At 49.3% G+C, this 71,644-nt stretch overlaps 3 protein-coding genes across 3 annotated transcripts in view; 1 reads left to right on the forward strand and 2 right to left on the reverse strand.

The window, feature by feature from the left end:
• Nucleotides 1-4,489, reverse strand: part of rtcb (RNA 2',3'-cyclic phosphate and 5'-OH ligase) — a 116,431-nt gene extending 111,942 nt beyond the window's left edge. The window contains exons 1-3 of the mRNA XM_033037457.1: nt 4,362-4,489; nt 3,404-3,482; nt 40-107 (exon numbers count right to left, since the gene is read on the reverse strand). Coding sequence (XP_032893348.1) covers nt 40-107; nt 3,404-3,482; nt 4,362-4,454 — 240 coding nt within the window. The 5' untranslated portion in view covers nt 4,455-4,489. The remainder of the gene's footprint in view (nt 1-39; nt 108-3,403; nt 3,483-4,361) is intronic.
• Nucleotides 4,490-5,304: 815 nt separating this feature from the next.
• Nucleotides 5,305-22,629, forward strand: fbxo7 (F-box protein 7). The gene is given in 10 exon segments (XM_033037459.1): nt 5,305-5,326; nt 7,859-8,008; nt 8,908-9,376; nt 12,784-12,925; nt 13,869-13,952; nt 16,389-16,484; nt 18,515-18,691; nt 20,286-20,317; nt 21,479-21,661; nt 21,663-22,629. Coding segments are annotated over 9 exon segments (1,503 nt in total). The 5' UTR covers nt 5,305-5,326; nt 7,859-7,886; the 3' UTR covers nt 21,861-22,629.
• A 7,925-nt stretch (nt 22,630-30,554) lies between these two features.
• On the reverse strand, nt 30,555-58,158 carry syn3 (synapsin III). The gene is made up of 10 exons (XM_033037460.1): nt 58,152-58,158; nt 48,313-48,322; nt 47,914-47,976; nt 45,577-45,719; nt 43,584-43,658; nt 41,171-41,273; nt 35,862-36,008; nt 34,391-34,478; nt 33,565-33,850; nt 30,555-31,469 (listed from the first exon to the last, which is right to left on the reverse strand). Exons 3-10 carry the CDS (start codon nt 47,941-47,943, stop codon nt 31,337-31,339), a joined length of 1,005 nt encoding a protein of 334 aa, XP_032893351.1. The 5' UTR covers nt 47,944-47,976; nt 48,313-48,322; nt 58,152-58,158; the 3' UTR covers nt 30,555-31,336.
• Nucleotides 58,159-71,644: the final 13,486 nt, after the last annotated feature.

A 71,644-nucleotide genomic window follows, 5' to 3' on the forward strand; every position in this document is an offset into this window, starting at 1 on the left:
TCTTCGCAGCAAATTGTAGTTAGTTGTTGACCGACTCACATGGACTATCCCCGGTAAGGCTGCCACGTTGCCAATCTGCTTCATAGCTGGCAGGAAGCCACCCACACCTAGAACAAGACAGAAGATTAAGCTTGTTAGATTTCCTACAGATGCAAGATGCAATCCAATGTACCAACAGAAGTAAAAACAGGACATGTAAACGACGCAAACCATCTAACTCCCGGCAACTCAGAATTTTACTAGTTCCATTGTAAAAGGACGAGGACCAGTTAAACGTTAATATGTTGAAAATCTACACCTGGAAGAGATGACTCCTCCTAGCAGGCAAAGCAGACCACGTCCAAAAGACGTGGTCTGCATTTATGGCACTATTACAAGCATAAGGTGCAATAGTAATTTAAAATATAAATGGTACCAGGATCTGGTAACGTGGGGTATAAAATAAAAAAAATTTAAAACACGGTTGGTATATCCTTTTTTGCGGAGTTTTGTGTTACAATAGAGCGATTGTTTTTCCTTTTTCTTTCTTTTCTTTCTAGGGTCTTATTTCCTTTCTTTAATTCCTTCTCTATCTTCTTCCCTAAGGGGCTTTCTTTTCCCGACACTTTCCTGCACCTTCACGATTCTTGCTCACTTTCCTTACTTCTTTTATTTCTACCTTTTTTAAAGCTCGAAAAACGAAATGGTACAACAAAATGTAATAAGATATATGTGATGTGTATTACTGTAATTTACTGTACTTCTAATAAAAATAATTTTTTTAAAAAAATGTTGAAAATCCAGCGGCGACCAGAAAGACATCTACGACTCTTTGGGCGACTGAGGAGACGACTCACGATCATACAGGCGACATCATGTCGCGGGGTGAAGCCTGTATGATCGTGAGTAGTCGCCCAAAGAGTCGTACCTTGTGCTGGTCGCCGCTGGATTTTCAACATAGAAACATAGAAATTAGGTGCAGGAGTAGGCCATTCGGCCCTTCGAACCTGCACCATCATTCAATATGATCATGGCTGATCATCCAACTCAGTATCCCGTACCTGCCTTCTCTCCATACCCTCTGATCCCCTTAGCCACAAGGGCCACATCTAACTCCCTCTTAAATATAGCCAATGAACTGGCCTCAACTACCCTCTGTGGCAGAGAGTTCCAGAGATTCACCACTCTCCGTGTGAAAAATGTTTTTCTCATCTCGGTTTTAAAGGATTTCCCCCTTATCCTTAAGCTGTGACCCCTTGTCCTGGACTTCCCCAACATCGGGAACAATCTTCCTGCATCTAGCTTGTCCAACCCCTTAAGAATTTTGTAAGTTTCTATAAGATCCCCTCTCAATCTCCTAAATTCTAGAGAGTATTACAATACAATTACAATTACAATTCAATTTATTGTCATTTGGACCCCTTGAGGTCCAAACGAAATGTCGTTTCTGCAGCCATACATTACAAACAAATAGACCCAAGACACAACATAATTTACATAAACATCCATCACATTGCTGTGATGGAAGGCCAAAAAAACTTATCTTATAAACCAAGTCTATCCAGTCTTTCTTCATAAGACAGTCCTGACATCCCAGGAATCAGTCTGGTGAACCTTCTCTGCACTCCCTCTATGGCAATAATGTTCTTCCTCAGATTTGGAGACCAAAACTGTACGCAATACTCCAGGTGTGGTCTCACCAAGACCCTGTACAACTGCAGTAGAACCTCCCTGCTCCTATACTCAAATCCTTTTGCTATGAAAGCTAACATACCATTCGCTTTCTTCACTGCCTGCTGCACCTGCATGCCTACTTTCAATGACTGGTGTACCATGACACCCAGGTCTCGCTGTATCTCCCCTTTTCCTAATCGGCCACCATTTAGATAAAAGTCTGCTTTCCTGTTTTTGCCACCAAAATGGATAACCTCACATTTATCCACATTATACTGCATCTGCCAAACATTTGCCCACTCACCCAGCCTATCCAAGTCACCTTGCAGTCTCCTAGCATCCTCCTCACAGCTATCACTGCCCCCCAGCTTAGTGTCATCCGCAAACTTGGAGATATTGCCTTCAATTCCCTCATCCAGATCATTAATATATATTGTAAATAGCTGGGGTCCCAGCACTGAGCCTTGCGGTACCCCACTAGTCACTGCCTGCCATTGTGAAAAGGACCCGTTTACTCCTACTCTTTGCTTCCTGTTTGCCAGCCAGTTCTCTATCCACATCAATACTGAACCCCCAATGCCGTGTGCTTTAAGTTTGTATACTAATCTCTTTTGTGGGACCTTGTCGAAAGCCTTCTGGAAGTCTAGATACACCACATCCACTGGTTCTCCCCTATCCACGCTACTAGTTACATCCTCGAAAAATTCTATAAGATTCGTCAGACATGATTTAACTTTCGTAAATCCATGCTGACTTTGTCCAATGATTTCACCACTTTCCAAATGTGCTGCTATCCGATCTTTAATAACTGACTCTAGCAGTTTCCCCACTACCGATGTTAGACTAACTGGTCTGTAATTCCCCGTTTTCTCTCTCCCTCCCTTCTTAAAAAGTGGGGTTACGTTTGCTACCCGCCAATCCTCAAGAGTTTTGAACATGTTGAAGATTTTCGGCGACTTGCAACGACCTATGATGGGTGCCGGCAGTCGCCGAAAAAGTCGCCTAAGTGGGACAGACCCATTATAGTGAGACTTGTTTAATCGCCTGTTGTAGGTAGCGTCTATCTCTGAACTGCATCGTGGGGCATGGATCATTGATGTCCTGTTGACCACGTGCTTGCAGCAGTCTGGTGGACTGATCCTCAAGCAGTATTTTCCACAGATGTTCAGAGGATGTGTAAAGGCTATGCTGCCACACCAAAGACATCGTATATGAAATCATGAGATGAATAGATTGGGTAGATGACCAGAGTCTCTTGCCCAGAGTAGGTGAATCGAGGATCAGAGGACATAGGTTCAAGATGAAGGGGAAAAGATTTAATAGGAATCTGAGGGGTAGTTTTTTCACACAAAGGGGGGTGGGTGTATGGAATGAGCTGCCAGATGAGCTAGTTGAGGCTGGGACTATCCCAACGTTTAAGAAACAGTTAAACAGGTACATGGATAGGACAAGTTTGGAGGGATATGGACCAAGCAGAGGCAGGTGGGACTAGTGTAGCTGGGACATTGTTGGCAAGTTGGACGTGTGGGCAAGTTGGGCCGAAGGGCCCGTTTCCACTATGTATCACTCTACCAGTGTCATATTTGTCGATAGGTGGCTCATAAGATACAAGACGTGTTTCAGTGTCCAAATCAGCACTAACGTGGAGTGCAACGTCTGATGGTGTCCACACGCTAGCACTGTTTGTGTGCTGCAGCCTCACTCCTCTACTCAAGCGCAACATCATCAGCTTCTTGCAACTTGTTCTTACCTCCCCCACGGCACGAGTTTCGAAGTTCATCAAACATCAAATTTTTCAAGGTCTCATTGACATAAAACACCCCTTCCACCTGCAACACAGCAAAAGCGTGTCAGTGTTTAAGAAATTAGGTTCAGTACAAACACCAGTCGGTTTCTGCCACAATCCGTGCTGTGGCCCAGGAGGGGGGGGGGGGGGGGGGGGGTAGACCCTGGGTAGGAGCGCGTGAGGATGTGGCACGCCTGCTTTTTGAGGAGGGGGGACCACTTTACCTTGGAAGGAGGAGCGTCAGAGCAAGGTGTAGTTAACGCCCTGGTTTGGCCGGGGGGGGGGGCGGAGATGGGGGTGGAAGATATGGGAGGGAGGCGGGGAGGAGATATGGGGGGGGGGGGGAAGGAGGAGATATGGGGGGGGGGAAGGAGGAGATATGAGGGGGGGGGAAGGAGGAGATATGGGGGGGGGAAGGAGGAGATATGGGAGGGAGGCGGGGAGGAGGAGATATGGGAGGGAGGCGGGGAGGAGGAGATATGGGAGGGAGGCGGGGTGGAGATATGGGGGGGGGAAGGAGGAGATATGGGGGGGGGAAGGAGGAGATATGGGGGGGGGAAGGAGGAGATATGGGGGGGGGGAAGGAGGAGATATGGGGGGGGGAAGGAGGAGATATGGGAGGGAGGCGGGGAGGAGGAGATATGGGAGGGAGGCGGGGAGGAGGAGATATGGGAGGGAGGCGGGGAGGAGATATGGGGGGGGGGGGAAGGAGGAGATATGGGAGGGAGGCGGGGAGGAGGAGATATGGGAGGGAGGCGGGGAGGAGATATGGGGGGAGGGCAACGAGGGCTGTGTGTTGGGGATCACTGAGGTCCAAGAGTGAGGAGAACGACAGGCCACAGCCCTCGTGTTAGGGTGTGGGAGAGGGGAAATCTCTTGCCCTGTTTTAGGATGGGGGTGGGGGGGGTGAGGGGAGGCGGACCTGCATGTTGGGCACGAAGCCATGCTTGATGCGCCAGCAGTTGGTGCTGATCTTGTCGATGAAGGCGAGCTCGTCGTTGTAGCTGCGGCTCATGGCGGCGGCCCAGCTCACTGCCCACTGCGCACGCGCGGCACCGCTACGGCTCCCCGCGCCGCCCAGAAAGCGTCGACCCGCGGCCGCGTTGCTGCTGCTCCACACACGCAGACACACACACACAAGGAAATAGGTAACGTTTCGGGCCGAAACGTTGCCTATTTCCTTCGCTCCATAGATGCTGCTGCACCCGCTGAGTTTCTCCAGCACTTTTGTCCACCTTTGATTTCAGTTTAATGGACATGTTGTGCCTTTATCAAAGATGGCGGCGTTCAGGTCGTCACAGCGACGCTCGGTGAGCATGCGCACTTGAGGGGGTGTTGCCTGGATGCAGACGGCGGTGGCGTTGTCGATGCCGGGCTGTCAGGCGCAGTCGCAGTCGATGCCGGGCTGACAGGACAGGGGGAGGGGCGGCGGCGCAGGCGCAGTCGATGCCGGGCTGACAGGACAGGGGGAGGGGCGGCGGCGCAGGCGCAGTCGATGCCAGGCTGACAGGACAGGGGGAGGGGCGGCGGCGCAGGCGCAGTCGATGCCGGGCTGACAGGACAGGGGGAGGGGCGGCGGCGCAGGCGCAGTCGATGCCGGGCTGACAGGACAGGGGGAGGGGCGGCGGCGCAGGCGCAGTCGATGCCGGCTGACAGGACAGGGGGAGGGGCGGCGGCGCAGGCGCAGGCGCAGTCCCGTCGAGGCGGACAGGTCAGGTCAGACCAGGCCGGGTAATAATGGGCGCGGTGACCGCGGGCCGGGGCTGCACAGGACGGGGCAGGACAGGACAGGACGGGACGGGGCAGGGCCGGGATCGGGGCTGAGGGGAGGGGAGAGGACACAGGAGAGGAGAGAGCACAGGGTCGGCCTGCTGTCTGTCTACACCGGTGAGTAGTGTGGTGCCGCTTGGGGGCGGAGAGGCCCAGGCCGAAGGGCCTGTGTCCGTGCTGTACTAGAGTCACACAGCGCGGAGACAGCACCTTCGGCCCAACCTGCCCGTGCTGTCCCGTCTACCGCGTGGAGATCGGCCCAACCTGCCCGTGCTAGTACATCTGCGGCGTGTAAACAGGCCCTTCGGCCCAACCTGCCCGTGCTAGCCCATCTGCGGCGTGGGAACGGGCCCTTCGGCCCAACCTGCCCGTGCTAGCCCATCTACGGCATGGAAACTGGACCTTCGGACCAACCTGCCCGTGTTGTCCCATCCACTGCGTGGAAACAGGCCCTTCAGCCCAACCTGCCTGTGCTGCCCCATCCACGGTGTAGAAACAGGCCCTTCGGCCCAACCTGCCCGTGCTGTTCCATCCACAGCGTTGAATCAGGCACTTCGGCCCAACCCTAGATGATCAGCCATGATCATATTGAATGGCGATGCTGGCACGAAGGGCTGAATGGGCTACTCCTGCACCTATTGTCTATGTTTCTAATTGTCATGCACGGGCTAGGGAACTAGGATTCTTACTTGCAGCCGCGTAACAGGCCTGTAAACACAATGCTCGTAGATAATATTTTAAAAGGAAAATAATCAATTAGTGTACGGGCAAATGAAAGGCCATTGGAGTTGGTGTTCGAAGTAACGGATGATTTATTAAAAGTCTGAAGAAGGGTTTCAGCCCGAAACGTTGCCTATTTCCTTCACTCCATAGATGCTGCTGCTGCACCCGCTGAGTTTCTCCAGCACTTTTGTCTACCTTCGGGTGATTTATTAAAATTGGTGCGCAGCAGGAGACTGATCTACCGAGTGCACGCCGGCGTTAATAAACCGTCCGTTACATCGAGCACCAACTCCGTGTGCCTTTCCATTTTGCTCCGACAATTAGCGATCATAATACCGATGCAAATAAAACCAAAAAGGTCCTTAGTGCAACGGCTGTGGGGGGTGTGATGGGTGAGTTGCTTTCTGTGTACACAATCAACTTCCAAAATGAAAGTGAAACCTGTGAATGTGATGCTTCTGCGACAGAACTCGAGGATGATCTGATGTGCTGCTGACAGCTGCTGGGTGATTTGTATATGCTGTTTGTGCGTGCACTTCGTCTTGTTAATAAATGTTGAGTGCAAAAAAAAAAGAAAGTGAAACCTCTCTGGAGGATTCCTGTAAGTCAGCGGTGGCTGCCACCCTGCTCTCCCTGACGTACCTTGTTCCGTTTAATTGAGTTTATTGTCACATGTACTGAGGTGCAGTGAAAAGCTTTATGTTGCGTGCTAACCAGTCAGCAGAAAGACAAACACGAGTACAATCGATCCATTTAGATGATACTTGGTGAGAGAATAACGTTTGGTGCAAGGTCCTTGTGGGGTGGGGGTTGACAGAAATTTAGGGATTTGGAGCGAGCAATATGGTTATTTTTATAATATAAATGCTGTTTTTAAATATTTAATATTTTGCCATTTTCTCTTAATATTTATCTTATTTTTAATTCTGGAATTCTTCCTTTTTCTCTGCCCACCCAATCTCTTCTCCATGTGACAACTAAATTTGACTTTGACTTTGATTATAGATGAGGCTCTCACTAGGGTCTCCTCAATATCCCGCAGCTCCGCTCTCACTCCCCCTCCCCCTTCCCCCTCTCGTAACAAGGACAGAGCCCCCTTGTCCTCACCTTCCACCCCATCAGCCGTTGTATACAACATATAATCCTCCAAATTGTCGCCACCTCCAAAGGGATCCCACTACTGGCCACATCTTCCCAAACCCCCTGGTCAACTCGTCCCTTCCCAGCCAAACCACCCCCTCCCCAGGCACTTTCCCCTACAACCAGCAACTGCAGGAGATGCAACACCTGTCCATTTACCTCCCCCCCCCTCGACCATCCAAGGACCCAAACAGTCTTTCAAGGTGAGGCAGAGGTTCACTTGCACCTCCTCCAACCTCCTCTACTGCATCCGCTGTTCCAGGTGTCAACTTCTCTACATCGGCGAGACCAAGCGCAGGCTCGGCGATCGCTTCGCTGAACACCTTCGCTCAGTCCGTCTTAACCAAGCTGAACTCCCGTTGGCCCAGCACTTCAACTCCCCCTCCCATTCCCAATTCCCAATCTGACCTTTTGTGCCCTGGGCCGCCTCCATTGTCAGAATGAGGCCCAGCATAAATTGGACGAACAGCACCTCATATTTCGCTGGTTAGTTTGCACCCCAACAGTATGAACATTGACTTAGTTAGAGAACTTCAGGTAGCCCTTGCTCTCTCTCTTCATTCCTCCCCCACCTCCCTTTCCAGTTCTCCCACTAGTCTCCGCCAACATTCTTTCTTTGTCCTATACCCCTCCCCTAACATTGGTCTGAAGAAGGGTCTCGACCTGAAACGTCACCAATTCTTCTCTCCGTGGATGCTGCCTCACCCGCTGAGGTTTAGTGTCTACCTTCGATTTTACCAGCATCTGCAGCTCCTTCTTAAACAAACTCTTCTCCTCCCACAGCAGTTGACATCTTCATGTTGAATCGGCTGCAATGAAGCTGCGCGTGCGTATCCAGAGACAGAGAGGCTGGGTGGAGCTGGAGGAGGACGAGCCCACTCTCGGGGACCTGCGCGTCAAGATCGCCAACTCCTTCCTGCCATCAATGGGCTACGAGTAAGTTAGACCAAGCGAGGACATGGCTTCCATTGTCAATGATTTTGGTTGCTAATACTACTTCTTTTTCTTGCTTATGGCGTGCACAGCCTGAAGCTGTAGGTCAACTTGTTCTATTTGATCTTGGTTGTGCACGTCGGGTTGATGGCTTTAGTCGAAACAGGGCAGACTACGTGAAGGTTGCAATCTCCCACCCCGTTGCTAATACTGCCAATATGGAATGGAATAATATCGTGGGAAAGAACTGCAGATGCTTGTTTAAATCAATTTGTTGTTTCTTAGTTTTCAACAATAGCACAGCTGGTATAGATGCTGCCTCAACGCCCGAGACCCGGGTTCGATCCCGACCTCGGGTGCTGTCTGTGTGGAGCATGTACATTCTCCCAGTGACTGCGTGGATTTGTTCCAGGTGCTCCGGTTTCCTCCCAGATCCCAAAGACGTACGTGCGGGTTTGTACGTTACTTGCCCCGAGTGTGTAGGGAGTGGATGCAAAGGTGGGATAACATAGAACTATTATGTTTAAGAAGGAACTGCAGATGCTGGAAAATCGAAGGTAGACAAAAGTGCTGGATAAACTCAGCGGGTGCAGCAGCATCTATGGAGCAAAGGGAATAGGCAACGTTTCAGGCCGATACCCTGAAGGAAATAGGCAACGTTTCGGGCCGAAACCCTATTTCCTTCGCTCCATAGATGCTGCTGCACCCGCTGAGTTTCTCCAGCACTTTTGTCTACCATAGAACTATTATGAATGGGTAATCGATGTTCGGCATGGACAGTGGGCCGAAGGGCCTGTTTCCCTGCTATACCTTTCAATCAAAAACAGGAACAGTTTGTATATTAATTTTCTATGCATTTGAAGTTTGAACGGCTTAGAAATATCTTTGTGCTCTCTTTACAGTTCCGGTACCGAGTTTAACATCAGTCTAAATGGGAAAGATATTCTGACCGATGACAATGAAACTATGGTATCCATTGGAATTGTCTCTGGAGATTTGATCTGCTTAATACTACCGGATTCCTTGGCTGTGTCTGCCTCTGCATCTACCTTCCCTGAGGTCTTGAACGTCAGGGAGAAACCTTCATGCTCCAGTGCTCTTCGGTGTCAGGCCCTCGAGAGTGGCGTGGGCGGACCTCCCATGGCTCAGTGGCCTGAAGCCAACTTCCCCATTTCATCCACTGAAGACATGTCTGTGGCGTTGGAGGAAGCCCAGTATCCACGCGAGCCCATGCTGTGCAGCGAAGCTACAGGCGGCAAGGTGCCACATTCATTAGAAACACTTTACCAATCAGCGCAGTGCGCAGACCATAAAGACGCACTGATTGTGGTGCTCCACCTACTAATGCTGGAGGCAGGCTACATCCCACAGGTAAACAACCTCAACATTCAATTTAACACCTGCTTTGGTCATGCGCGCAAACGCTCTTTTTTTTCCTTTTTTTTTCCATTCATAGAGCAAATATCTCCCACTTTAATAGCCAGAATTTTAGAAAATACTGAGGCTGTACAGATCCTTGATACATATTTTAACAACGGCCTATTACATTTCAGATCAAGTCAGATCATGTTTTCTGAAACAAATTTACAAAACAAGCAAAAACCATTTAAAATCGGGACATTTTCTGTTGGCTAGATAGGCCACAACTATGATGGTATAGAACACAAAGTGCTGGACTAATGCAGTGGGTCAGGCAGCATCTGTGGAGAGGTAACATTTCTCATCCTGACCCTTCAGCCTGATTATTGGGGAGAGAAAGATTGTTGGAAAAGAGAGGTGGGGGTGGAACAAAGCCTGGCAAGTGATAGGTGGATGCAGGTGAGGGGAAGGGTGGGGGGGGCGATTGGCAGATGACAAACGCTCATTCTTACTTGTTACTTAGACTTAGTTCCTCCCACACTGTTGAGTGCATTTTTTAAATTTATTTCAAATAGACTTTAATCAGGTAATAAATATATACAATACATGAACCGTGCAAAAAATTCATCCGACATTTTCGGTAGCTGTACAAAATATTAAATACAGTTTACATACATTGCTCAAATTTCACAAATTTATTCCCCACCCTTGCCATTCATGTGGCCCACGGCGTGGAATCCCTTCCCTTATTTTGAGGGGCGTCTCCACCACACTCTGACCCCCATGTCCAGCAGCGGAAGGAGCCTAGACTGTGGTCCTCCCCCACCGAGCCAGGGCGTTGGCGGCATCGAGCTTCAGTACGTCCCTCAGCACGTACTCCTGCAGTCTGCAGCGGGCCAGTCGGTAACATTCCCCGACGGACATCTCGCTCCACTGGTCCAACGCTCGGGCACTGTTGAGTGCATTAGGCAGCAAGCTAGAGCTTGCTGTTTCTGTAGCGGGTTTAGAGTTTTACAGGGTAGGGGTGCTAGACAATGGTGCAGGAGTAGGCCATTCGGCCCTTTGAGCCAGCACCGCCATTCAAGGTGATCATGGCTGATCATCCCCAATCAGTACCCCGTTCCTGCCTTCTCCCCATATCCCCTAACTCCGCTATTTTTAAGAGCTGTCCCTTGAAAGCATCCAGAGAACCCGCCTCACCGCCCTCTGAGGCAGAGAATTCCACCGACTCGCCACTCTCTGTGAGAAAAAAGTGTTTCCTCGTCTCCGTTCTAAATGGCTTACTACTTATTCTTAAACTGTGGCCCCTGGTTCTGGACTCCCCCAACATCGGGAACATCTTTCCTGCCTCTAGCATGTCCAAGCCCTTAACAATCTTATATGTTTCAATGAGATCACCTCTCGTCCTTCTAAACTCCAGAGTGTACAAGCCCAGCTGCTGCATTCTCTCAGCATTCTCTCAGCATATGACAGTCCCGCCATCCCGGGAATTAACCTTGTAAATGGAATTCCATTGTTCCATTTTCGGTTCATATGACAATTAAACTCTCTGGATGGGAAATGGGCAGTACTTCTGCTGGTTTTCTAACTGACCAGTCCACAAGACATTGAGAAGTGTTCTTGCATTTTCCGACGTTATAGAACATAGAACAATACAGCACAGGCTCTTCGGCCCACAATATGTGTGCCGAACATAATGCCAAGGAAAACTAATCTCTGTGAAGACGTCCAAGTACAATTTAAAGAGTGATGGGCCTGTCCCACTTAGGCGATTTTTTTGGGGCGATTGCCGGCGACTGTCATAGTCGTAGCAGGTTGCCGAAAAACTGGCGACTGGACCCCCCCTACGACAATGTCTACAACAACCTACCACCTAGTCGACGTCGAGCTACGGCAAGCTAACCACAACCGACGACCTATTAGGACATCCACCTGTGACCACATCGACAACAACCTACGTCCGGCCGCGACAAACAACGACCCTGTCGGCGACAACGGAAGACAATTAAGTCGCCGGTTGACAGAGGTTGACGTAGGTAGTCGCCAATGGAATTCACCGAGTCAGCACCGGTGACAACCTACGGCATCCTGGCGACTACCTACGACCGCATGTACGTCAGGAGAAGACAAGCTACAACCATTGGCGTCAAACCCACTGTCGCGGAAAAGTTTTGAACATTTCAAAGTCCAGCGGCGACCCGAAAAATGCTACGATTCTTTGGGTGACTGAGAAGACTACCCACAACCATACAGGCGTCATCCACGCGACCATGTGGCGATAGCCTAGTCACCTGTAGTTGCCTAAACAATCGCCTAAGTGGGACAGGGGCATGAGGGTCTGCCAATGTGAGACCTTTCAAAAGAAGTTGCTACAATTTAGTTTATTGTCACGTGTACTGTGGTACAGTAAAAAGCTTTTGTTACGTGCTAACCAGACAATATAAAGTCATAGAGTGATACAATGTGGAAACAGGCCCTTCAGCCCAACTTGCTCACACCGGCCAACATGTCCCAGCTAGACAAAAATGCTGGAGAAACTCAGCGGGTGCAGCAGCATCTATGGAGCGAAGGAAATAGGCAACGTTTCGGGTCGAAACCCTTCTTCAGACTGATGTGAGGGTGAGGGGGTGGGAGGAAGAAAGGAAGAGGTGGAGCCAAGTGGCTGAGGGAGAGCTGAGAAGGGGAGGAGAAACTAAGGACTACCTGAAATTAGAGAAGTCAATGTTCATCCCGCTGGGGTGTAAACTGCCCAAGCGGAATATGAGGTGCTGCTCCTCCAATTTACGGTGGTCCTCACTCTGGCCATGGAGGAGGCCCAGGATAGAAAGGTCGATTGGGAATGGGAGGGGGAGTTGAAGTGCTGAGCCACCGGGAGGTCAGGTTGGTTTTTGCGAACTGAGCGGAGGTGTTCGGCAAAGTAATCGCCAAGCCTACGCTTGGTCTCACCGATGTAGAGCAACTGATATCTAGAGCAGCGGATGCAATAGATGTGGTTGGAGGAGGTGCAGGTGAACCTCTGCCGAACCTCTCCATGTTCTCGAGAGATGCTGCCTGACCCGCAGAGTTACTCCGGCACTCCGTGAAACGCCACCTATCCATGTTCTCCAGAGATGCTGCCTGACCCGCAGAGTTACTCCGGCACTCCGTGAAACGCCACCTATCCATGTTCTCCAGAGATGCTGCCTGACCCGCTGAGTTACTACAGCACTTTGGTCTATTTAACAGCATTTTAATATTGTTGCTTCAGGTGGGCTTTATGGTATAGAAGGAGGTGTCACTATAAGGGGCACTTGAGTCATTCTTGAACATCTTGCACTTCTATTGAGCATGTCCTATCCTCTGTCGCTGAAACCTGTGCTTGAGACTCGAAAGTAAATTAAAGTAAGTTGCAAAAACCAAAAATGTTCTTGTCTTCCCAGGATTCTGGAAGAAAGGTTGTTCAGATGCCTGAGAATTGGAAGAATGGAGGTCTCTACAGATTGCAGTACACTCACCCCTTGTCTGAAGACGGGTCTGCTACACTCAGCTGTGTCCCCATGGGAAACCTGATCGTAGTCAACGGTACTGCACGCTGCTTTCTCATGAAGAGTTCCTCGTTCATTTGTCAACTGTATTGGTTAATGGAACCACATAGCACAGAAACAGCCCCTTCAGCCCCACTTGACCATGCCGACCAAGATGCTTCATCTAAGCTAGTCCCGTTTGCCCGTATCCGTCTAAACCTTTCCCATCATCTACCTGTCCAAGTGTGTTGTAAATGTGATAGGGCCTGCTTCAATGACCTCTCCAGGCAGCTCGTTCCATAAACCCACCACCCTCAGAGTGAAAACGTTGCCCCTCAGATTCCTATTAAATCTTTCCCCCGTTATCTTGAGTGGCTTTTATTTGTGTTGCAGTAACTGTCGTCTTCTTCTTCTTGCGAATGAAACATAAACCAAAGGAATAGTTAGATCTCATGCCGGGTGTTGAGCAGCCAGACATGCTTGCTACCCCTCCCCACCCCAGCCTTGAGGGGAGATTGTGTTAATATTTCATCATGTTACTATCAATTACTATGGGTGGCACAGTGGCGCAGCAGCAGAGTTGCTGCCTTACAGCGAATGCGGTGCGGGAGACCTGGGATCGATCCCGACTACGGGTGTTGTCTGTACGGAGTTTGTACGTTCTTCCCGTGACCTGTGTGGGTTTTCTCCGAGATCTTCGGTTTCCTCCCACACTCCAAAGACGTACATGTATGTAGGTTAATTGGCTTGGTAAATGTAAAAAATTGTCCCTAGTGGGTGTAGGATGGTGTTAATATGCGGGGAGCGCTGGTCAGCACGGACCCGGTGGGCAGAAGGGCCTGTTTCCACGCTGTATCTCAAAACTAAAACTCTAACCTAAAATTCCTTCGGCTTATGTGTGATTTCTCAATCAAAGGTGGAATGACGCAAGATGTTTAACATATTAATTTGCTTGCGCATGTATTACCCTGTGCTGATCCCATTTCAATGGTTTCCTTCAGCTACATTGAAGATCAACAACAGCATCAAGAGTGTGAAGAAAGTGCAGTTATCTCCAGTGTCCTATGTTCACCCAAATAGACAGGGTAAGTGTTGATTTTGTAACATTAATGGAATATAAAGCTTTGATCTTTATTTAGTTACGGAAAATCAGCAGAAAAACGTATATAATGTATGAACGTAACATGAATAAGCCAAACGAAACGTCATCCATTCCATCTCTCCAGCGATGCTGCCTGTCCCGCTGAATTACTCCAGCATTTTGTATAAGCCATGTTTAAGAAGGAACTGCAGATGCTGGAAAAATCGAAGGTCGATAAAAATGCTGTAGAAACTCAGCGGGTGAGTCAGCATCTATGGAGCGAAGGACACCACCCCCTTACCCCCATATCAGTCTGAAGAAGGGTCTCGACCTGAAATGTCACCTATTCCTTCGCTCCATAGATGCTGACTCACCCGCTGAGTTTTTCCAGCATTATTATCTACCCATGAATAAGCCATGGTTGTTTTTGCTGAGGTAATAGTTGAATGGCAGCAGGTACACAAAATTGCTGGGGAAACTCAGCGGGTGCAGCAGCATCTATGGAGCGAAGGAAATAGGCGACGTTTCGGGCCGAAACCCTTCTTCAGTTGAATGGCAGCGCTATGCATTCTCTACATGGATTGTGAATTAATGCTATTCTTGCTCAATTTCTAACTTGAAAATACTTGAAAATACCAAATTCGAGGCTGACAGGTGTTAACCTAGTCTTAGACATGAACTAAACCACCACATCGATTGGCACTTGCATTTGCTTTCATGTTTATGGTATGGTACTTTATTTGTCACTTGTACTGAGGTACGGTGAAATTCAATCTTGTATACATTTCAGTACAAGTATCACTGTATATAAGCAGATGGATACATGTTAGATAAGCATCTCAGATACAGTGCAAGTGTACAGCAGTAGTACATTGAGGCAGTACACAGTTTCCAGTGTGGCACCATTTTCAAATCCCAGTTGATGTAAGTGCAGGGATCTTGATCTGCCCATGAAGGTCCGTTGTCCTGACCTGGCCAATCGTAGCCGCGGTGTCCTCCGCCGCTGCAGGTCGCGTCCGGTCCACGTGCTCGGCCTCTGGGTCCAGCCGAGCCCCAGGCAACTGCAGGGCCTCCAGCGGCCCTCTCCCCCGTCAAGGCACTGTGCCCTCCTGCAGCCAGTCTGCTTACCGGCCCTCCTGATGGGGTCACGTGGGTCCCCGATCCGCGGTCGGCGTGCTGGGCACATGTTGTTGGGAAACGATCAGGTGATCTGTTTTAATAAAATTTACTTAGGACCGACCATGACAGTACATAAACATTTTTCATGTTACCATGAAGCTTAGCACGATTGTCTATTAGAGTTAGTAGTCTAGTTCATAGATGAAGCAGTCATTGGCATACATTGTCTTCCCCTTGAATGTGCTTGTATGCATGCGTATGGGTTTGCTTTGTTCTTACCCCTATGGCAGTGCTGGCTTGAAGGGCTGAATGACCTCTTCCTGCACCTATTTTCTATTTTCCACATATGGCTTGTCAACGCAAAATTATGGTAGTTCAATGCAGGGGACATTGCTATTTCAAAAATATTTTAACCAAGTAAATCAAATATAGAATTGACTACAGGTCTTTCTGCTATAACGTGTGTTTCCATAAATGGATAAAGCACGATTTTACACCAACTATTTTTAACACATTTAATTTGTGGCACCCCCCTTAGTCATAGGAACGCAGCTATCGTGTTAAAAGAAGAGATTACAAAATCTAATAATGAAGAACTGTCTACATAAGATGCTAACAAATGTATAATAGCTAAAAATCCTTTTGAGGAAAGTAATTTGGGTTGATGGCAAGGCGTATTTTTCCTCTCTCCTGATAAAGAAATGACCCTATTAAACTGATAGCACGATAGTTTACTAATTTTGAAATCTGAAACCAAATCTGAAGTAGGGTTTCGAAACTTCGCCCATTCCTTCTCTCCAGAGATACTGCCTGTCCCGCTGAGTTCCCCCAACATTTTGTGTCTATCTTGGGTTGTACTAATTTAGATGCACTGAGATCTGTCTCAAGGTTCCCGATGTTGGGGGAGTCCAGAACCAGGGGCCACAGTTTAAGAATAAGGAGTAAGCCATTTAGAACGGAGATGAGGAAACACTTTTTCTCACAGAGAGTGGTGAGTCTGTGGAATTCTCTGTCTCAGAGGGCGGTGGAGGCGGGTTCTCTGGATGCTTTCAAGAGAGAGCTAGATAGGGCTCTTAAAAGTAGTGGAGTCAGGGGATATGGGGAGGAGGCAGGAACGGGGTACTGATTGGGGATGATCAGCCATGATCACATTGAATGACGGTGCTGGCTCGAAGGGCCGAATGGTCCACTGCACCTATTGTCTATTGTCTATTGTTAGTGTTAAATTGCATTTCTGGTCTAATCGTCTGGTAAATTCAGCAAATTTACTCTCTCATTTATCAATAGTTCCTAATTGTTCCCATTCTGTTTATTTTGCAAGGTGAGAAGGCAGCACGAGTATATAAAGACCTAGAGAAACTGTCCTGTATGTTCAAGGATCAGCTGGTATATCCTCTACTTGCCAGTGCCAGACAAGGTAAAAGCCTCAGCCTCTGCCTTCCTTCCAGTTCATTTCCTGGGATGGAGAGGAGTTCAAGCAATGGAATACTTTTAGTTGAAAATATTTATTTTCCCCTCTAGTATGTACCATAGGAAACATCCTGTCAGCTTTCATCTGAAGAAGGGTCTCGACCCGAAACGTCACTCATTACTTCTCTCCTGAGATGCTGCCTGTCTGAGATGCTGCTGAGTTACTCCAGCATTTTGTGCCTATCATCAGTGTAAACCAGCATCTGCAGATCCTTCCCACACAGGTTACAACACAGCTTGTTTTGGGAGCAGCACTGCCCAAGGCTGTAACAATTTGCAGAGTGTTGTGGATGTCGCCTAATCCATCACACAGACCAGACTTTCCCCCGCCATTGACTCCATCTACATTTCACGCTGCCTCGGTAAAGCAGCCAACATAATCAAAGACTTGTCCCACCCCGGTCATTCCTCCTCCTCACTGCTCCCAGCGGGTAGAAGGTACAGAAGCTTGAAAGCGAGCACCACTAGACTTGGGAGCAGTTTCGTCCCCGCTGTCATCAGGCTTCCGAACGGCCCTTCCATAAGTTGGGGTACGATCCCGATTGTCCAACCAACCTCATTGCAGACATTGGATTTTTTTGCTTGAACTGTTACGTTACAAAGCTAAGAAACTATATTCTACACTCAGGTATTCACTCTTAGCTCTACCTGTTGCATTTGTGTTTAGTTTGACGGCTGGGCTTGTGTACTCTGGAATTTAGAAGGACGAGAGGGGATCTTATTGAAACATATAAGATTATTAAGGGTTCGGACATGGTACAGCCAGGAAACATGTTCCCGATGTTGGGGGAGTACAGAACCAGGTGCCACAGTTTAAGAATAAGGGGTAAGCCATTTAGAACGGAGGCGAGGAACCACTTTTTCACACAGAGAGTTGTGAGTCTGTGGAATTCTCTGCCTCAGCGGAGGCCGGTTCTCTGGATACTTTCAAGAGAGAGCTAGATAGGTCTCTTAAAGATAGCGGAGTCAGGGGATATGGGGAGAAGGCAGGAACGGGGTACTGATTGGGGATGATCAGCCATGATCACATTGAATGGCGGTGCTGGCTTGAAGGGCCAAATGGCCTACTCCTGCACGTATTGTCTATTGTCTATTCATTTATGGCATTAGATGATTTGATTGGATAGCATTGCAAAAGCTTCTCACTGTACACCTTCAGATTTTACTTTAGACTTTAGAGATACAGCATGGATGCAGGCCCTTCGACCCACATAGTTAACAACCTCCAGCAATCATCCCCCTACACATGCCCTATGCTAAACACTAGGGACAATTTACAATTTTTACTGAAGCCAATTAACCTACTCAGCCTTTGGAGTGTGGGAGGAAACCGGAGCACCCGGTGGAAACCCACGCAGTGACGGGGAGAACGTACAAACTCCATACAGACTGCACCCATAGTCGGGATTGAACCCGGATCCATGGCACTGTAAGGCAGCAACTCTACCAGCTGTGTCACAGTGCCTTGGTTTATAGATGACAATAATAAACCTCATCCTATAACATTTTTCATTTTGTTTAAGAAGGAACTGCAGCAATGGAGCGAAGGAAATAGGCGACGTTTCGGGTCGAGACCCTTCTTCAGACTGATGTGAGGGTGGGGGGGATGGGAAGAAGAAAGGAAGAGGCGGAGACAGTGGGCTGAGGGAGAGCCGAAGGGTCTCAACCCGAAACATTGCCTATTTCCTTCGCTCCATAGATGCTGCCTCACCCGCTGAGTTTCTCCAGCATTTTTGTCTACCTTCGATTTTTCCAGCATCTGCGGTTCCTTCTTAAACTATTTAATTTTAATTTATTTTAAGATTTTAAACATTTTGCATGGCAATAAAGATACTACGATGGTGAAAGTAGTTGAATTTTAAAGCTTTTATTTCTCTTTGGAAAACAAAACGAAGATCGGCTTCTTTGTGAGAAGAGGGATGGCAGTTTTCTTCATGCCGCGGAGGTCATTGTTTTATACATTTTTACCCCCTGCAGCTTTGAATCTCCCCGACGTGTTTGGTCTAGTGGTTCTCCCTCTGGAACTCAAGTTGCGAATTTTCCGCCTCCTGGACGTGTGCTCCATCTTGTCTCTCTCCGCGGTTTGCCGGGATCTTCACGCCGCTACCAACGACCAGTTGCTTTGGCGATTTCTGTACCTGAGAGACTTTAGAGGTGAGGGGGACATTGGTGGATCGTAAAAGGCAAATGCTCTCTTAATTTTATATTCTTTAGACGCTAGCTACATCTTGAAAATATTAGACTTGTCTTGGCAGAAAAAACAGATCATTTATCGAAGACATGGACACCATTCATCGATTTATTACAAGGATAGTATGGTGCAACACAACATTGGATTTAAATCTAAATGCGGCTTGAGTGAGGTGGCTGGGGAGGGATGTGAGCCAGGTATATCGACACTTTTTTCCTTTTTTATTCTTTATTTTTTCTTTTCCTCTCTCCTTTCTTTCATTTATTCACTTTTTCTCTTTCTTGCTTTTTCTCCTTTCTTCCGACTATAGCTAAAAGTTAAAAAAAACTTTTAACTTTGACTGTTCTTCCTTCGGTGATCTGAATCCTGGAAACCTGCTCGTATCCCGTCACATCAAACACTAGAGGGCAGCGTTTTAGGCGAGAGGGGCCAAGGAAGTTCAAAGGAGAATGTGCAGGATTAGATTTTTACACAGAGTGTGGTGGGTGTGCGGAACCCGCTGCCGGGGGTGGTGGTGGTGGAGGCAGATTTACGACACTGGCATTGGATAGACTTTTGGACGGGCACGTGGATATGCAGGGAATAATAATAATAATAATGGATGGGATTTATATAGCGCCTTTCTAATACTCAAGGCGCTTTACATCGCATTATTCATTCACTCCTCAGTCACACTCGGTGGTGGTAAGCTACTTCTGTAGCCACAGCTGCCCTGGGGCAGACTGACGGAAGCGTGGCTGCCAATCTGCGCCTACGGCCCCTCCGACCACCACCAATCACTCACACACACTCACACACATTCACACACAGGCAAAGGTGGGTGAAGTGTCTTGCCCAAGGACACAACGACAGTATGCACTCCAAGCGGGATTCGAACCGGCTACCTTCTGGTTGCCAGCCGAACACTTAGCCCATTGTGCCATCTGTCGTCCCACATGTGGCGATACGAGTCACGTGCAGGCAGATTTAAGTGTTGGCCTCGGCATCACGTTCGACACAAACATTGTGGGCCGAAGGGCCTGTGTCTGTACCGCTTTGTTCTACCGGGTAATGGCAGCAGAGAGCTAATGGTTCATTTGTGTCTGTGTTTTTATCGGAAATTTACTACTGAAGACTGTAGTAACCCTGAAGGAAATAGGCAACGTTTCGGGTCGAAACCCTGAAGGAAATAGACAACGTTTCGGGTCAAAACCCTGAAGGAAATAGGCAACGTTTCGGGCTGAAACCCTTCCGGGTTTCGGCCCGAAACGTTGCCTATTTCCTTCTGGGTTTCGGCCCGAAACGTTGCCTATTTCCTTCGCTCCATAGATGCTGCTGCACCCGCTGAGTTTCTCCAGCACTTTTGTGTACCTTCGATTTTCTGCAGTTCCTTCTTAAACACCTTATTATCAATCTGTCTAATTCCTAACGTGAAATTAATATTTAAATGCAGTCAGCAATCTATTGAGTGAGCTGTGCTTGTGGTTAACTAGGGGGCATGGGCAGGCTCTGGGAGCTAACTTCTGGTGATGTTCTAATTGCCCGTGTTATAAACTGAGTTTCCTCTTTTTGAAACAGATTCAAGAAGCAACAGCCATGATTGGAAGAAAGTAAGTAGACCATTCCATTTTGTTTTGACATTGCACAAATAATATTTTAAAGTCGCAATTAGATGAGTGGGAATCGAGTGTCTGTCTAAATGTAATGATTTTTTTTTGGTCATAATTTACTTCACATACCCAGGGTTAAAAGAGAGAAACAATTGGGCTTCAGGGTGCATTTGTTGTGGTGGTGAGGCAAAGATTAGAGTCACGTTGGGTTCATAGAAGCAGTGTCCATGAATCCCAGCTCAATGATCTAATAGGTACTGTTCAATCAAGATATGCAGTAAAGCTGATATCAGAGGTTGCAATAGATCTCAGCTTGACATACCACCAACATGAGTGCTTATAGCAACAAGGAGATTAATATTGTATGTAGACAAAAGTGCTGGAGAAACTCAGCGGGTGCAGCAGCATCTATGGAGCGAAGGAAATAGGCAACGTTTCGGGCCAAATCTTCTTCAGACTGATTAATATTGTATGATCGGTCTACAAAATCACGATGTTGTTAAGATGATGATGCAGAATGTAATCTTTGGAAAATTTCTCAAATGTACTGTGGTGCAGTTGGTAGAGCCGCTGCCTGGCAGTGCCAGAGACCTGGGTTCAATCCTGACCTTGTGTGCTGTCTGCAGAGTTTGTACGTGGTTAGGTAACGTTTGGGGTTGGGAACCTTCTTCAGACTCATTGTGGTGCTGGGGGAGGGGAAAAAGAAAGTTAGAGGGGGGACGGGGGGACAAAGCCTGGTGAGTGATGGGTGGATACACCTGAGGGGTGTCAGATAGTTGGGCAAAGGCCGGACATGAAAAGACAAGGTGCGCGATAAGGATAAAAGAGGTGAAAATTGTGAAGCCAGAGGAAGGAATAGGGGGGGAGGGTAAACACGGGTGTGAATCCAGATGAAGCACAGGGAAGAGAGGGGGGCAAATAGGACAAGGGGGTGTGTGTAGATTAGTTACATAAAATTGGAGAATTCGATGTTCATATATTTAGGTTTTAAGCTACTCAAATGGAATATGAGGTGCTTTTCCTCCAGCTATCTTATGGGCAGGCTGTCCGCAATTCGAAGAATGGTGCCAGCAGTGGACGTCACCTGTCCTTTTTATCCAGAGATGCTGCCATTAGTTTGTGCTGATGTTCTAAATTAAACATCACCATTTCTTTTCAAAGCTCTACAAGGAGAAGTACGCGATGAGGAGAAAGACGCTGCAGAGGTTTCCGTTGTATTTGCCGCCGGCTTTGCCCTTGTTTCCCGGGCAGCCGAGTCCCTTTAACCCCTTCCAGTTTGAGCCGCGCCAGTTCTACCCGCCCGGCATCATTGGAGGCGAATACGACGAGCACCCTCAGCTGCCAGCACAGGGGAGACCCGGTCAACCGCTTTCTACCTGGATCGGGGCCAATTCCGGGAACGCTGCCACCTTTCAGACCACACTTCGACCCGCCAGACTCCATGCCAGGTCAGTTGCCTGCCGTGCCTGGATTCCCTGCCATCCGATTTCCAGGAAGATCCTCTGGAGGCAGGTCGGCTAACATAAGGCGTGGGATCATTTAACAACATTCCCTGGAAGCTTTTGGACTTATGCGTTCTTAAAGGATGGTTAGTTTCTGCTCCTCGAGCTTGTGTCTGTCTTCTATTGTTAAAAGAAAGGATTGTAAATGATTGTGACTGAACTTAAGATGGGTTGCTGAACTATCGTATATTCATTTGCCAATCCAAGGCTGACGGGTGAAGTAAGGACAGATGAAAATATGAAAAAGTGATCTAAATGCTTATTTGCCCCGCCATTTTGAATATCTGTGCATTTTATTTCGGGAGAAGGGAATTAACTTGTACAATTTGGACCATTGCTGCAATTTTTTCTGGATGATTAGCCTGGGCAAGGGCCTGAGCAGGTTGTACATTTAAACAAAATGGGTTAATTTAGAATATGCAAAACAATGAAAACAGCTGCTATAGAATTAGTCTGTAAAATAACAATGTGAGTAAGATAGACACAAAATGCCGGATTCACTCAGCGGGACAGGCAGCATCTCTGGAGAGGAGGAATGGGTGGCGGTTCGGGTCGAGACCTTTCTTCGGACAATATAAGTAATATATTTTGTCTGAAGAAGGGTCCCGACCCGAAACGTCACCTATCTGTGGTCTCAAGAAAACCCACTGAGTTACTCCAGCACTTTGTGCCTTTAAATATAATTATAAGTGATACCTGTCTTTTGCTTGGAGAAACTACCAACTTACAACCTCTGTATTTTACATGCAAGAGAAAAAATGCTTATTAAAGTGACAACAATGTACTCCAAAGTCCGTGGGAATGAATCGATGTACATGTTTGTGGAATGATCCTTTCTGGAAAACTGAAGTTGTTGTTGAGATTATTTGGCCAAAACACCACACAAGCAACTGCAATGATTGATCATTCTAAGGAGAGTTTGTGAGCTTTATCTGATGTGGATATTATTTATTTTGGATTATAGACACTCCTACATAGAAACATAGAAAATAGGTGCAGGAGTAGGCTATTCGGCCCTTCGAGCCTGCACTGCCATTCAATATGATCATGGCTGATCATCCAACTCAGTATCCTGTACCTGCCTTCTCTCCATACCCCCTGATCCCTTTAGCCACAAGGGCCGCATCTAGCTCCCTCTTAAATATATCCAATGAACTGGCCTCAACTACCTTCTGTGGCAGAGAATTCCACAGATTCACCACTCTCTGTGAGAAAAATGTTTTCCTCATCTCGGTCCTAAAAGATTTCCCCCTTATCCTTAAACTGTGTCCCCTTGTTCTGGACTTCCCCAACATCGGGAACAATCTTCCTGCATCTAGCCTGTCCAACCCCTGTGTACTCTGTCAATTCTTTGTCCTCCTTTGTTTAGAATTAGAAGATTTATTTTCAGGAAATCAAAGGCATTAACTTGATTTTTAACAGTCATGTTGAAAGAAACTTAATCCTGATGAAGTTTTTACTTTTACACGTCAAAGTGTGCGGTCACAAACATTAAAAATCAATAAGGTGTCCATTGTGTTACAAATATGATCTGAGATGCATATAAGCACATCAGACCCGAGTGATAAAGCTTTTTACTGCTGCTTTAAAGCTGATTTGGTGTATGCGTATGCATCAGGGGTCATTTTTCAATGTTGGTCGAGGTAGAGACCTTAATGTACTGTGTGGATATCTGAGTTTCCTCCAACCATAAACCTCCAGAATAATTTAGTTTATTGTCACGTGTACCGAGGTACAGTGAAAGACTTTTGTTGCGTGCTATCCGGTCAGCAGAATAATTACAATCGAGCCATTATACGATAAAACAATAACGTTTAGTGCAAGGTAAATCCAGCAAAGTCCAAGCTAGGATAGTCCGAGGGTCACCAATGAGGTAGATAGTAGTTCAGCACCGCTCTCTGGTTGTGGTAGGATGGTTCAGTTGCCTGATAGCTGCTGGGAAGAAACTGTCCCTGAATCTGGAGGTGTGCTTTCTCACACTTCTGTACCTTTTGCCAGATGGGAGAGGGGAGAAGTGGGAGTGGCCGGGGTGCGACTGGTCCTTGATGATGCTGCTGGCCTTGCCGAGGCAGCGTGAGGTGTAGATGGAGTCAATGGAAGGGAAGTTGGTTTGTGTGATGGTCTACTCCCTAGTGTAGACTGCGTCTGAGGTGTACAGATGTGGTCCCAAACAGTACAAGAAATCTTGGCAAAGCAATCTTGCCAGGAGACAATTGCAGACCCAGCTGGAGTCTCGGTCTAACCGCATAGATGCCCATTGAGTGTGTCAAGGCTTGCATGCTGTAAGGGGCTACAAATCACTGGCAACGATGCGACTCTCCCTCGATAAACTCCGTGCATTCTATGCTTGCTTTGTACAGAAGGCCAGTGGACTGGGGCCACCCACCCCGACACCACCCTTGGGTGCACCTGTACCCAGGGTCACAGGCTCTAAGCTAAGAATATTCATTGCATCTTAAAGCTTCCACTTTAAGTTAAAGCTAAAAGTACTTTTACATTACAGACTTCTTTTAACCTGATGAAAAAGACTTTTCGGACCATTAGTTCTTGCGTGGTTTAACTTAAGAACTCCCAACCAAGTGTTGATCACTCAGCCAGAACTTGCTGGGAATGAAAGTAAGTAACAGTTTAACTACTCACCAGCCTCATGTATTTCTTGCTGTTAAGTTACCACCTGGTCATATAGAACAGCACAGTGGCGCAGCTGGTAGAGCTGCTGCCTCACAGCGCCAGAGACCTGGATTTGTGCTGCCTGTGCGGAGTTTGCACGATCCCCGTGACCGCGTGGGTTTGCTCCAGTTTACTCGCACACCCCAAAGACGTGCGGGATTGTAGGCTAATCGGCCTCTGTACATTCCCCCTAATGTGTAGGGAGTGGATGAGAAAGTGGGATATCATAGAACATTAGATATGGACGGGGTGGGCCGAAGGGCCTGTATCCAGGCAGTGTCTTTCAATCAATCAACTGCAAATCTTCGTCTGAAGAAGGGTCTCGACCCTTGACGTCACCCGTTCCTTCTCTCCAGAGATGCTGTCTGTCCCGCTGAGTTACTCCAGCTTTTTGTGTCTATGGCAGGTAGGAAATGATGGATGGAGACAAATTCAGACACGGCAGTACCCCTGTGATTGCCAGCAAACTTGTGCTACTAAAGTATGTACTTTGGGTAAAACACAAAGTGCTGGAGTAACCCAGTGGGTCAGGCAGCATCTGTGGAAGGAATGGAAAAGCAACATTTCAAGTCGGGATCCTTCAGACTGATCGAAGTAGGGGAGAGAAAGCTGGAAAAGAGAGGTGGCGGCTGGATAAAGCCTGACGAGTGATAGGTGGATACAGGTGAGGGGGATTGATGGGTCGAGTAAGTGACAAAGGCTAGAGATGGAAAGGAGACTAAAGGGAGTTGGTTGAGGAGTGAAATGAAAAGCCAGAGGGAGAGAGATGGGGGGGCTATTGAGAGGTCAGGAGAGAGAGGCGGGGGGGGGGGGGGGCGGGGTGTTTGGACATTGGCGGATTCACTGTTGACACTGTTGCGTTGTAAGCTACCCAAGTGGAATATGAGGTGTTAGAGACAATAGGACAGAAGTTCCCAACATTTTTCATCCCGTTCACCCCAGGCAACTTTAATAGCACATAACAAAGTCATTTCACTTATTTATGGACAACTAATGATGAACAGATACCGGTATACCAGAACCAAACACAGTCAGTCAATGAGAACAAATATATACAAATCCAGAATCAACAAGTTTACCCCCCTGGGTAGGCAAAATTTACCACCCTCAATAACCTCCCCACCCCACCCTATCCCTTACCCCATGTTGGGAACCCTTACAATAGGTGCAGGAGTAAGCCGTGCAGCCCTCCAGCCAGCACCGCCATTCACTGTGATCATGGCTGATCATCCATAATTAGTACCCTTCTCCCCATATCCCCTGACTCGCCCTATCTAGTGTTGTCCCTCCAGTTTGTGCTTGGCCTCACACTTGACAATGGAGCAGGCCTTTACTTTGGCAACATGTACATAGAAGTGCAGCTGAGAAGCAAGGATCTGCGGCGATTTCTGGTTGAAATCACTGGTTGATTTCAGGAAAGAAAGACACATCTGAGAACACAGCCACACACGGAGCACAAAAGATCAACTTTATTTCTAAAAGAAACCAGTGTCACGCTTACGTTAGTACACTACGACAACACGGAGGTCACCTACAACATTCTTCCTCGTCACAAGAATAAATTACAGCTTCATCACTAAACAATCTGTGGAAATGTGAAAAGAATATGCTATATAGGCATAAACTCATAAAGAAGTCAATCTGAAATCCACAATGGACTGATGCAGGGTGATCAATGCTTCAATATTCTGATGAGTGTTGTGTACTGGAACACATGGTGGAACCAAGACCTCAACAGTGGAACAGGCGGAGGACGATGGCTGACCTTAGTGGAGCGTCACAACGGCTGGGAAGGCGGATGAAGGCTGCAGCAGAAAAGGGTCTCCGGTCGTCTTGGACTCCATGCCCACTGGATCCTGACCCAGATCTGTCAAGGACAGTGTGTGTGGTGGCTGTCTGTGCACCAGTCTCCCCACGTTAAACAAAGTCACGCACAGGCCTCCTCCATGAGAGGACAGTCACACTCGCTTCGAGTGACCGCCGATGATGATGATGATGGAAGTAAATTCTTGTCCCAGTACTTGTTGTAAAGTATGCATTGATCGAACCCAATAGTAGATAATAAATCGAAGGTAGACACAAAATGCTGGAGTAACTCAGCGGGACAGGCAGTGTCTCTGGAGAGAAGGAATGGGTGACGTTTCGGGTCCCGAAACGTCACCCATTCCTTCTCTCCACAGACGCTGCCTGTCCCGCTGAGTTACTCCAGCATTTTGTGTCCACCTTCGATTTAAACCAGCGTCTGCAATTCTTTCCTACACAAATAATAAATCTCTATAATTTTTAGATTATAATAGGTCTATATAGCCCTCTGCCTGCCTCGGGTGGGCTCTTTTTCCGATTTTCTTTTTTACAGGTAGGAGCAGGAAGGATGGCATATTTTTGTCGTCGTGAGCTACGTGCAAACATTGTTAAGGGTTTGGACACGCTAGAGTCAGGAAACATGTTCCCGATATTGGGGGAGTCCAGAACCAGGGGTCACAGTTTAAGAATAAGGAGTAGGCTATTTAGAATTCGAGCCAGCACCGCCATTCAATGTGATCATGGCTGATCATCCACAATCAGTACCCTGTTCCTGCCTTCTCCCCATATCCCCTGACTCCGCTATTTTTAAGAGCCCTATCTAGTTCTCTCTTGAAAGCATCCAGAGAACCTGCCTCCACCGCCCTCTGAGGCAGAGAATTCCACAGACTCGCCACTCTCTGTGAGTAAAAGTGTTTTCTCGTCTCCGTTCTAAATGGCTTACTCCTTATTCGTAAACTGTGGCCCCTGGTACTAGACAAGGCTGTACCTCCACCGTAAGTCTTCACTCCTCACCCTTCAACATCTCTCATTTCCCTCTCCCCTGACCCTCGGTCTGAAGGAGGGGCTCAACTTGAAACGTTCTATCCGGAGGTGCTGCCTGTCCTGCTGAGTTACTCCGGCATTTTGTGTGTCCACCTTCCTGTGGGGATAAACTATTGTGTCTTTCATTTGGGAAAGTACGTGAGACTCAAACCCAAACATTGGCTCTCGACTGAACAGGCTGGTCGGCCATTTAGGAGTGGGATGAGGAAAAACCTTTTCACCCAGAGAGATTGTGAATCTGTGGAATTCTCTGCCATAAGAAGGCAGTGGAGGCCGATTCACTGGACGTTTTCAAGAGAGAGTTGGATATAGCTCACGGAATCAAAGGGTGTGGGGGAAAAAGCAGGAACGGGGTACTGATGGTGGATGATCAGCCATGATCATATTGAATGGCGGTACTGGCTCGAAGGGCCAAATGGCCTACTCCTACACTTATTTACTATGTTTCTAAGACAAGCTGTTTAGGCGAGAAACTATTATTTAACTTTCAGGAAACAAAGACGGGTAAATATGTTTGTCTGGCGAAGGATGGCGGGGGGGAAAAACAACTTAATATAAGCAATGCATTGCAAAAACATCTTGCTGCAAGACGATCATGCAGGCATGGCTAACTAAACCACTATTGATGGGCTTCAGAAAGGAATATGTCCTTTTGCAAAGTAATAGAAAGTAAACATTTGAGATCTTCTGACAGCCAGACATTGTGACGAGGATCTGTTAAGACGTGCTACAATTAGAAAAGACAAATAGTTAGAGAATCCTATTTACTTGAAGTCACTGCAGACGCCCTCCTGATAGCTTGGATTTTGCCTTGAACCGAACGGATTGCTGTTGCTGCTGCTCTCCACAATTACACATGCTGGATTTACACAATTAACCATCTAATGTTATTATTTTAAGAATATGAATGGAAAATTATGCAGCGAGCTTTGTATAACAAAGAGCTGCAGATGCTAGTTTACCAAAGAGAGACACAAAGTGCCAGAGTAACTCTGTGGGTCGGGCAGCATCTCCGAAGAACGTGGATAGTTAACGTTTCAGTTCGGGACTCAAAGTCAATCTGAAGGTCCCGACCTGAAACGTCACCTAGCCACGTTCCCCAGAGATGCTGCCTGACCCGCTGAGTTACTCCAGCACTCTGTGAAACGTCACCTATCCATGTTCTCCACAGATGCTGCCTGACCCGCTGAGTTATGGTGCAGCAGCATCTGTGGAGCTAAGGAAATAGGCAAAGTTTTGGGCCAAAACCCTTCTGGAAATAGGCAACGTTTCGAGCCGAAACCCAGAAGGGTTTCGGCCCGAAACGTTGCCTGTTTCCTTAGCTCCATAGATGCTGCTGCACCCACTGAGTTACTCCAGCACTCTGTGAAACGTCACCTATCCATGTTCTCCACAGATGCTGCCTGACCCGCTGAGTTACTCCAGCACGTTGTGTCTCTCTGTAGCAAACTTCACAGTTTGAGAAAGCAAAATGAGAAATTTTAGTGTCAATAATTTTCCTGATTTTTTTTTTTGTAAAGTTAAACGATTTTAAATTTTATAACTAGTAGTTTAGATAGTGTAAAATCCATTTTACTTATGTAGTAGATCACCTATTTATTTATTTATTGATGGATGAAGCCCTGCATTCCAATGACTGTAAACTGTCCCTTGTGATGTGTAGAGGGTTGACTGAGACTGGTGTCTCTGTCATTGTCACATTGCCTGTAAAAAATGTTGTTCTATTTATGCATCGTTTGAAGATCGTGCTTCCGTCCTTTAAGCTGGAAGGAGCACAGGGAAGAATGATGAAGCTGTTGCCAGGACTCAATGCCTGAGCTACAGGGAGAGGTTGGGCGGGCTCAGACTTTAATCACTCGCATGCAGGAGGCTGAGGGATGATCGTGTCGTGGTGTATGAAACCATGAGGGGAATAGACGGGGTTGATAGTCTTTTACCTAAGGTAGGGGAAATCAAGAACCAGAGGACGTAGGTTTAAGGAGAGAGGGAAAAGATTTAATAGAAGTTTAAGATTTAAAGATTTAAGAATAAGATTTAAGATTAAAAGATTTAAGAATAAGGGGTAGGCCGTTTAGAACAGAGATGGGGAAAAACTTTTTTACCCAGAGAGTTGTGAGGCAGTGGAGTTTACCCAGGCAGTGGAGGCCGATTCACTGGATGCGTTCAAGAGAGAGTTAGATAGAGCGCTTAAAGATAGCGGAGTCAGGAGATCTGGTGAGAAGGCAGGAACAGGATACTGAATGTGGAGGGTCAGCCATAATCACAGTGAATGGGGGTGCTGGCTAGAAGGGCCGAATGGCCTACTCCTGCACCTATTGTCTATGGAACCTGAGGAGCAACTTTTTCACACAGAGGGAGGTGGGTATACGAGCTGCCGGAGGAGGTAGTTGAAGCAGGAACTGTAACAATTTAAAAGACACTTGAACAGCGACATGGAAAGGAAAGGTTTAGAGGGATATGGGCCAAATGCAGGCAAATAGGACTAGTGTAGATGGGGCATCTTGTTCAGCATGGACATTAGGCTTGTCTCTGTGCTGTGTGACTATTTAGGTGACACGTGAATCTCGATGCCTATTCTTCTGCAAACTAGGCATGTTCATAAGTGATAGGTTCACGAGATTGATCCCTGGGATGGCGGGACTGTCATATGAGGAAAGATTGAAAAGACTAGGCTTGTATTCACTGGAGTTTAGAAGGATGAGGGGGTTCTTATAGAAACATATAAAATTATAAAAGGACTGGACAAGCTAGATGCAGGAAAAATGTTCCCAGTGTGGGGCGAGTCCAGAACCAGGGGCCACAGTCTTAGAATAAAGGGGAGGCCATTTAAGACTGAGGTGAGAAAAAACTTTTTCATCCAGAGAGTTGTGAATTTATGGAATTCCCTGCCACAGAGGGCAGTGGAGGCCAAGTCACTGGATGGATTTAAGAGAGAGTTAGATAGAGCTCTAGGGGCTAGTGGAGTCAAGGGATATGGGGAGAAGGCAGGCATGGGTTATTGATTGGGGACAATCAGCCATGATCACAATGAATGGCGGTGCTGGCTCGAAGGGCTGAATGGCTTCCTCCTGCACCTATTTTCTATGTTTCTATAGGAGCAGAATTAGGCCATTCGGCCCATCAAGTCTACTCTGCCGTTCAATCGTGGCTGATCTATCTCTCCCTCCTAACCACATTCTCCTGCCTTCTCCCCGTAACCCCTGACACCCGTATGGAATTGGTGTAAATGGGTGTTGTGGATCGGGATGGACTCGATGGGCCAAAGGGCCTGTTTCCGAGCAGTATCTCTCTCCCAAGACTCGACAAACTAGACTTGTTGACCGATTACCACTTCAAATCTATTGTACGCGGAGCAAAGTTACCAAGCAACGTAAGCAGTGAAATAAATGATCTGGAACCTGAATATGACCTAATTCTGGAGAGAAATAAGATTCGTGCTTCAAGAGGAGATTTCAAATTCTGCATGGGATTAAAATGTTTGAGGGGAAGGCAGTGATTTAAGTGGACGGGCGGCCACTATCCCAAAGGAACTCATTGTCAGGCAGTCTTGTATACATTTCGCTTTCTTGTACGCATTCTTGCATACATTCTGCGTTCAACAAAAGCTTTTCGCTGTACCTCGGTACACGTGTTGATAAACTAAACGAAACTTTTCTTAAAAAACCCAAATAAATAGTGATTCTCTGGTTGGTGACAGCATTCCGTTTGACATTCAACATCTGCAGCGGGAGATAAAGTGCACATTATTCACACCACACACACAGTTACACCTGCACGCACCCCAACTTGCCAGCATCTCTGTCCCCCTCCCCAGCTGGGGAAACTATCCCTCAAAGCACACAGCCCCTTGCCATCCGTGCAAGGCCGTTAGCATTCCCACTCCTCCCGCCTCTCCCCACCTCCACATTCCCGTTAAACCCGCGCTACGGTTTTGGCAGCCGGCCGCAACTCCACGCATCCCCTTCCGCCGACTGGGAAATTGAAACGTCGTGGCGAAGAGTTAATCGGAGAAGAGGCTGGCGAAGGATTTCCTCAGGTTTCGGATTGTCTCTGCTTTCGCCTCGTCTTCGTTGGAGACGGCGTGCTGGGCGGGCTCGGAAACGCTGAAGCTGTTCGTCAAAGATTGTGATTTGCTGAAAGGAAAAAATGAAAAGCGTCTGCAGGCTTCCATTAGCTCCGAGACTGACCGTACATATAAAATTATTAAGGGCTTGGACACACTAGAGGCAGGAAACATGTTCCCGATGTTGGGGGAGTCCAGAACCAGGGGCCACAGGCTAAGAATAAGGAGTAAGCCATTTAGAACGGAGACGAGGAAACACTTTTTCTCACAGAGAATGGTGAGTCTGTGGAATTCTCTGCCTCAGAGGGCGGTGGAGGTCGGTTCTCTGGATGCTTTCAAGAGAGAGCTCGATAGGGCTCTTAAAAATAGCGGAGTCAGGGGATATGGGGAGAAGGCAGGAACGGGGTACTGATTGGGGATGATCAGTCATGATCACATTGAATGGCGGTGCTGGCTCGAAGGACCAAATGGCCTACTCCTGCACCTATTGTCTATTGCCTGTTGTACGGTTGTGTTACATGGATGTAAGGCCCTGCCAATTACAGAGAGGACGGGGTGGGGCCGAGGTGGTCGGACTATGTCACCGAGAACAACCGTGGGGAGGGGGGGCACACCAAGAACAAACATGGACCCGGTGTGGGGCGCTGTCGAGAACTAACGGGGACCCTGAGTGGAGGGGAGGGGGGTCATGGAGAACCCCCAGAGGGTGGTGGGTGTGTGTATGGAACGAGCTGCCAGAGGAGGTAGTTGAGGCAAGGACTATAACAGCATTTAAAATACATTTGGCAGATACATGGATATGGAAGGGATATGGACCAATCGCAGGCAGATGGGACTAGTGTAGATGGGGTTGACATGGGGGGGTTGGGCTGAAGGGCCTGTTTCTGTGCTGTATTAAATCAATGGCAGTGGACATTAGGTCTGAGAATGCACGTAAAATAAACTTACATCTAGTTAAAGGGCGCTCTTTAAAAAAGAACTTCTTTAGTCAGAGGGTAGTGAATCTGTGGAACTCATTGCCACAGAGGGCTGTGGAGGCCAAGTCAGTGGATAGGTGTAACGGCGATATAGACAAATTCTTGGTTAGAACGGGTGTCATGGGTTATGGGGAGAAGGCAGGAAAATGGGATTATGAGGCAGAGATAAGCCATGATTGAATGGCAGAGTGGACTCGACGGGCCGAATGGCCTAATTCTACTCCTATAACTCTCCTATAATTTGTTGGGCCAAGACTGATCTGATAGTTAAATAGTGCCACATTGGCAAAAATGGTAACGTCTCCTACTTCATGGACTAATTCAGCACGGAAACAGGCCCTTCGGCCTGACTCGTCCATGCCGACCAAGATGCCCCATCTAAGCTAGTCCCATTTGCCCACTGAAGAAGGTCTGAAGAAGGGTTTTGGGCCGAAACGTTGCCTATTTCCTTCGCTCCATAGATGCTGCTGCACCCGCTGAGTTTCTCCAGCATTTTTGTCTACCTTCGATTTTCCAGCATCTGCAGTTCCTTCTTAAACCCATTTGCCCACGTTTGGTCCACTTTCCACTAAAGCTATCCTATCCATGACTTTGAATATATTTTAGAAATCTCCACTCTGCTGCAGACTTTTGTACACAGAAATAACTTAATCAGAATTAAGAGGACGGGTTTAATAGATCGGATAGGATTTGCTGACTAATTGTGTACCAGGTACAGACATTCTATTTTCACAGAGATTTCTCTGCAGCCAAAACTTCACTCAGTGGCATACTTTGTTGTGTTATTTCTCTTGGTGGGAACAAAGCAGGTTTATTGTTTAGAGACACAAAACCCTTGACTAATGGGCCTGTCCCACTTAGGCGATTTTTTCGGCAACTGCCAGCGAATGTCACAGTCGTGGCAGGTCGCTGAGAAACCAGTGACTGGACCCCCCCCTCATTGGCATCAAACCCACTGTCGCCGAAAGGTTTTAAACATCAAAATCCCGCACGATCAGAAAAACGCTTCGACTCTTTGGGCGACTGAGGAGACCATACAGGTGACACCCCGGTAACCATGTGGCAACAGCCTAGTCGCCTAAAAAATCGTCCCGAAACGTCACCCAATGCTTCTCTCCAGAGACGCTGCCCATCCCGCTGAGTTACTCCAGCATTTTGTGCCTGGCAAGATTCAGACTCACGACTTACTTGAGCTGGGGCTGCGATGGTGTGCTATGTGGCTGCAGTGCCCCGGGCAGGGTGGGGAGCTTGCCCTGCAGGCCAGAGAAGGCTCCTCCTGGCTTGGGTGCCTGGTTGGGTGATGCGCCGGCTGACTTGATCTGCTTGGGAGAAGCTGAGCCCGAGCCTGGCGACTTGTCCTGCTGCCCGGGGGCCGTGAGCGGAGCCTGGCTCTGCTGCCCTGGCGGTGAGGACCTCCTCTGGGGTGCCGTGTTGGATCGCTGCATTTGTGGACTCGGCTGCTGCCGAGAGCTCCCTGCATTAGAGGCAAAAGATGGAGCATAGAGACATACTGTAGATACATACACATACTGTAGATACATAGACATACTGTAGATACATATACTGTAGTGGACCATTGTGGGCTCCACCTTTTCTTTGATCATCATTACTCTTTGCACTTCTTTCCGTCATTTGTTCCATATCTCTCCACATCACCGTCGATACCTCTCTTTTCCCTCTCCCCCGACTCTCAGTCTGAAGAAGGGTCTCGACCCGAAACGTCGCCCGTTCCTTTTCCCCTGAGATGCTGCTGCCTGTCCCGCTGATTTAGTTACTCCAGCACTTTGTGCATTTTTTTCCATGTGCCCTTAGCAGGCAATTCAAAACAAGAAAAGGCACAAAGAGTAACTCGGAATGTAATCCCAGTCTTGGACTGAAACGTCACCCATCGACTTTCTCCAGAGATGCTGCCTGACCCGCTGAGTGACTCCAGCTTTTTGCCTCTGTCTTCGGTTTAAACCAGCATCTGTAGTTTCTTCCTATGTTGAATTATTACCGCTGGTACTAGACTCACCTTGAGGTACAGGACGAGCTTGTGTTGTCTGGCCCCACTGGGCATTGGTCCCTGTTTGAGTCGGGGTTTTTGATGATGGAGGCTGGACCTGTGGAGGATTTAAGAAATTAAAGTGAACATGGGAGTATGAAAAATTACAGTATGTCACTTGATCGTATACTGTGCCACTGCATGAGACAATGGGTGATATGATCCCAGCCTCCACTGCATCACCCCTGTAACCCTGCATTCCCAAATCATGCATAAAACATATAAACATCATCTTCGAGAATATATTGAATGACTTCAGGGCCTGTCCCACTTAGGCGATTTTTGCAGCGACTGTCCGAGCAGGTCACCGAAACACCGGTGACTGGACCCCCCCCCCCCCCCCCCACGACAATGTCTACCACGACCAACCACCTAGTCGACAAGGCAAGCTACCGACAACCGGCGACCCTTTAGGACGTCCACCTGCGACCACACCTACGACAACCTACGTCCGACAAGCAACGACCCTGTCGGCAACAACTGAAGACAATTGTGGACGACAGATGGCACAATGGGCTAAGTGTTCGGCTGGCAACCGGAAGGTAGCCGGTTCGAATCCCGCTTGGAGTGCATACTGTCGTTGTGTCCTTGGGCAAGACACTTCACCCACCTTTGCCTGTGTGTGTCCTTGGGCAAGACACTTCACCCACCTTTGCCTGTGTGTGTGGATGTAATTATGTGAAGCACTTTGGGGTCAATGCAAGTTGACTAAAAATGTGCTATATAAATAAAGAAATTTAATTTTAATTTAATTCAGTCGCTGGTTGACGTGAGTAGCCACCAATGGAATTCACCGAAGTCAGCACCAGCAGCAACCTACGCCATCCTGGCGATACCACCTACGTCAGGCTACGATCATTGGCATCAAGCCCACGGGCGCCGACTGTCGCCGAAAGGTTTTGAACATTTCAAAATCCAGCGGTGACCAGAAAAAAGGCACGACTCTTTGGGCGACTGGGGAGACCATACAGGCGACACCCCTGCGACCATGTGGCGACATCCTAGTCGCTTGTACTCTCCTAAACAATCACCTAAGTGGGACAGGGGCATTAGTGTTCATCGCCGTATGGAACTGAAAAGTCCAAACATTCACAATTTACAAGGCTGGGAAGTTGCCGCAGACGGCTGTGGAGGTCAAGTCAGTGGATATGTTTAACGCAGGGATAGATAGATTATTGATTAGTGCGGGGGGAGAAGGGGAGAAGGCAGGAGAATGGGGTTGAGAGGGAGAGATAGATTAGCCATGATTGAATGGCGGAGTAGACCCGATGGGCCGAATCGCCTAATTTTGCTGCTAGAACTTAGGAAATTATGAATATACATAATGGCTGAGTATCCATCGCCCTATGAAGTTGAAAATTCCAATCATTCGCAACTCCCTGACAAATTGCTTTCCATGGAACCCACGTTTAAAGAGAGGGCGAGGCTTCACACCACTAACCTTGTTCAGTGTCATCCCGGCTTGTTGCTGAGATACGTCAGCGTTCACAGAGAGGACCTGGTTCATTTTCCCAATGACCAACTCCGCTATCAGTTGTCTATCCTCCTCAATGTATTCCCCAATGAGAGGCATGGCGCTGTCCATCACCTACAGCAGAGGGCAGCAGAGAGCATGTAGTCAGCTCAGTAACCACAGTGCATGGCAAAGATCCTATAACGAGCAAGATAGTCCACTCGACGAAATAGACGTAGTACGGTCATGGGCAGATTCATGGGCAGATTTTCGGCCCCATTTCCGTAACCGGCTTCCGTCTCCGCACCAAAGATCCCGTAGCGGAGCAAAGATACTAGTGCGGAGACGGAAGCCGGTTACGGAAACATCCTCGTAAAAATATAAGTTATTTGGAAAAAATCTTCTCATTTTCAGAATTATTATTTATTAACACAAACTGTTCCCCCGCAACATTGATTACACTGCGAGTCGGGTCGGGTCGGGTCCGGTTACTGAAATGGATGAAAAAAAGGCCCACGTTCCGCTCCGTTGCGTACTACACGTCAGCCCATTGCATTTATTTATTTGTCTCTGTACTCCACAATTTGAGATATGTAATAGAAAAAAAATCACATGTGGTTAAAGTGCACATGTCTGGACAGAAGGAATGGGCGACGTTTTGGGTCGAGACCCTTCTTCAGACTGAGAGTCAGGGGAGAGGGAGTCTAGAGATATGGAAGGGTAAGGTGTGAAAATGACAGATCAAATCAGACGATGATAAAGGAAATGTAGAATGTAGACAAAAATGCTGGAGAAACTCAGCGGGTGAGGCAGCATCTATGGTGTGGAATAGGCGACATTTTGGGTCGAGATCCTTCTTCAGAAAAAGGTGATCCGTGCAAGGGTCCCGACCCCAAACGTCACCTATCCATGTTCTCCACAGATGCTGCCTGACCCGCTGAGTTACTCCAGCACTCTGTGAAACGTCACCTATCCACGTTCTCCACAGATGCTGCCTGACCCGCTGAGTTACTCCAGCACTCTGTGAAACGTCACCTATCCACGTTCTCCACAGATGCTGCCTGACCCGCTGAGTTACTCCAGCACTCTGTGAAACGTCACCTATCCATGTTCTCCACAGATGCTGCCTGACCCCATGAGTTACTCCAGCACTCTGTGTTTGTATTGTTCTCTGTTCCAAATGTCTGCAAGCTGGTCTTACAATTTTTGATGACTTTGACCGAGTGATCTTTGCACATAGACTCTTTGCTCTTCCACAATTCCTAGTCTGTTGTCATTTAGAAAATAGCCTGATTTGTCTTTTGTGGATTCGGAACGGGTCAACTTACACTGGCCAATAGACAATAGACAATAGGTTGCAGGAGTAGGCCATTCGGCCCGTCGAGCCAGCACCGCCATTCAATGTGATCATGGCCGATCATCCCCAATCAGTACCCCGTTCCTGCCTTCTCCCCATATCCCCTGACTCCGCTATCTTTAAGAGCCCTATCTAGCTCTCTCTTGAAAGGATCCAGAGAACCGGCCTCCACCGCCCTCTGAGGCAGTGAATTCCACAGGCTCACAACTCTCTGTGAGAATAAGTGTTTCCTCGTCTCCGTTCTAAATGGCTTACTCCTAATTCTTAAACTGTGGCCCCTGGTTCTGGACTCCCCCAACATCGGGAACATGTTTCCTGCCTCTGGCGTGTCCAAACCCTTAATAATCTTATATGTTTCAATGTGATATCCTCTCATCCTTCTAAACTCCAGAGTGTACAAGCCATACGGCCATAGCTGATCCACCAGGATCAACTTGTCCTCCACCACAGCTTCACGTCTCTGTAATTCCCCAATCTTCCAAAGCCTCCACTCCACACACGTCCTGAGGCAGAGAATTCCACAGACTCACAACTCTCTGTGTGAGAAAGGCAGGAGAATGCTGAGTTTCCATGTGTCACTGTTCTGTTCAAAGTCGAAGCTGCCCGCGTTCGTTTGCAATGGTCAGGTCTGCGTACGTTTTGGTCTCCCTGGAGCTTATGGCAAAAGGGAGCTGAACACAAAATGTCCCCAGCGATCCATAAAAGGATTGTGTGTCTAGCACGGCCAGCCCTTAATCCTGGCACCACCGCTAATCCTTGCAGTTTAACACAGCATTGGGTTTCTGGGAATGATTATTTTGTTTGCCCTTTCTGAGAATGGCGTCTCGGTAAATCCCACGCAATACGATGGGCTTTCTTTACAACCGTAAGAGGGCACAAAATGCTGGAGTAGCTCAACGGATCAGGCAGCATCGATGACGAACGTGGATGCCACATCCTTTAAGCTCGAGATTCCAAATAGATACCAGGAGTGGGAACGAGAAAATGATCATTTAAAGCAAAAATGTTATTTCTGCTGAAATGCTCTACACACTCTTCACAAGTGATAGGAGCAGAATCAGGCCACTCGGCCCATTGAATTTATCACTCCCTACTAGCCCCCCGACCGACATAAAAGATTATTAAAGGTTTGGACACGCTAGAGGCAGGAAACATGTCCCCGATGTTGGGGGAGTCCTGAACCAGGGGCCACACAGTTTAAGAATAAGGAGTAAGCCATTTAGAACGGAGGCGAGGAAACACTATTTCTCACAGAGAGTTGTGAGTCTGTGGAATTCTGATTGTGGATGATCAGCCATGATCACATTGAGTGGCAGTTCTGGCGCTGTGGTAGAGTTGCTGCTTTACAGCACTAGAGACCAGGGTTCAATGATATAAATGTGAAATTGTCGTGTGTGTGTGTGTGTGTGTGTGTGTGTGTGTGTGTGTGTGTGTGTGTGTGTGTGTGTGTGTGCGTGTGTGCGTGTGTGTGCGTGTGTGCGTGTGTGTGTGTGTGTGTGTGTGTGTGTGCGCGTGCATGTGGGTGTGTATGTGTGTGTCGGGTATCTTAGGAGATAGACAATAGGTGCAGGAGTAGGCCATTCGGCCCTTTGAGCCAGCACCGCTATTCAATGTGATCATGGCTGATCATCCCCAATCAGTACCCCGTTCCTGCCTTCTCCCCATATCCCCTGATTCCGCTATTTTTAAGAGCCCTATCTAGCTCTCTCTTGAAAGTATCCAGAGAACCTGCCTCCACTGCCCTCTGAGGCAGAGATTTCCACAGACTCACCACTCTCTGTGAGAAAAAGTGTTTCCTCATCTCCGTTCTAAATGGCTTACTCCTGAGATGGACCCAAGATGGTGTGAAGAAGGGTCTCGACCAGAAACGTCACCCTCCAGAGATGCTGCCTGTCCTGCTGAGTTACTCCAGCTTTTCATCTATCTGAGGAGATGGATATATTGAGAGGATGGACAAAGAAAACTGGAGAAACTCAGCGGGTCAGACAGCATCTGTGGAGAAAAGGAATTGGATGATGTTTCAGGTTGAAACCCTTCTTTTTCCTTTTCCTTCTCTCCAGAAACGCTGCCCGTCCCGCTGAGTTACTCCAGCTTTTTGTGTCTACCTTCAGTGTAAACCAGCATCTGCAGTTCCTCCCCAGATATGTTGAGAGGTTTAGTGTGTGTGTTTGCTCTTCCTGCCACTGAGTGGCAGTCAATGATCATCTCCTGAGAGAGACGAGTCTGGCGTCTGTTGCCACAATGTGGGTCTCTGCATCATTGTCTCCGTTCACCGAGACATTGATTCGACCTGACATCCAGCGAGTTGCCTCATGGCCTCTGATCTCCTCGCCTCACATCCTCTCGGATGCATGCGTGACAGAACATAGATCAGTACATAAGCTGGAGCCATAATAAGCCTGGATAGAGTGGATGTGGAGAGTCTAGGACCAGAGGGCACAGCCTCAGAATTAAAGGACGTTCTTTAGGAAAGAGATGAGGAGGAATTTCTTTGGTCAGAGGGTGGTTAATCTGTGGAATTCTTTGCCACAGAAGGCGGTATAGGCCAAGTCAATGGATTGTTTTTAAGGCAGAGCTAGATGGATTCTTGATTAGAGCGGGTGTCGGGGGATACGGGGAGAAGGCAGGAGAATGGGGTTAGGAGGGAGAGGTAGATTAGCCATGATTGGATGGCGGAGTAGACCGACTGGGCTGTGGCTGGGTGAATGATGAGTTGGCCCCGGGTGCTGGACTGCACACAAAGCCCAGCCGGCGGGGCCAGCTGAGGGGTTTTGGCCCGGGGGCAGCGCGCAAAGTCCAGCGCCCCGTCCAACTCATGATCCGATGATCGGCCGTGAGAAGGAGGGGTGGTGGTGGTGGTGTCGGCGGTCAGCGAAGGTCGAAGGTCGGACAGCTGGCCGGACTGACCGACGGGGCCACGGGCGAGGTGCTGCTGCTGCTGCTGCTGCTGCACTCCACGGGCTGCACTACGTCGGGACGGGTGAGGTGGGGCCGGACGACCCGACAGTCCCCTCGACCCGAGTAGTAGCGGTCAAATACGGGACAGGGGGCGGTCCCGTACGGGACAAACCGATTTAGCCCAAAATACGGGATGTCCCGGCTAATACGGGACAGTTGGCAACACTAGGTATAAACTCCGTACAGTCAGCACCCGTAGTCAGGATCGAACCCTGGTCCCTGGCGCTGTAAGGCAGCAACTCTACCGCTGCACCACCGTACCACCCTGATTTCTCTTCACTATCCATCGGACTTGAGTTTGGCCTGATTGTATACATTGTATAGGAAGATCTGATTTGGTTGGAGAGCAAACACAAATAGAAGCTTTTCACTGTATTTCTGTACTCTGGATATCTACCGGTGAGTCCACCTGCGGAGTATTGTGTTCAGTTTGGGTCACCCTGCTATTGGATGGATGCCGTTATGCTGGAAATAGTGCAGAGAGGATTTACAAGGACTCGAGGGCCTGAGCTATCGGGAGAGAGGTTGGGCAGGGCTAGGACTCTATTCCTTGGAGTGCAGGAGGCTGAGGGGTGATCTTATAGAGATGTATACAATCATGAGGGGGTTAGATTGGATGAATACACAGGGCCCTTTACCTGAGGCTAGAGGAATCAAAACCAGAGGTCATAGGTGAGAAGGGAAAGATTTAATAGGAAGCTGAGAGGAAACGGCTGGAACGAGCTGCCAGAGGAGGTAGTTGAGGCAGGGACTATAACAACATTTAAAAGACACTTGGACAGGAACGCTTAAGATGGATGTGGGCCAAACGGGCAGATGGCACTAGCGTAGATGGGTCAGCATGGAAAGTTGGGCTGAAGGGCCTGTTGACTCTGATACGCTTGCCACAGGATGGGCCCACACTAGATGAAGAAGCCTTGTTAGCCGTGAAGCAGCAGTCACGAGACATGTTATGATTTGGGAGATGGGTCACGGAACTCACCTCAATGATGTAATCCTTGCCGTCTTTGCCGTGGACCGCCTTCACCGCGCAGATGTCCAGGCCGCCGAACATCTCCGCACAGGCATCCACCCACGTCCGGTAGCTGCAAGAGAGCACATACTGTGGGGCTGGTCTACTGAGGCACCACGCACAGTGCTGCAGCGCCATGCGCCATGCATCCCCCCCAATGCTGCACCATCCTGTGCTGCACTTCACTGCACTGCACCGCCATGCACCACTCGTCCTCCCAATGCTGCACCTCACTGCACTGCACTGCCATGCACCATGCATCCCCCAGCGCTACACCATGCATCCCTCAGTGCTGCAGCACCCTGCACAACACTGCACTCCAACACTCACTGCAGCGCCATGCACCACTCGTCCCCCCAGTGCTGCACCACACTAACCACACCCCCTCCACACACAGACACTAACCACCCCCCTTGATATTATATTAATATTATTAATTCGCTCCTTTTACCCCATCCCCGCCCTATCCACTCACGCATAGCCCCCAACTCACACGCGGAACATGCTGCCAGGGGTCGTGGTGGTGGCAGATATGATAGTGGTGTTTACGGGACATTTGGATAGGAATATGGATATGGAGGGATATGGATCACGTGCGGGCAGGTAAGAGTTGGCATCATGTTCAGCACAGGCAATGTGGGCCGAAGGGCCAGTTGCAGTTCGATGTCCTATCTTCTATTTAATCTCTATTCCCACATATGGAATGGTGACCGGGACTTGTGGGGATTTCTGTTCCGACATTTGTCCCGGTATTCCCCATGGGCAGCTTGGGATCAGGTGTTTTACATCACGCTATAAACTGGGATAATGAGGAGCGGCTGGCAGCCAGACGGCATGAGCTCACCGAGGCTAAATATCACACAAGGCCTCTGTGGACAAACGTCACCAGAGCCCATTCCCACCGCAATAAGGTGCCTTCAGAGCCCAGCAAGCTGGCACCAATAGCTGGCTCGTTCACAGTGGTTACCGGGGAACTGCTCCACGTTTGACAATAGACAACAGGTGCAGGAGTAGGCCATTCGGCCCTTCGAGCCAGCACCGCCATTCAATGTGATCATGGCTGATCATCCCCAATCAGTACCCCGTTCCTGCCTTCTCCCCATATCCCCTGACTCTGCTATTTTTAAGAGCTCTATCTAGCTCTCTCTTGAAAGCATCCAGAGAACCTGCCTCCACCGCCCTCTGAGGCAGAGAATTCCACAGACTCACCACTCTCTGTGAGAAAAAGTGTTTCCTCATCTCCTAAATGGCTTACTCCTTATTCTTAAACTGTGGTCCCTGGTTCTGGACTCCCCCAACATCGGGAACATGTTTCCTGCCTCTAGCGTGTCCAAACCCTTAACAATCATATGTTTCAATGAGATGCCCTCTCATCCTTCTAAACTCCAGAGTGTACAAGCCCAGCTGCTCCATTCTCTCAGCATATGACAGTCCCGCCATCCCGGGAATTAACCTTGTAAACCTACGCTGCACTCCCTCAATAGCAAGAATGTCCTTCCTCAAATTAAGGGACCAAAACTGCACACAATACTCCAGGTGTGAGTCTCACTAGGGCTGCTTCTGGGCAATTTGGTTTTAGCTTTTAGAGATCCAGTGTGGAAACAGGCCCTTCGGCCCACCATGTCCGTGCCGGCCAGCGATCCTGTACGTTAACAGTATCCTGCGCACCAGGGACATTTCACAAGCCAATTAGCCGACGAACCTGCACGTCTTTAGAGTGTGGGAGGAAACCGGAGCACCCGGAGTACGCCATTCGGCCCTTCGAGCCAGCACCGCCATTCAATATGATCATGGCTGATCATCCAAAATCTGCACCCCATTCCTGCTTTCTCTCCATATCGCTTGATTCCATTTGTCCTAAGAGCTATATCTAACTCTCTCTTGAATACATCCAGTGAATTGGCCTCCACTGCCTTCTGTGGCAGAGAATCCCACAGATTCACAACTCTCTGGGTGAAAAGGTTTTTCCTCATCTCAGTCCTAAATGGCCGACCCCTTATTCTTAAACTGTGTGATCCCTGGTTCTGGACTCTCCAAACATGGGGAAACATTCTTCCTGCATCTAGCCTGTCCAATCCCTTAATAATTGTATATGATTCTATAAGATATCCTCTCATCCTTCTAAATTCCAGTGAATACAAGCCCAGTCGCTCCTCTGGCTAGGACACTGTTGGCTTGACCCCTTTAAAAACAAGTAACATGATTAGCTAGGCTTCATGGAAGGTATTTGTTAACTCAAGGAGGTTAGATTGAATAAATAATCCTGCGGAAAATGTGACTAAGAGGTTTGGTTGGTGGAGTTCATTCTTTGCCATCTTGTACAAGGCTGAGCCCTCAATGTCGATGTTTCCTGGCCCAGGTTTAATGCGGTCTAAATACTCACCGTTCCGTCATGGCCACCTGCTCCAGCATTGCCGAGCCAGTGTTTGCCTTCCAGTTTCCTGAAATTGAAGTCCTCCTGAAAGCAAAGAAAAGCTTACAATGAGAAGGTCGCTTCTCGGAGTTTACGCTGAAGGCAGGCACAAATAGCTGGAGTAACTCAGCGGGACAGACAGAGAAGGAATGGGTAACGTTTCAGCTGAACAAGGGTCTCGACCCGAAATGTCACCCATTCCTTCTCTCCAGAGATGCTGCCTGCCCAGCTGAGTTACTCCAGCTTTGTGGGTCCATATTCGGTTTAAACCAGCATCTGCAGTTCCTTCCTACACATGACAGAGTTTATAGCTGTCCAAGGAGTATCTGTAACTCGTTCTCACCTAGCCCACACTAACAATGGCCTGTTTCCTTAATCATCATTACTGTTTTACATATCTTTCATTCATTTTAGTTTAGTCTAGGGATAGAGCGTGGAAACAGGCCCTTCGGCCCACCAAGTCCACGCCGACCAGCGATCCCCGCATATTAACACTATCCTACACACACTAGAAACAATGTTTACATTTACACCAAGCCAATTAACCTACAAAACCTGTACGATTTTGGAGTGTGGGAGGAAACCGAAGTTAGACAATGGACAATAGACAATAGGTGCAGGAGTAGACCATTTGGCCCTTCGAGCCAGCACCGCCATTCAATGTGAAGTTCTTGTAGAAAACCCACGCAGGTCACGGGGAGAACGTACAGACATGTACCCATAGTCAGGATCGAACCTGGGTCTCTGGTGCTCCAAGCGCTGTAAGGCAGCAACTCTACCTCTGTGCACCCCACACACACACACACTAACCACCCCCCTTGATATTATATTAATATTATTCATTCGCCCCTTTTACCCAACCCCCGCTCTATCCACTCAGGCATAGCCCCCAACTCGCGCCCATTTGTTCTATAAACGACAGATGGCACAATGGGCTAAGTGTTCGGCTGGCAACCGGAAGGTAGCCGGTTCGAATCCCGCTTGGAGTGCATACTGTCGTTGTGTCCTTGGGCAAGACACTTCGCCCACCTTTGCCTGTGTGTGAATGTGTGTGAGTGATTGGTGGTGGTCGGAGGGGCCGTAGGCGCAGAATGGCAGCCACGCTTCCATCAGTCTGCCCCAGGGCAGCTGTGGCTACAGAAGTAGCTTACCACCACCGAGTGTGACTGAGGAGTGAATGAATAATGCGATGTAAAGCGCCTTGAGTATTAGAAAGGCACTATATAAATCCCATCCATTATTATTATTATTATATCTCTCCAGACCATCGTCACTATCCCTCGTTTCCCTTTCCCCTGACTCTCAGTCTGAAGAAGGGTCTTGAGCCGAAACATCACCCATTCCTTCTCTCCAGAGATGCTGCTTGTCCCGCTGAGTTACTCCGGCACTTTGTGTCCATCCCAATTTGTCCAATCTCTCCTCACCCTCTATCCTGAGATGCACCCTCCCATCCATGAGAAACCTTCCCCTCACATCCAGACTGACCAGCCCTTTCTGAATGGTGGACAAAAAATGCTGGAGTAACTCAGTGGGACAGGCAGCATCTATGGAGCGAAGGAAATAGGTGACGTTTCGGGTCGATGGGAACAAAGTGTTGGAGTAACTCAGTGGGACAGGCAGCATCCCTGGACAGAAGGAATGGGTGACGTTTTGGGTCAAAACCCTTCTTCAGACTGAGGATAGAGGCAGTCTAGAGATATGTCCGGGTAAGGTGTGAAAATGACAGATCAAATCAGACGATGTAAGGAAATGTAGAATGTAGACAAAAATGCTGGAGAATGGAATAGGCGACGTCTCGGGTCGAGACCCTTCTTCAGACTTCGCTCCATAGATGCTGCCTCACCCGCTGGGTTACTCCAGCATTTTTGTCCACCTTCGATTTTTCCAGCATCTGCAGTTCCTTCTTAAACATTTAGCCCCATTCAGGATGGTTGCACCCAAGATAAAACGGGCAGGTGCTCACATGTAAGCTTTGTAATTGCTTCCGATCTTCTGGATTCTGATGTCGTACTTGGAGTCAATGAAGGGTTCGGTGGTTGCGTATGTTTTGGCGAGAGCCACCACGCTGGCAATGTCCTGGAAGTCGTAATGGTTTTCAACCTTCACCTGCAAAACACAAAGCCAGACCAGTCAAATACAGAGAGGACTAATGGCCTGTTTGACTAGTCCTTGCTAGGGGGCACAACTGTTATACCATAACAATAGACAATAGACAATGGCAGGAGTATATGGCTCGAAGGGTTCGGTGGCTATCTTTAAGAGCTCTATCTAGCTCTCTCTTGAAAGCATCCGGAGAACCGGCCTCCACCGCCCTCTGAGGCAGAGAATTCCACAGACTCACCACTCTGTGAGAAAAAGTGTTTCCTCATCTCCGTTCTAAATGGCTTACTCCTTATTCTTAAACTGTGGCCCCTGGTTCTGGACTCCCCCAACATTGGGAACATTTTTCCTGCCTCTAGCGTGTCCAAACCCTTAATAATTAACAAACCCTTATCCATGATAAGGGGGAAGTCTTTTAGGACCGAGATGATAATTCTTTTTTTCACACAGAGAGTGGTGAATCTGTGGAATTCTCTGCCACAGAAAGTAGTTGAGGCCAGTTCATTGGCTATATTTAAGAGGGAGTTAGATGTGGCCCTTGTGGCTAAAGGGATCAGGGGGTATGGAGAGAAGGCAGATACGGGATACTGAGTTGGATGATCAGCCATGATCATATTGAATGGCGGTGCAGGCTCGAAGGGCCGAATGGCCTCCTCCTGCACCTATTTTCTATGTTTCTATTGCGTTTAAGAAGGAACTGCAGATGCTGGAAAATCTGGCAGAGAATCTGCCTATTTCCTTCGCTCCATAGATGCTGCTGCACCCGCTGAGTTTCTCCAGCATTTTTGTTTACCTTCTATGTTTCTATGTTTCCTGCCCAATATACGATGTTGAGATCATCGAGTTGACGGGAATTGTTATTTTTCTTCCGCAGATGACCAAATGCGGAAAGGCGCGAGGTGAGACGACTTTGGATGCGGTGCGGTCCGTCGGATAGTTGAGTTCCCTCCGCACCCACGGGCCGCGATCCATGGGCCCACCCAATGTACACGGTGGAGTTGACTCTGCTTCACATGCGAACGCAACTGCTGCACGATCAGCCTCGAACACCCGCCACTGGCCTAACGCAAAGACCTTTAACACTCACGTTCTACGCAGCTCAGACCCACTGGGAGAAGGAGACCCACCTCCACCTCAAACTGTCTTAACTCCCTTCCTTTAAATAAAGCTGACGTTGCAGTTTCTCTGGATGAACGGGCAGGATAAGTAAATCCTGCGTTTCACACGCATTGGTGCTTTGTGGAAAAAAATAATTTCACGGATATCTCAATGACACTGGGTGAGGTGAAGATTTTAGCGAGGTTGGTTATACGCAGTATGTCTATGGAGAGGATGCAGAGGAGCTTCATAAGTTTATGAAAGAACTGCAGATGGGGAAACATCGAAGGTAGACAAAATTGCTGGAGAAACTCAGCGGGTGAGGCAGCATCTATGGAGCGAAGGAATGGGTGACGTTTCGGAGTTTCTCACCCGCTGAGTTTCTCCAGCTTTTTGTCTGGCTTCATAAGCTTTATAAGTGATATAGGAGAAGAATGAGGCCATTCGGCCCATCAAGTCTACATCGTCATTCGATCGTGGCTGGTCTATCTCTCCCTCCCAACCTCATTCTCCTGCCTTCTCCCCGTAACCCCTGACGCCTGCACTAATCAAGAAAGATTTGTTTTGGAATGCAGTGTTAGTCACAAGGGGAGGTTGGATTGTTTTCTCCGGAGCGTCGAGGATTAGGGGGGGGGGGGGGTCCAGAACCAGGGGCCATACAGTTTAAGAATAAGGTCTAAGCCATTTGGAACGGAGATGAGGAAACATTTTTTCTCACAGAGAGTGGTGAGTCTGTGGAATTCTCTGCCTCAGAGGGCGGTGGAGGCAGGTTCTCTGGATGCTTTCAAGAGAGAGCTAGATAGGGCTCTTAAAAATAGGGGATATGGAGGGGAAGGCAGGAACGGGGTACTGATTGGGGATGATCAGCCATGATCACATTGAATGGCGGTGCTGGCTCGAAGGGCCGAATGGCCTACTCCTGCACCTGTTGTCTATTGTGTATGGAGTCGCAGGAGGGGATGGAGAGGGATCGGTGGTCCACAGCTCGTATTTCCCTGCGTGTGTCCGGTTCAGCATGGACTGACGTTGCCCTGTGTAGACACTACATTTCACTAACGCACTCAGTGAGTGTGGAGGACACCTGGAATGTGACACCACTCACCTTTCCCATGCCGGCATGAGCGTGCCCCATCTTGACCACCACCGGGAACTTGGGGATCGTCAGCTGAAACAGAGAGAAACCACAATAAGAACCACGTCACACATGACCACCAACGCATTGACCTTACACACCACATCTTATTCCCTTTATTGTATTCAGAGACACGGGTTCGATCCTGACCTTGGGCGCTGTCTGTGTGGAGTTTGCACGTTCTCCCTGTGACCGTGTGGGTTTCCTCCGGGTGCTCCAGTTTCCTCCCACTTCCCAAAGAGGGTGCAGGGTTTGTAGATTAATTGTCCCTGGTCCCTAGCGTGTAGGGAGTGGGTGCGAGAGTGGGGTAACGTTGAACTAGTGTGAACGGGTGATCGATGGTCGGCGTGGACTTGGTGGGCTTCTCACCAACTCTGTGCTATCCCACTTTCTCATCCACTCCCCACACGATAGGGGGGGCAATTTACAGAGGGGCCGATTAACCTACAAACCCGCGCGTCTTTGGGATGTGGGAGGAAACCGGAGCACCCGGAGGAGACCCACGCGGTCCACAGGTAGAACGTGCAAACTCCACACACACAGGCAGCATCGGAGGTCAGGATAGAACCCAGGTCTCTGGGTGCTGTGAGGCAGTGGCTCTACCCGCTGCACCACCCTGCCGACCCCGCACACATACGCGCGCTTTGCCATACCGCGGACTTTGGAAGGGTGCGAGCGGGCTGCAGTCGGTACTGAAGCTGCACAGTCCGGCGTGCCGACGTAAGCACGTGTCCCCTTTAAATGGCCAGACATTCCGGACAGTTAGACCAAGTGCACCGAGCTGCCCCAGCAACGATGAACGCAGGTCACCGAACGCAGTTTCCAGAGGCCACCATGTCCATGGTGCATCCACATGTCTGTACCATAGCTCGTGATTCTACACGACAGATGTGATGTGATGTCTCGGGTCAGTCAGCGACCGTCTGGAATGGGATATAACGTGGTTCCCCACCCAGTGACTCACCAGGACGGGACATAGTGCAACCCACTCAGGGTAGTCTGTGATTCCATCGGGCCGGGCCCACTGTTCACAAGTGTATTCTGAAAGATGAAACCAGCCCTCTGTGAACTCCACAGGAAATAGGCAACGTTTCGGGCCGAAACCCTTCCTCAGACTGATGGAGGGTGAGGAGAAGAAAGGGGAAAGGAAGAGGAGGAGTCAGAGGGCTGATGGAGAGCTGAGAAGGGGAGGAGACGGCAAGGGCTACCGGAAATTGGAGAATTCAATGTTCATGCCGCTAGGGTGCAGACTGCCCAAGCAGAATATGAGGTGCTGCTCCTCCAATTTCCGGTGTTGCTCACTCTGGCCATGGAGGAGGCCCAGGACACAGAGGTTGGATTGGGAATGGGCGGGGGAGTTGAAGTGCTGAGCCACCGGGAGATCAGGTTGGTTATTGCGAACCGAGCGGAGGTGTTGGGCGAAGCGATCGCTGAGCCTGCGCTTGGTCTCACCGATGTAGAGCAGCTGACACCTAGAGCAGTGGATGCAATAGATGAGGTTGACCTTCGATTTTCCAGCATCTGCAGTTCCTTCTGAAAAACTCTGTGAATTATACGTTCTCTCGCCCACCTCCACCCAACCTGCTGTCACTGCTGTTCTCATGGGGCGGGCTGAAGGGAAGAGCCCAGTGATTCACAAGTAATAGATAACTCGAGCTACCTTGCCACATTGCTGTGCTGAAGGTAACACACCCATGCTGACACATTCCTCAATCCCCCGTCACGTCCTCCAACTTGGGGGCTGCAACTCACGCAGACGTGAAAGATATTTTTGTTTTATACCACCCGGCCTCGAAAAAAACAACCTCTCCGCTGGTGAGCCATATATACACACATGAATAAATAGAAACATAGAAAATAGGTGCAGGAGTAGGCCATTCGGCCCTTCGAGCTTGCACCGCCATTCAATATGATCATGGCTGATCATCCAACTCAGTATCCTGTACCTGCCTTCTCTCCATACCCCCTGATCCCTTTAGCCACAAGGGCCACATCTAACTCCCTCTTAAATATAGCCAATGAACTGTGGCCTCAACTACCTTCTGTGGCAGAGAATTCCAGAGATTCACCACTCTCTGTGTGAAAAATGTTTTCCTCATCTCGGTCCTAAAAGATTTCCCCCTTATCCTTAAACTGTGACCCCTGATAATAAACTGATAAACTGCAAATAACAGATAATGGGCTATTAATGTCCGAGCCAGGTTTAATAGCCTGATGGCTGTGGGGAAGTAGCTATTCCTGAACCTGGACGTTGCAGTCTTCAGGCTCCTGTACCTTCTACCTGAAGGTAGCAGGGAGATGAGTGTGTGGCCAGGATGGTGTGGGTCCTTGATGATACTGCCAGCCTTTTTGAGGCAGCGACTGCGATAAATCCCCTCGATGAAAGGGAGGTCAGAGCCGATGATGGACTGGGCAGTGTTTACTACTTTTTGTAGTCTTTTCCTCTCCTGTGCGCTCAAGTTGCCGAACCAAGCCACGGTACAACCGGTCAGCATGCTCTCGACTGTGCACCTGTAGAAGTTAGAGAGAGTCCTCCATGACAAACCGACTCTCCGTAAACTTCTCAGGAAGTAGAGGCGCTGATGAGCTTTCTTAATAATTGCCATCAGTGTTCTCGGACCAGGAGAGATCTTCAGAGATGTGCACGCTCAGGAATTTGAAGCGTACATTCGGAACACATTGCAGCGATTAGGGCTGTGTCACGCGGGCTGTGTCACGGGGAGTGAACTTCTGCCAGTGTTTCAGCTGCTTCTCGTTACTAATCTACGGGGAGAAGACGGCAGGAATGTCACGGCACCACCTCCACTTCCTCCTCTCAGTCAAAGTCCGAGCTGAGCTCGATTATTCTCCCGTGGATACTCAGCACATTGACATGAAACTCACAGTGAGACCACATCGTTGAGGCTAGGCAAACGTGCTGGAGAAACTCAGCGGGTGCAGCAGCATCTATGGAGCGAAGGAAATAGGCGACGTTTCGGGCCGAAACCCGGAAGGGTTTCGGCCTGAAACGTTGCCTATTTCCTTCAGGGTTTCGGCCCGAAACGTTGCCTATTTCCTTCAGGGTTTCGGCCCGAAACATTGCCTATTTCCTTCAGGGTTTCTGCCCGAAACGTTGCCTATTTCCTTCAGGGTTTCGGCCCGAAACGTTGCCTATTTCCTTCGCTCCACAGATGCTGCTGCACCCGCTGAGTTTCTCCAGCATTTTGTGTCTGTATTGAGAGGGGTGGGGGAGAGAGGGATGGGGGTGGGAGGAGGAGGGGGAGGAGAGGGAGAGGGGTGAGGAGAAGGAGATGGAGAGGGGGAAGAGAGAGGGGTGGGGGAGGGGAGGAGAGAGGGGAGGGGGAGAGAGGGGTGGGGGAGGGGGGAGAAGGGGGTGCCAACTCCAGTTTAAATTCCATTTGGAATATTTTGGAGGACCAAGAAACCAAGAACCAAGAGGGGGAACACGTGCCCTAATCTCTTTAGATGGACACATAGCTGAGAAAAAACATTTTTCACACAGAGAGTGGTGAATCTGTGGAATTATCTGCCACAGAAGGTAGTTGAGGCCACAGTTCATTGGCTATATTTAAGAGGGAGTTAGATGTGGCCCTTGTGGCTAAAGGGATCAGGGGGTATGGAGAGAAGGCAGGTACAGGATACTGAGTTGGATGATCAGCCATGATCATATTGAATGGCGGTGCAGGCTCGAAGGGCCGAATGGCCTACTCCTGCACCTATTTTCTATGTTTCTATGTTAAAACGCTGGAGTAACTCAGCGGGACAGGCAACATCTCTGGAGAGAATGAATGGGTGACGTTTCGGGCTGAGTTTGAAGAAAGGTCTCGACCCAAAATGTCACCCATTCCTTCTCTCGAAATGTTGTGCCTTCCTTCGGTTTCACTTCCACATTCCCTGCACCTCATCGCTTTGATGTTGACTGTCACACCAGGACACGGCTTTAGTGAAATCTCCGCAGACATCCTTATTTATTTATTTAACGCAGAGTCATCAGAGAACAAAAGTCAAAAGGAAATCAAGGATAGTTATGAGTGTAGTTTCCCTCCCTGTAATGTCTGCGTGTCTGCTCTCTGTCTGCAGGCTCTGTGTTGGGTGAGCCGTCAGAAGCCAAGGACCGTATCACCAGCATGTGTCCATCATCAATCAGCGCAGTCTTTGTCTGAATAATGTCGGCCCACCAACAATAGTCCGCTTCAACATTTCACCATCATGATTCATGAAGGGCCGGTCCCACGAGCATGCGCCTGCATGCGGCGAGCACGACCGAACCGGAAGCGGGGGGCCGCGCGTAGGTCACGCGGAGTTCGATTGATCCCCGTACAGGGCCGGTCCCACCAGCATGCGCCTGCAGGCGGCGAGCACGAACGAACCGGAAGCGGGGGCCGCGCGGAGGTCGAGTGAGTTAAGTGAAGTTCGAGCGAAGTCCGCGGGAAGTTCGCACGTGACGTACGGCGTCAAGACGCTGCGTACTGCGCCGGGACGCTGCGCACGCCCGTCGAGGTGGAGCGTACGGCGTCGAGGCGGCTACGGGCCGGCAGGCCATGGCCGCGCGGAATTTTTGAACAGTGTCAGTTTTTCGGAGCCCCGCGCGATGTCGGGACCAGCTCCGCACAACTCCATACGGCTCCGGCGATCGAAGTGGGACCGGCCCCGCGAGGCCGTACGGCTCAAGTGACCACGTTAGGTCGCGCTTGCCGCATGTAATCGCATGCTCGTGGGACAGGCCCTTGACTATCAACATCCCCCCCACTGTCATTCCCAACCTAGAACAATATTGCGTAGGAAGGAACTGCAGACGCTGGTTTAAACCGAAGGTAGACACGAAATGCTGGCGTGACTCAGCGGGGCAGGCCGCATCTCTGGAGAGAAGGAACAGGTGGCGTTTTCGAGTCGAGACCCTTCCTTAGACTGACCCTCGACACGAAGCGTCGCCCATTCAGTGTAGTTTGTTGTCACGTGTACCGAGGTACAGTGAAAAGCTGTTTGAGAAGGAACTGCAGATGCTGGAAAATCGAAGGTAGACAAAAGTGCTGGAGAAACACAGCGGGTGCAGCAGCATCTATGGAGCGAAGGAAATAGGCAACGTTTCGGGCCGAAACCCGGAAGGGTTTCGGCCCGAAACGTTGCCTATTTCCTTCAGGATTTCGGGCCTTAAACATTGCCTATTTCCTTCAGGATTTCGGGCCTTAAACATTGCCTATTTCCTTCAGGATTTCGGGCCTTAAACATTGCCTATTTCCTTCAGGATTTCGGGCCTTAAACATTGCCTATTTCCTTCAGGGTTTCAGCCCGAAACGTTGCCTATTTCCTTCGCTCCATAGATGCTGCCTCGCCCGCTGAGTTCCTCCAGCATTTTCGTCCAACTAAAGTGAACGAGCCTTTCAAAGGAAGGGGACGCTACATTAAAAATCTTAGTTTAAAATGTAGATTTTGTGCACTCCGATACAATCTTATTACAGCATTGCCTCTCCTGAGGCAGAAACTCTTTTTTTTTTTTCATTCAAATAATCCCAAAGCCACTGCTTGTCAAACCCCAGCAGCGCTGGTCTGGTGCTGACTGACGCGCTCCGCTGAGATTTATTCAGCTGCGAGGTTTACAATTCTCTTGCGATATTTACACAAGGCTAAAGGGCAGCAGGCGCATATTTGGAGCGTGAAGAGGAAATCCCAGGTAATGCAATATTCTCGAGGAAAGGCTTCAGATTAGTCAGCTCCTTGCTGGCAATGCCTTTACACACAGCTACCTGCCCATCAAAAACTGCATCATAAGTTCACAAGTTATTGGAGTAGATAGGGTGATACGGTGAGGAAACAGGCCCCTCAGCCAAAGATTTCATAGGAGTCTGAGGGGTAACTTTTTCACACAGAGGGTGGTGGGTGAATGGAACATGCTGCCGGAGGAGGTAGTTGAGGCTGGGACTATCCCGACGTCTAAGAAACAGTTGGACAGGTACATGGATAGGACAGGTTTAGATGGGATATGGACCAAATGCAGGCAGGTGTTGTGAGTCTGTGGAATTCTCACAGAGAGTGGTGAGTCTGTGGAATTCTCACAGAGAGTGGTGAGTCTGTGGAATTCTCTGCCTGGTGGAGGCCGATTCTCTGGATGCTTTCAAGAGAGAGCTAGATAGGGCCTCTTAAAGATAGCGGAGTCAGGGGATATGGGGAGAAGGCAGGAACGGGGTACTGATTGGGGATGATCAGCCGTGATCACATTGAATGGCGGTGCTGGCTCGATGGGCCGAATGGCCGATTGTCTATTGTCTATTCTGTGGAAGATTGAACATAACAGTAGCCGAGAGATTTGATGCAGCGGGGAGGCACATTGACGCATTGCATCGAAGTCGCACGCCAGCACCAGACACTTTGATCCCAATCAGGGCCACTTGAGAATAAAAGCCAGTGTCTGGTTTAGCAGCTACTCATCGGGCCAGCGTTCACTATCTTCACTGCTCCCACTCCGGGAATGTGCGTGGACACGGAATATTGGGCAGGGAGCGGAAGATCACGGAGTCCCTTCCATCGGAATTGTTTACGCAACTTCGCAGAACAGTCAGACTTTCCTGCCTGTAAACTTTGTCTCATTTGCAGCCTGTCTGATCGAGACAAACGTTACTAGGGAACCACCCTGCCCTACAATTTTCCCTTGACTTCCTTCGACAAAACATTGCTACTTCTTTCAGAATTGCTCACATCCCAGCCATGGGGAAAGGAACCCATTTTATGTTTGTGTGAAGGAACTGCAGATGCTAACTTATTGAAACATATAAGATTATTAAGGGTTTTGGACGCGCTAGAGGCAGGAAAACATGTTCCCGATGTTGGGGAAGCCCAGAACCAGGGGCCACAGTTTAAGAATAAGGAGTAAGCCATTTAGAACAGAGACGAGGAAACACTTTTTCACACAGAGTGTGGTGAGTCTGTGGAATTCTCCACCTCAGAGGGCGGTGGAGGCAGATTCTCTGGATGCTTTCAAGAGAGAGCTAGATAGGGCTCTTAAAGATAGAGGAGTCAGGGGATATGGGGAGAAGGCAGGAACGGGGTACTGATTGGGGATGATCAGCCATGATCACATTGAATGGTGGTGCTGGCTCGAAGGGCCGAATGGCCTATTCCTGCACCTATTGTCTATTGTCTACCAATCTAATTAATGTCTAAATTAAAACCAGGCAGACAGCTCACCCTCCTAAGACTGGGAAGACAGGTTATTTCTGGCAGCTGGGAGGCATGTGTGTGTGAAGTGATGCCTCCATTACTGCAGGCTCCCTGTTCCTTCAAGCCAATTGACAACACACACTCCCTCCAAGTACTAACAAGGAACTATTGTGATCTGGGGAACTAAAGCCTTAATGTGTGGAGACCCTCGATTAAAGTAGCCGTTAATTGCCGCACACCGTTAGGATGTGTAGGAAGGAACTGCGGATCATAAGCCAATAAGTGATAGGAGCAGAATTAGGCCATTCGGCCCATCAAGTCTACTCCGCCATTCAATCCTGGCTGATCTATCTCTCCCTCCCAACCCCATTCCCCTGCCTTCTCCCCATAACCTCTGACATCCGCACTAATCAAGAATCTATCTATCTCTGCATTAAAAATATCCACTGACTTGGCCTCCACCGCCTTCTGTGGCAAAGAATTCCACAGATTCACCACCCTCTGACTAAAGAAATTCCTCCTCATCTCCTTCATTGAGGAACGTCCTTTAATTCTGAGGCTGTGCCCTCTAGACCTAGACTCTCCCACTGGTGGAAACATCCTCTCCACATCCACTCTATTCCAGGCCTCTACCCTGAAGGACATTATGGGCCGAATGGCCTGTACCTGTCTTATGATAAAGATGTTGTGGGAAGGAACTGCAGGTGCCGGTTTAAACCGAAGGTAGACACAAAATGCTGGAGTAAGTCAGCGGGACGGGCAGCATCTCTGGAGAGAAGGAGTGGGTGACGTTTCGGGTCGAGACCCTAAGATTGTTAAGGGCTTGGACACGCTAGAGGCAGGAAACATGTTCCTGATGTTGGAGGAGTCCAGAACCAGGGGCCACAGTTTAAGAATAAGGAGTAAGCCATTTAAAACAGAGACGAGGAAACACTTTTTCTCACAGAGAGTGGTGAGTCTGTGGAATTCTCTGCCTCAGAGGGCGGTGGAGGCAGGTTCTCTGGATACTTTCAAGAGAGAGCTACTAGATAGGGCTCTTGAAGATAGCGGAGTCAGGGGATATAGGGAGAAGGCAGGAACGGGGTACTGATTGGGGATGATCAGCCATTGAATGGCGGTGCTGGCTCGAAGGGCCAAATGGCCTACTCCTGCACCTATTGTCTATTGTCTATTCAGGCTGAAGGGGGTAGGTGCTACGTAAATGCAAAGTACTTTTGTTTCCTGTTTCGTTTAAGTCGGGCTTCAGCGCACATTCGTGTTTGGAAAGGGTGAGCACGTCCACATAACGTCCACGTCCACAAAGCAAATAAAGCTGGATGCTGAACTGGATAGAGGAGCCAACTCTCCACATGTGTCTGATGACAATTTGGCAATCGCACACGAATAATTCACAGGAGAAATAGTGCAGGTGGGGGGAAGGAATCCAAACCAGTAACATTGGATATATGGGTCTGAAGAAGTGTCCTGACCCGAAACGTTACACATCCATTATCTCCGGAGACGCTGCCTGTCCCGCTGAGTGACTCCGGCATTTTGTGTCTGACTCCGGGACATTGGATGGTCTGACTGGTTCAGGAACTGATGCTCACCTTATACGGGCAGGGTCGAAAATTATTCATGAGTTCAGAAGCGGTAGGAGCAGAATTTATTTCGTCAGAGGGTGGTGAATCTGTGGATGGATCAGGGGGGAACCTCATTGAAACACAGAGACCAGTGAAAGGCCTGGATAGAGTGGATGTGGAGAGGATGTTTCCACTAGTGGGAGAGTCTAGGACTAGAGGTCACAGCCTCAGAATTAAAGGACGTTCCTTTAGGAAGGAGATGAGGAGAAATGTCTTTGGCCAGAGGGTGGTGAATCTGTGGGATTCTTTGCCACAGACAGCTGTGGAGGCCAAGTCAGTGGATATTTGTTACGGCAGAGATAGATAGATTCTTGATTAGTGTGGGTATCAGGGGTTATGGGGAGAAGGCAGGAGAATGGGGTTAGGAGGGAGAGATAGATCAGCCATGATTGAATGGTGGAGTAGACTTGATAGGCTGAATGGCCTAATTCTGCTCCTATGAATTTATGAATGGGTGTGGAAAGGGGAGCATGACGGCATCTCTGGGAACTCCCCTTTCCATACCCATTCATAAATTCATAACTTATAGGAGAAGAATTAGGCAGCCAGGCTGAATGGCGGAGGAGACTTGATGGGCCGAATGGCCTAACTCTACTCCTATCCCTTATGACGTGACTAGGACTAGTGTAGATGAGGCATCTTGGTCAGTACGGACAAGTTGGGCCGAATGGCCTGTTTCGGTACTGCACAAGTCCGTGAACAGTGGCCGTTTGGGCGCCTGACTTACTCAATAATACATCAGGTTCTCTTTATCCCTATCCAGGGAAGCACTTGTAAAGGACTCACTGGTGCATTTGGGGAGAACGTGCAAACTCCACACACGCAGACAGCACCCGCGGTCAGGATGGAACCCGGGTCTCTGGCGCTGAGAGGAGGCGCCACCATGCCACTGTGTACCGAGGTACAGTGAAAAGCTTTTTGTTGCGTGCTAACCAGTCAGCGGAAAGACAACACATGATTACAATCGAGCCTAGATGGCAGGACTGTCATATGCTGAGAGAATGGAGCGGCTGGGCTTGTACACTCTGGAGTTTAGAAGGATGAGAGGGTTTCTTATTGAAACGTAAGATTATTAAGGGTTTGGACACGCTAGAGGCAAGAAACATGTTCCCGATGTTGGGGGAGTCCAGAACCAGGGGCCACACACAGTTTAAGAATAAGGAGTAAGCCATTTAGAACGGAGACGAGGAAACACTGTTTCTCACAGAGAGTGGTGAGTCTGTGGAATTCTCTGCCTGAGGGCGGTGGAGGCCGGCTCTCTAGATGCTTTCAAGAGAGAGCTAGATAGGGCTCTTAAAAATAGCAGAGTCAGGGGATATAGAAAAAAATAGAAAATAGGTGCAGGAGGAGGCCATTCGGCCCTTCGAGCCAGCACCGCCATTCATTGTGATCACGGCTCACGGATATGGGGAGAAGGCAGGAACGGGGTACTGATTGGGGATGATCAGCCATGATCACATTGAATGGCGGTGCTGGCTCGAAGGGCCAAATGGCCTACTCCTGCACCTATTGTCTATTGTCTATTGTCTATTGACACAGAGTGCTGGAGTAACTCAGCGGGTCAGGCAGCATCTCTGGAGAACATGGATTTGCGACGTTTTGGGTTGAGATCCTTATTCAGTCTACTGAAGGGTCCTGACCTGAAACGTTGCCCAAACCTGGAATGATAATTCTGTTTCTCTTTACACATATGCTGCCTAACCCTGTTGAGTATTTACAGCAGTTTCTGTTTGTATTACTGTAGATTGGAGGCTTTGGCAGATGGAATGCTTACTCCTGCACCTATTGTCTATTTACAATAGGTGCAGGAATGCTTACTCCTGCACCTATTGTCTATTTACAATGTACAGATACACGATAAAGCAGTAACGTTTAGTGCAAGGTAAAGCCAGCAGAGTCTGATCAAAGATAGTCGGAGGGTCACCAATGAGGTGGATAGTAGTTCAGCACTGCTCCCTGGTTGTGGTAGGATGGTTCAGTTGCCTGATAACAGCTGGGAAGAAACTGCCCTATTGCCCCTACATATGTTCTTTGCATATAACACGTAAAGAACGTGGAATAAAAGTGTGCTGAGGTAATAAAATGCTGAGCAATAATCAGAAAAGTCTGTGCGTCTCCACCCATTGAAAGTCCCAGGGCTGCCTTTAGAGAACATGACAACATGGAGCTTGTGTTTGTGAGTTCATGAGGTTTTATTATCCAGCTCAAGATTCAACACTTCCTGCACTTTATTCAACCCACCCCTCCACTTCAGTCTTTACACTCGCTTTCAGCTTCAGAGGTGATAGTTCATCTGTTCATGAGTGATAAGAGAAGAATTAGGCCATTCGGCCCATCGAGTCTATTCCAGGACTAAATCAAGTCGGGGGTTTATGGGGAGAAGGCAGGAGAATGGGGTTAGGAGGGGGAGATGGATCAGCCATGATTGAATGGCAGGGTATATTTGATGGGCCGAATGTCCTAATTCTACTGACCTTATGATCTACTGCATCTGTTGTTCCCCATGTGGCCTCCTGTACATCGGCGATACCAATTAAATCTTTCCCCTCTTGGGGAGTGGGCCGATGAAATACAGACACAGCAGACAACAGAGGCGAGAGGGCAGTGGGGAAAAAGAGACCTCATCACGTGGGTACCTCCAACCTCATCTACTGTATCCGCTGTTCCAGGAGTCAGCTGCTCTACATCGGTGAGACCAAGCGCAGGCTCGGCGATCGCTTCGCCCAACACCTCCGCTCGGTCCGCACTAACCAACCTGATCTCCCGGTGGCTCAGCACTTCACCTCCCCCACCCATTCCCCAATCTGACCTTTCTGTCCTGGGCCTCCTCCATTGTCAGAGTGAGGCCCAGCGCAAATTGGAGGAACAGCGCCTCATATTTCGCTTGGGTAGTTTACACCCCAGCGGTATGAACATTGACTTCTCTAACTACAGATAGCTCTTGCTTTCCCTCTCTCTCCATCTCCTTCCCCTTCCCAGTTCTCCCGCCAGTCTTACTGTCTCCGACTACATTCTATCTCTGTCCCGCCCACTCCCCTGACATCCGTCTGAAGAAGGGTCTCCACCCGAAACGTCGCCCATAGATTCCTTCTCTCCAGAGATGCTATATCTCTAAAGTTTAGAGGGCTCCGTCCTGTGTAGTATGGCTGCCCAGCCTGCACCTGTCTGGTTTTCATATTTTTTCTTATTTTTAGTTGGTTGAGTATTTTGTTTTTAGGAGTTCTAGCCTTTTTTATGTGGGGGGGGAAGGGGGAAACTACCTTTCAGGGTCCCTACCTGGTCGGAGAGGCAGCTTTTCTCCGGGCTGCAGCTTCGACCCGTCCTCGCGGCCTACCAGGGGGCCTGGAGCGGCGTTTCCTGAGGGGACCGCCCAGAACCTCGGCTTCAGCAGCGGCACAGCGCTGGAGCGCTGGAGCGCTATCGCGGAGCGGGCGATGCCTTGCCTGGGTCGGCCAACCGCGGGCGGCGGCGCTGAACTTTACACCGGGAGCCTGGGATCTCGCGACGAGATCGCCAGTAGTGGAGCTCCAACCGGCGCGGCCTTGTTGGCTTCGGAAGCCGCGGTCTCCGGTAAGGGAAGCGGCCGTTCCAGGGTTCCCAAGCCGCCGAGAAGATTCTCCCGACGCCGGAGCAACATCACCCAGCGAGAACGGCCTGGAACATCGAGCCTCTGTAGCGGCAACTGTGGAGGCTTCAATAGGCCCGACTATGGGTGGACATGGGATGGGGACTGGACTTTGTGCCTTCCCTCATAATGGGAACCATTGTGGGGGGATGTTTTTTATGTTAAAGTTCTTTATTATTGTCATAGAAACATAGAAAATAGGTGCAGGAGTAGGCCATTCGGCCCTTCGAGCCTGCACCGCCATTTGATATGATCATGGCTGATCATCCAACTCAGTATCCTGTACCTGCCTTCTCTCCATACCCCCTGATCCCTTTAGCCACAAGGGCCACATCTAACTCCCTCTTAAATATAGCCAATGAACTGGCCTCAACTACCTTCTGTGGCAGAGAATTCCACAGATTCACCACTCTCTGTGTGAAAAATGATTTCCTCATCTCGGTCCTAAAAGTCTTCCCTCTTATCCTTAAACTGTGACCCCTTGTTCTGGACTTCCCCAACATCGGGAATAATCTTCCTGCATCTAGCCTGTCCAACCCCTTAAGAATTTTGTAAGTTTCTATAAGATCCCCCCTCAATCTTCTAAATTCTAGCGAGTACAAGGCGAGTCTATCCAGTCTTTCTTCATATGAAAGTCCTGACATCCCAGTAATCAGTCTGGTGAACCTTCTCTGTACTCCCTCTATGGCAAGAATGTCTTTCCTCAGATTTGGAGACCAAAACTGTACGCAATACTCCAGGTGTGGTCTCACCAAGACCCTGTACAACTGCAGTAGAACCTCCCTGCTCCTATACTCAAATCCTTTTGCTATGTCATGTTTATATTCTATTTTATGTGCTGCATTGGGAACAAGAATCTCACTACACCTAGGTGTATGCGACTAATAAACAAACCTTTGAACCTTTGAACCTGCCTGACCCGCTGAGTTACCCCAGCATTTTTTGTCCACCTTGGAGAGAAAAAAGGGACTGCCTCTTCGGGATGGTTCTTCGGGCCATTTCTCGGGCAGCTCCAGACCGGAAGAATTTACTGGGAAGGAGTGAGTCCACAAGTGGCTGGGCGCCACGGCAGTGTTTAGACAAGTGGAATGATCAGAGGAAAGATTGAGCTGTGGTCTCCCGTCCCCGACAAGACGTTGATCTCACTTTGCGTCCGAAAGTCTGAGATACGGGAAATCAATTAACTTAAAAATAGCCCCGTTTTTAATTTTATTCTCAGCGTAATTCTCGGAGGTATCAGTGCACACTTTGCAAGTAGGATTTTTGTCCTCTGAGCTCCTCACCAGTAAGTGGGTGTAGCTGTATTTATAATATTACTCAGACGCATTTTTATTTCAAACCTGCATAGTTTGAACTCCCACCACTGTGTTATGAACAGCCATGCTGGGCACTGACTCACAGGCACTTAATGCCCATTTCTTCAAGGGTTTTTTTAAAATAGGAGCAGATTTAGGCCATTCGGCCCATCAAGTCTTCTCCGCCATTCAGCCTGGCTGCCTAATTCTGCTCCTATAACATGATGAGGCATCTCTGGGAACTCCCCTTTCCACACCCATTCATGAATTCATAGGAGCAGAATTAGGCCATTCGGCCCCTCAAGTCTACTCCGCCATTCAATCATGGCTGATAGAAACATAGAAACATAGAAAATAGGTGCAGGAGTAGGCCATTCGGCCCTTCGAGCCTGCACCGCCATTCAACATGATCATGGCTGATCATCCAACTCAGTATCCTGTACCTGCATTCTCTCCATACCCCCTGATCCCTTTAGCCACAAGGGCCACATCTAACTCCCTCTTAAATATAGCCAATGAACTGGCCTCAACTACCATCTGTGGCAGAGAATTCCAGAGGTTCACCACTCTCTGTGTAAAAAAATGATTTCTCATCTCGGTCTTAAAAGATTTCCCCCTTATCCTTAAACTGTGACCCCTTGTTCTGGACTTCCCCAACATCGGGAACAATCTTCCTGCATCTAGCCTGTCCAACCCCTTAAGAATTTTGTAAGTTTCTGTAAGATCCCCCCTCAATCTTCTAAATTCTAGCGAGTACAAGCCGAGTCTATCCAGTCTTTCTTCATATGAAAGTCCTGTCATCCCAGGAATCAGTCTGGTGAACCTTCTCTGTACTCCCTCTATGGCAAGAATGTCTTTCCTCAGATTAGGAGACAGGCCCTTCAGCCCAACTTGCCCACACCGGCCAACATGCCCCAGCTACACTGATCCCACCTGCCTGTATTTGGCCCACGTCCCTCTAAACTCATCCTATCCCACTGTACCAATTGGTGCATGTGACACTAAATGTAACTTGAACTGGAACTATCCACGTAGCTGTCGAATGGATTTGTTTAAACACTGCCTCAACTACCTCCTCTGGGAGTAACGAGGTTGTTTGATGTAGGTAAGGAGCTTGGAGTAAAATCGTGGCAGCCAGCTGCAAAGTATAAGATACAGCTGGAAAAGTGGAAAGGTTAGCGGTGGAACAAGGGTCAAAGGCCAGGCTAACCATCCAGCCTCTTCCTAGTTCAGTGTGAGTACTCCCAGGAAGACAAGCGTGAAGTATTGACTTGGCCAGCTTGCCTGGGTCTGAGGGACTGACTAACAGAAACCACCTTGTGTATTTTTATTTGGTGAGGAGTTCTATGTGGGACACCCTCCGTATGTCCCACATCACCCCGATCCTGGCCTCTCTCCGCTGGCTCCCTGTGCGGTTCTGAATACATTTCAAGATTCTCCTTTATGTCTACAAAGCCCTCAATGGGCTTGCCCCCACCCACATTAAAAATCTGCTCACCCACCACTCCACCTCCAGGCCCCTCAGATCGGCCGACTTGGGGCTGCTGAATATCCCGCGGTCTAGGCATAAGCTCAGGGGTGATCGTGCCTTTGCGGTTGCAGCTCCTAGACTGTGGAACAGCATTCCCCTTCCCATCAGAACGAAAAACCCCCTCCATCGACTCCTTTAAGTCGAGACTGAAAACCCATCTTTACTCTCAAGCCTCTCAAGTCCTCTGAGGGAGGGCTACATGTATGTATTTATGTATGTACTTAATCCATGAACCACTGTTGTGTGACGTTAGTACCTTCACCAATGTAAAGCCCTTTGGCCAACGGTAGAGTAGCTGCCTTACAGTGGTCACAGCGCCAGAGGCCCGGGTTTGATCCCGACTACGGGCGCTGTCTGTACGGAGTTTGTACCTTCGTGGCTTTTTTGCACCTGTGTGGCTTTCCACAGACTCACCACTCTTTTTCTCACAGAGAGTGGTGAGTCTGTGGAATTCTCTGCCTCAGAGGGCGGTGGAGGCAGGTTCTCTGGATGCTTTCAAGAGAGAGCTAGATAGGGCTCTTAAAGATAGCGGAGTCAGGGGATATGGGGAGAAGGCAGGAACGGGGTACTGATTGGGGATGATCAGCCATGATCACATTGAATGGCGGTGCTGGCTCGAAGGGCCGAATGGCCTACTCCTGCACCTATCGCCTATTGTCTATTCTGTGGCCATTATATGTGATGTCTGAAGGCCCCTCCATTGCTATTCGTCCACCCAAAGTTTGCTCGCTTGTTGTCAGATGTTATTTAACGCTGCTGATAATACGAACAGTAATTTGTCCATAAACAATTGTTGGTAATAACCTTATTGCACGTGTGGGAGTGTGATATTGTAATTCCTACGCTGACTGGCTTGTAGATAGCTCTGCCAGACACATCTCGGAGCTGGTCTTCGTGCCTTGAAGCCATGTGCTGCATCCATTACGCCCTGGCTAGCTGCGAGCCGCAGATATAATCATTCCCAGGTTGGGGGAGGATATTTTCCCCTGTCGACAGACCTGGCAGTGGGACGACACTGTGAATTGGCTTCTTGCGAGAAACATACTTGTTCGCTAGTGAGACGAGCCAAATCGCTCGGTTCCAGAGGGAAACCAAACCCTCTTCGCTATTCTCTCCCCTCACTAACCTGTTCCCCATTTATTCCCAAAATGGAAGCTGTTTGATATTAAAATAAAACTCTGCCGGGTGACGTGAAGAGAATTACGTTCAATGGCCCTCCCTGATCAGAGAGTAAACGCCCACTGCCAGAGTACCAGCTCCAGGGAACGTGGACCAGTACAGCGCAGGAACAGGCCCTTCGGCCCATCATGTCTGTACGACCATGGGTCACAGAGTCATAGAGTGATACAGTGTGGAAACAGGCCCTTCGGCCCGACTTGCCCACACCAGCCAACATGTCCCAGCTACGCTAGTCATAAAGTGATACAGTGTGGAAACAGGCCCTTCGGCCCAACTTGCCCACACCGGCCAACATGTCCCAGCTACACTAGTCCCACCTGCCTGTGTTTGGTCCATATCCCTCCACACCAGTCCTATCCACGTACCTGTCTAACTGTTTCTTAAATGTTGGGATCCCTGCCTCAACTGCCTCCTTTAGTTTAGTGTAGAGATACAGCGCGGAAACAGGCCCTTCGGCCTACCGTGTCCGCGCCGACCAGCGATCCCCGCACATTAACACTATCCTACACCCATTAGGGACAATTTTTACATTTACACCAAGCCAATTAACTTACAAACCCGCACGTCTTTGGAGTGTGGGAGGAAACCGAAGATCTCGGAGAAAACCCACGCAGGTCACGGGGAGAACGTACAAACTCCGTACAGACAGCACCCGTAGTCGGGATCGAACCCGGGTCTCCGGCGCTGCATTCGCTGTAAGGCGGCAACTCAACCACTGCCCCACCGTGACTGCCCTCTGGCAGCTAGTTCCAGACACCCACCACCCTTTGTGTGAAGATGTTACCCCTCAGATTCCTATTAAATCTTTTCCCCTTCACTTTGAACCTGTGTCCTCTGGTCCTCGATTCCCCTATTCTGGGCAAGAGACTCTGTACATCTGCCCGATCTATACCTCTCATGGTTTTATGCGCCTCTTTAGGGTAAACCACAAAACAGCAGATTTAGGCCATTCGGCCCATCAAGTCTACTCTGGTTTTGGGGGGGGGGGTTGAAACGGGGCTTGCTGTCTCTCCCTGCGGGGGAATGCGACTTTTTTGTCGTATTCCCCTTCTCTGCCTCCGTCTGCGCTGAGGCCAAATGGCGCAGCTGGCGACCTCGAGGCTCAGGAGGCAGAGCCCGCCAGGACTCGCACTGAGCTCGCTCCCGTGAGGGCGGCCCGGCTCGGGGCTGGAACAGGGCTTCCGTGAGGGGCTGTGACGCTCCCGTGAGGACGGCCGGCCCAAGGAAGGAACGGTGCTCCCGTCGGAGTGGCCGAGCTCGGGGAGGTACGGCGTTCCCAGCCCGAGGGAGGAGCGGTGCCCGGTCGGGGCGGCCCAGCCCGAGGGAGGAGCGGCGCCCAGTCGGGGCGGCCCAGCCCGAGGCTGAGACGGTAACGGCACTCACGTGAGGGCGATCCGGCTCGGGGCTGGAACGGTGCTCCGGTGGCTTGGACGGTGTTCTGGCGGTGGTGACCTGAGTCCGGGGTTCGGCCGCGGGTCAGCGGCTGCGTCAGCAGGACTGGTGGGCGGCAGCTTCGACCACCCCGGGCCGCGGTGTTTGAGCCGCGGGACAGTTGTAACATCGCCCGGGGGGTATCGCCTCAGCGCAGAGGGAGAAGAGGAGGGAAGAGACTGGAGACCTAAGACTTTTGCCTCCATCACAGTGAGGAGATGTTGGGTGGACTCACTGTGGTGGATGTTAATATGTGTTTATTGTTGTTTTTTATTGTATTGTATTGTATGTATGACTGCTTCAATTTCGTTCAGACTTCGGTCTGAATGACAATAAAGGCTATCTAATCTAATCTAATCTAATCTAATCATTCAACCACGGCTGATCTATGTTTCCCTCTCAACCCCATTCTCCTGCCCTCTCCCCATGACCTTTGCTGACCTCATTAGTCCTGCCTACCTGCCTACCTACCTTAACAAGAAACCTTAAGTCCTTGCACGTCGTGAGGTTGTTAATCTAATCTCCGAAGGCAGACACAAAATGCTGGAGTAACTCAGCGGGACAGGCATTCCATCTCTGGGGAGAAGGAATGGGTGACGTTTCGGGTCGAGACCCTTCTTCAGATCTAATCGCTGCCTGCACCTGATCTACATCCCCTCCATATCCATGTGCCGATCTGAAAGCCTCTTAAACGCCACTGTCGTATCTGCGTCCACCCACCACCCCTGGCAGCCCGTTCCAGGCACCCTATTGTCTATTGTTTGAGAAAGAACTGCAGATGCTGGGAAAAAAAAAATCGAAGGTAGACAAAAGTGCTGGAGGAACTCAGCGGGTGCAGCAGCATCTATGGAGCGAAGGAAATAGGCAACGTTTCGGGCCGAAAACCTGAAGGAAATAGGCAACGTTTCGGGCCCGAAACCCTGAAGGAAATAGGTAACGTTTCGGCCCGAAACCCTTCCGGGTTTCGGCCCGAAACGTTGCCTATTTCCTTCGCTCCATAGATGCTGCTGCACCCGCTGAGTTCCTCCAGCACTTTTGTCCACCTTCGATTTTCCAGCGTCTGCAGTTCCTTCTTAAACACATAGACAGACAGACACAAAATGCCGGAGTAACTCAGCAGGACGGGACGGGACAGGCGACATCTCTGGAGAGGAGGACGTCTCGGGTCGAGACCATTCTTCAGACTAGCTAGCTGCTTGCTGGGTGTAAACGAGATGCTGGTGCGACTTGGGTGGGGGAGGGGCGGAGAGAGGGGGGGAATGCCGGGGTTACTTGAAGTTAGAGAAACTAATATGCGTAACGTAAACGCTGCCTATTTCCATCAGGGTTTCGGCCCGAAACATCACCTATTTCCTTCGCTCCGTAGATGCTGCTGCACCCGCTGAGTTTCTCCAGCGCTTTTGTCCACCTGCGCCTATAGTCTACGTTCCTACTCAGTGCAGGATGTGACGGGGCTGCGAGCGGCTGGCAGGTTAGCGTGGATACGTGACAGCTTACTCCAGCCGCTCACTTGCCGCTGACAGGAACATACGAGTGAAACCAGATGCTGGAGTGTGGTGAGAGGTGAAGGGATATTCCCCCTAGTCCGCTTGTAGCCACCAGCCTGGAGGTGCTTTCATTCCCAGTCGCCTTGACAGCTCTCTGAGGGCAGCTGATGAATGAGTCGGGCCAGTGCGCTGCCAGACTTCCCTCCGTGTTTTTGTGCCGCTAGCTGACGTATTGGCTTCTGACGTGAATGCCCATTCCCCCGTCCCACTAATGAGGGGCGCACCATTCATCAGACTTCCTTCCGCTGTGTGCTGGGGCCAGGCTGCAGTGATTAGCCCCGGCTAATTCATGCTGCATGTTCTGACTCTTGCAAACGGAGTTTGGCTGGAAACTAATTAGGGGGGTTGCTCCCTTTGTGAAAGGCCAGGCTCTCTGACTGGCATCATTAGCACACGGCATGGAGAGAAAACCAGGCTGTCTCGACACACACACACACACACGCACGCACACACACACACACACTCACACACACACACACACACACACACTCACACACACTCACACGCACACGCACGCACACGCACACACGCACACACATACACACACACGCACACGCACAACGCACACGCACACGCACACGCACCACTCACAACACGACACACATACACACACACACCACCATACACAACACACACCGCACACACCACACACACTCACACTCCACCTCACACACACACTCCACCTCACACACACACTCCACCTCACACTCACACACACTCACACTCACACACACTCACACAATTTACACACTCACACACACACACCACCTCACACACACTCACACACACTCACACAGACACACACACACGCACGCACACACGCACGCACGCACACACACACGCACACACGCACACACACGCACGCGCACACACGCACACGCACACACATGGACACACGCACACACATACACACACACACGCACATGGACAAACACACACACAGACACACACAGACACACACACAGACACACACACACATGCACGCACACATGCACAAGTACACACAAACGCAGGTACACACAAACACACATACGCACGCATCCACATACACACACACACACCACAAATTGCCTGGTACCTACATATAGAGTCATGTAAACAGGCCCTTCGGCCCAACGTGCCTACAATGCCCCATCTACACACGTCCCACTTGCCTGCGTTTGGCCCACATCCCCCTAAACCTGTCCTATCCACGTACCTGTCCAAATGTCCTTTGAGTCTGAAGAGAGTCCCGACCCGAAACGTCACCTATCCATGTTCTCCACAGATGCTGCCTGACCCACTGAGTTATATGGTGCAGCAGCATCTATGGAGCTAAGGAAATAGGCAACGTTTCAGGCCGAAATCCTTCTGGAAATAGGCAACGTTTCGGGCCGAAACCCTTACGGGTTTCAGCCCAAAACGTTGCCTATTTCCTTAGCTCCATAGATGCTGCCTGACCCGCTGAGTTACTCCAGCACTCTGTGTCTTATTTTATAAACCAGCATCTGTAGTTCCTTGTTTATCTGCTTTTGCCTTTTATATGTTGGAATAGTCCCTGCCTCGACGACCTCCTCTGACAGCCCGCTCCATACACCCACCATCCTCTGTGTGAAGAAGCTACCACTCACTTTAAACCCATGTCCTCTGGTTCACGATGCCCCTTCGCTGGGCTAAGGACTCATTCTATATTCACCCGATCTCTGGAGTTCAGAAGGATGAGAGGGAATCTCATTGAAACATATAAGATTGTTAAGGGCTAGAGGCAGGAAACATGTCCCCGATGTTGGGGGAGTCCAGATCCAGGGGCCACAGTTTAAGAATAAGGGGTAAGGCCATTTAGAACGGAGACGAGGAAACACTTTTTCTCACAGAGAGTGGTGAGTCTGTGGAATTCTCTGCCTCAGAGGGCGGTGGAGGCAGGTTCTCTGGATGCTTTCAAGAGCTAGTTAGGGCTCTTAAAAATGGCGGAGTCAGGGGATATGGGGAGAAGGCAGGAACGGGGTACTGATTGGGGTTGATCAGCCATGATCACATTGAATGGCGGTGCTGGGACGAATGGCCTAATCCTGCCCCTATTGTCTATCTATTATGATCTTGTACACCTCTATAAGGTCACCCCTCAGCTTCCTGCGCTCGTGTGGAATAACGTCCCAGCCTGCCCCAACCTCTCCCTGTAGCTCAGGCCCTCAGTTCAGAGACCCTGGGAATGGCGACGTGTTTAGTAGCCAGTGGCAGAGTTATGAAGTTATGCAGGACTTCACAGCCAGGGGTTGGCCACTTGCTAAATGCCAGGTTTAGAATTAACCTGAAGTTACACATTGTTAAATAAGGTTGGTTACAGAATTCCACAGCACATTCATTCCTCTGAGTCATGTGTAAAATATTGGTCAATAAAACAAATTTCTATTTTGAGCCATTTTATTGCCCCTGATGACAATGTGGTCACGATGTGACTAATGCTTCATAACTCCCCCTCCCATTCCCAACCCGACCTTCCTGTCCTGGGCCTCCTCCATGGCCAGAGTGATACCCCTGTCCCACGGTACGAGTTCATTCCAAGAGTTCTCCCGAGTTTGCCCTGATTCGAACTGGGAGATTTACGGTAATGGCCGCTCGTGGGTACTCGGGGATCTCGTGGACATTTTTCATCAAGTTGAAAAATCTTCACCAGTCTTCCCGAGCTTACCGCGTTTCCCGAGTACCTGCCGTTAGCGTTACGAGCCGCTGAGAGACGTCCCCGAGCTCCGACGTACCCGCTACGTACATTCTACGTGCTTACCACGAGTTTGATTTTTTTTTAAACTCGGGAGAGCTCTTGAATGAGCTCGTACAGTGGGACAGGGCCTTTAGTCCCACCGCAAATTGGAGAAGCAGCAGCTTGGGAGTCGGGTCTCGACCCGAAACGGCGCCTATTTCCTTCGCTCCATAGATGCTGCCTCATCCACTGCTGAGATTCTCCAGCATTTTTGTCTACCTTTAAATTTCGCTTGGTTAGTTTACACCCCAGCGGTATGAACATTGACTTCTCCAATTTCAGATAGTCCTTGCTTTCTCCCTCCTTCCCCTCCCCTTCCCAGCTCTCCCACAGCCCACTGTCTCCGCCTCTTCCTTTCTTCTTCCCACCCCTCCCTCCCCACCCGACATCAGTCTGAAGAAGGGTCTCGACCCGAAGCGTCGCCTATTCCTATGGAGTATCAATGGAGTGAAGGAAATAGGCAACGTTTCGGGCCGAAACCCTTCCGGGTTTCGGCCCGAAACGTTACCTATTTCCTTCAGGGTTTCGGCCTGAAACGTTGCCTATTTCCTTCAGGGTTTCGGCCTGAAACGTTGCCTATTTCCTTCGCTCCATAGATGCTGCTGCACCCGCTGAGTTTCTCCAGCATTTTTGTCTACCTTCGATTTTACCAGCATTTGCAGTTCAACTCAGTGGGTCAGGCAGCATCTGTGGAGAACATAGATAGGTGACGTTTCACAGAGTGCTGGAGTAACTCAGCGGGTCAGGCAGCATCTGTGGAGAACATGGATAGGTGACGTTTCAGCTCTGGACCTTTCTTCAGTCTGAAACTTCACCCATCCATGTTCTCCACAGATGCTGCTTGATCTGCTGAGTTTAGTTTAGTTTAGAGATATAGCACGGTAACAGGCCCTTCGGCCCTATCTGAGTTGGCGCTGGCCAGCGATCCCCGCACATTAACACTACCCTACCCCCACAATTAACCTACAAACCCGCACGTCTTTGGAGTGTGGGAGGAAACCGGAGCACCCGGAGAAAACCCACGCGGGCCACGGGGAGAACGTGCAAACTCCGTACAGACAGCGCCCGTAGTCGGGATCTCTGGCGCTGTAAGGCAGCGAGCGACTCTACCGCTGCGCCACCGTGCCGCACTGATACTCCTGCACTTTGTGTCTTTTCCCTGGTAAAACCGGCATCTGCATTTCCGTGTTTCTATATTTACCCACGGCACCTTGTTATTTTAAGACCCACCTTCAAACCACTGCCCCCGAGCAAGAGTTTTGTCCATATTTCCTTTCCCAGGCTCTTGTTATTCCCTCTGAAGTTGCCGGCAGTCTCGGGAAACACAATATCCTCACTCACTCTCATTCATCGCCGAGACTGGGATCGGTAATTTAGCAATGGGGGTGAGAGATGCATTGTAACTCAGTCACTACAGTGGCAAACACTGCCTGGGGTAAGTACAGAGAGGGGGAGAGAGAGAGAGAGAGAGGGGGGGGGGAGTGCAAGAGAGAGAGAGAAGGGCGGAGAGAGAAGGGGGGAAGAGAGGGGGGGAGAGAGAGAGAGATGGTTTATGTACACACACAGGCATGGGACAATG

This window comes from Amblyraja radiata, chromosome 19 (assembly GCF_010909765.2).
Source record: "Amblyraja radiata isolate CabotCenter1 chromosome 19, sAmbRad1.1.pri, whole genome shotgun sequence".
NCBI classification, from domain to species: Eukaryota; Metazoa; Chordata; class Chondrichthyes; order Rajiformes; family Rajidae; genus Amblyraja; species Amblyraja radiata.

What these genes read in the sequence shown, in the direction of transcription:
- syn3 (XM_033037460.1), bottom strand. Translation starts at nt 47,943, where the DNA reads ATGGGGCACGCTCATGCCGGCATGGGAAAG. An exon ending in CCGGGATGACACTGAACAAG is followed by an intron (nt 34,479 to 35,861) that starts GTTAGTGGTGTG and finishes AATCCTCCACAG; the next exon opens with GTCCAGCCTCCATCATCAAA. An exon ending in CCATCGCAGCCCCAGCTCAA is followed by an intron (nt 31,470 to 33,564) that starts GTAAGTCGTGAG and finishes TTTTCCTTTCAG; the next exon opens with CAAATCACAATCTTTGACGA.